The sequence below is a fragment of the Mixophyes fleayi genome, chromosome 8 (assembly GCF_038048845.1).
Source record: "Mixophyes fleayi isolate aMixFle1 chromosome 8, aMixFle1.hap1, whole genome shotgun sequence".
Lineage (NCBI taxonomy): Eukaryota > Metazoa > Chordata > Amphibia > Anura > Limnodynastidae > Mixophyes > Mixophyes fleayi.
Window position 1 is genome coordinate 97,899,010 of NC_134409.1, and position 72,089 is coordinate 97,971,098.

Here is a 72,089-nt window from a genome sequence, read left to right on the forward strand (position 1 = left end):
AGCTATTGGTGGCCGTCTTTAAGTGCTGACGTTAACAAGTATGATGCAACTTGTGGAGTATGTACTCATCAGAAGACACCCAGGCGTCCGCCATCCAGGCTTCTTCTTCCGCTCCCGGTTACAGACTCACCTTGGGCAAGCATCAGCATAGATTTTATTACTGACCTCCCCAAAAGTCATGGCTTCAATACTATTTGGGTGGTGGTCGATCGTTTTTCCAAATTTGCACATTTGGTTCCTCTCAAAAAATTGCCATCTGCTGCTGATCTAGCCACTCTTTTCATTAAGAATATTTTTCAGATCCGCGGTTGCCCCATTGAGATAATCTCCGACAGAGGTGTACAATTAATTTCAAGATTCTGGAGATCCTTTTGCAACAATGTAGGTGTTAAGCTAAAATTCTCCTCAGGATACCAATCCCAGACCAGTGGTCAGACTGAGCGGGTCAACCAGTATTTGGAGATGTTTCTCCATTGTTATTGCTTTGATCACCTGTCCTCATGGAGTGATTATTTACCTTGGGCAGAGTTTTCACATAATATCCATCAACATGAATCATCTGAGACGTTTTCCAGCCTCTTAGGCTTGGTAAGAAATGGCCAGCCTTGCCACAGTAGAGACAAAGATTATTCTTAAAATACCTCTTGCGTTTCTTAGGAGTGAGATGGGATTGTCCTACTTGCATCGGTTCCTCTGTGGTAGGTAAGGGATTCTAACGCCGAGCAGCCAGGAGAGGGATGAAATGATTGGTGTAGTCTCTTTCCTGGGTTTGTTCTCTGAAACATAGATTCACTCCGATACATAAGGAGATAAGGGAGTTGAGATCCAAAGGCTCACTCCTCCGTAATGCGGTCCGAGAGTCCTTGCCAGAACATAGCTACCAGTGCTTCGTTATTCCACTTTAATTCGGAAGCTAAAGTGCAGAATTGTACTGCATATTACCACACGGACAAGGTACCCTGCCGAAGATGTAGCAAGCTGGAGGCAGCGGATGACATATGGCCAGGCTCATTAAAAAATTTTGATGAAGATAATGGAGTTCTGCAGGATGCAATCGTTTCACTCCCACAAGCATGATGCCCCGGCCAGGGCTTGAATAGAAAGTAACAAAATAATATAAGCCACCTTGGCTCTTTCAGAGGCAAAGTTCTGAGGATTCCACTCAAACTGAATAGTGAATTGGTTTAGGAACCCTCAGCTCTTTTTAGGATCCCCATCGTACTTCTCAGGACACGAAATGCAAATATTTGTGGAACCCGCAGGAGCAGTGGTCGCGGGGGATGCATACTGAGCCATGGAAGGCATGGAGACAGAGAGGGAAGTCTGAAGAGAGTAAAGGCATGAGTAAAAGCATGAGACAACACCTTGAATACATTGGAGCAATTGGACTTGATGCACTTCTTGCTCTCTACCCGTTGGGCTAAATGGAGGAGCCCAATGGGCTGAGGGTTCACCAGCACCATCCAACATGGCCAGAGTATACTGTCACAATCACACAATCAAATAGGATATTGCCTACTTGCTGGGATTGACACTGCTGTGTCTGGAGGTGCGGAGTGCCAAAATGTGAGCCAAATGGAGGTCAGCCAGTCCGGGTCAGAGTCGTGCAGGTAGTGAAGTGCCAAGTGAGATTCAAAAGAAAGTTCAACAAGCCAGAGGTCAAACATGGTGAATGCAGAGCCCAAACAAGATCTAAGTGGGTATTCAGGAATGCAGAGGTCAGGAGCTGAAAAGAACAGGAATAACTGGTAGCGAAGAAGTTCTGTAAATCAGGGAGACCTAATAATCTGGATCCCTAATGGTTCAGAATTGCATCCTGTTGCCAGATGCAGCGGAGCTGGCCGGCATACCGGAACTATGGCGTCTGGTTGCTTGACAACTAGACGCAGAGCCCGACAGAGAGGCAGGCAGTCATTCCAAAGAAGGGAGTGCAGTATGGTGCCTGACACGGTCCTTGTGCCTGACTACCTGTGTCACAGGCATAGTTCCTGACAATATGCCCACAGGCCTTATGCCCAAATTAAATGAAAAGTATGGAAAACATACTTACCTGCTCTGTGCAGGAACCACGTATTCTCCCTGCGGCTTCCTCTTCTTCCATTTCCTCCAGCCGGCAGCGCTTCTTCTCCAGTTTGGTGCTGTACTTGATTGAAGAGGCTCTGTCCTCTTCAGTCCACATTGATCTTCTCCTGTTGCATGAAGATGGTCCTTTCTCTTTGATTTCCAGCATCTCTTCGCATTCCTAACCCACTCTTCAGATCATCTTTCTTCAACCTTCTGTAATGCTCCGACCAGACCAGTGCAGGGATTAGCGAAGTGGCTTGCCACCATTGGCTCGCTGTGGTGCCAAATTCATATGACTGGCTGACGGCAAATCTCTTCAGATTCGCTGTCACCAATGCCAGGGAGCACTATGGGAAGAGTAGACTTACCTGTGCTGGACAGGTGGACTGGTGAGTAAAATCCTCTACCTCTCTTCGCCTCCTGTCTGGCTCCAGTGTTGTCCTCTGTGTGGCTTCTCTTCTTTACCCTCTTCATGAGCACCAGTCCAGGGGGACACCATTCTAAATGTCAAGGGCTCCTCAGGCGGTCTGGGAGTAAACTCCACGTATCTGCGTCAGCTTCCTACTTTACACAGTGCGTAAGGAGTGGTAGCGTTAACGCGCCCTAACGCCCTAACTGTACTATGCCTGCGCTAGTCCAACTCTCTCCTCCACCATTAATGTGCCCTAACTGTACTATGACTACGCCAGTCCAACCCTCCTCTCCCCCCGTTAACGCACTCTGCCCTAACTGTACTTTGACTATGCCACCCATCCCTTCTCTCTCCAATCTGCCTCTCTAAGGATAGAGAGGCACAATGGGGAGATACGTCTCAGTCTGCTTGCACATTTTACTTTTTAATGCACATGCGCAGTAAGTAAAAGTGCTCATTTGACTTACATCCGACTGTGCATGATCTCCCCAGTGAGCATTGTAAACAAAGTATAAATGTGGTACAATTATTATTCTTATTGCTATATGTTTTGTGCCATATGGCTTTTTGACTAACTAACTTTGAGAAAAACATACTGGACAGTAGTATAATAATTCTTGTATTTTATATTTCTGATGTACGTTGTATTAGGACAGAAACTGTTTCACATGTCTAACTACAGTGGGAGGAACAGATCTCTGTCAGCTATTCCTAGATAATCAAGTGGTGCACTGTTTAAAAGAGCACTTGTTAAGCTCTCAGGTGTTCTGTTACCTGTATGATCAGGTATCACTGTACCTGGTGAATTATTAAACCATGCCTCTCTTCTCATAACCCAGTGATCAATGTCCAAACTCCGCTGGCAGAGATACCCCTCTTCTTGCCGGTTCCAGGAGTACAGCCATGGCTCGAGAAATGGACTCAATTTATACATCCACCATTGCATCTTATAAGGTAAGCCCACCCACATCTATTCCAATAGGGATTTAGTCTGGAACACCAGCTTTGCAATCTGTACATGAATAAAACATGTTTCTACTTAGTGTTTGGTATGTTTTTAGAAAAGGGATGGATGGCATTTTCTAAGCTTGACACTGTTTGGTTAAAATGTGTACCCAGAGTTGTATAGGGATTAGAAGGTGTACATTTGGTGTTCATTGCATTTCTAGTAGAGGAAAGAATCAATTGCTTTAGCGGAAAGGTGTGGCTGTTCAGTTCTGTCTATATCTGTCTCTCTGAATCATATTACTTATTCTGACAGCACTAGCATTTTCCACAGTGATGCAGCTAGTGAATAATAGGAACAATAATCACACAGTTTGGATCAATAAATAAATCTATTCAATTGAGCTATCAAACTTCTATATCCGTTTATCTATTTTTTTTCCTTGCAGAAAATTTTAGGTCAGTTTAACCCAGCTCTGGACAACCTTGTGTACCTGGGTAATAATTACCTGCGGGCATTAAGTGGTAAGTCTCTGTACCATTGTCTAATTAATGTCAAAAGCTTTAAGTGGGTATAGCATTTCCTTCTGAGACCTGTTTTTAACTACCTGAATATATATAGCCATATCCATACATAAGGGAAACCAATGGTATGTCTAAACAGCATTCTCTGTAAATTGTATTTACAGTAATAATTCTTTATTATATATGCTCTATCCTATGTGTGGTCAGTGACGGAATTACCATTGGATAATGGGGCCCGCTGCATAGCAGATGAAAGCCCCAGTTCCCTCCTCTGTACGCCGGGGCCCACAGCTCGCTAGTTCTGCCACTGTGTGTGGTAATATACATAGTTACATTTATTTACATTTACAATGAAAATGTACATTGAATCGTTGACAGGTGTTAAGGAAATTTGCACTAGAGACCAAAACACAAATCCTTGTCCTTGTCCTGACAAGATTTTTCATCCTATAAGGAATAATTTATATTATAGTCCTGCAATTGACTAATAATACTTCAGATGACATTCCAGGGGAATGATGATCCATTGTAAACAGTACTAAGCTGGGCATCAAATGGTCCACCGGGAAATCTACTTATAGATATCTTTATTTACAAAGAACAAATTACACGTAAAGGATCTATTGTATGGCATAGATATATATCGATATTCAGTGTTTAAATCCTCAGAGAATGTTTTTCAGGCATGACAGTAACTTAAAATAACTTTGCATGTTTTACTTGTAGCAAACATGCCAGTAGGGCCCTCTGAGATTTGGACAGAACTGGTGGGTATTTATTAACTTATATGGAAAGCCCAAGCCTGATTCCAATATAAAAAGCGCAGGCATAGCAAAAATATATAACTAATAGTTAAAAGAGCAAGGTTGGCCGAATGACTTAATATTTGGAAATCGTCCTCTGTGGTTTCAAATGTCAGTAGTTTTTCTCTGTAAGATACTATATAAACTGTAAAACACTGTATGAACTTTATGGTTCTACAAACTTAACTATTTCCTCATACACCCATACCTCAAAACGTTCCTGCCTCTTCAGTCAGGACCACATCATGATGTGAGCATGGTCACGTCCAGGGTTGTCAACTCTGAAATGAAAAACAAGCAACCGCTTAGTGAAAAAAAAGCCCAAACCAATACTAAGAAGCCCCAAAAAAGCTCAACTTACAGGAGACAGGGGTGTTGTTGTACTGAAAACTAAAGTACATGGTTCATTATTAAATAAATACATATAAAGGTTTCTACAATCTGTCTTCAATGTCTGTATAATGATATTTCTCTGCATACATTGGCTTTTAAAGTTTAAGTGGTTCCATTTTTGCGTTAAGACTTCAATATATCCTATTGACAATAACACAGTATTGTGCATACATAGACTAGACAAAAAACATATATTAAGAACCAGACCATCCTTTTCTACACCACTAATTTCTACTCTGAATTTCCATTTAGAAAACCTTTATAAGCACAAGAGGACTCATTTCTACACAAAAATGCAAAATAAGAAACAAATACAGTAAATTACCCTTTTGAAATGGGGGAAATCAATATGGCTGCAGGTTCAATAATCATTCCCAAATACACACATTTTCTTATTAAACATAATTACACCACAGCATCGCCCCCGGCAAATAAAACAGGCTAGACCCACGACATACATGGACTGTGTAATACCACACTGCCCCATGACATGACAGTATAAGATGGCACTCTGAGAAACAGTCATCTGACATGAGCAGCTTACAGAATGGGAGGGGGGGTATATAGCGGTGTGGTCATTCCAGGTTACCTGGTATAAGTGCTGTGATCGTACAGACACACCGTTTATTTGAGCAGGTTGTTGCAGATCTGCATCCCACACCACTATCAGCAAGGTACAAGGAGGCAAGGAACATCTTCCCGGTGAGCCGCTGACTGACAGCACAGCAGCCAATCAAAATCCGCCTTAGTATGAGGCCCAGACCAGCTCTTTCCACATGACTTTCAGCCATTAGGGGGCGGACGGGTGTTTGCGTGATTAACACACAAAGTGTCCTTTTAAGAAGGAGGACAAGGTGGAATGCAGGAAATAGCTGGGAAGGAAGTAAAATGCAGGTTCTGAAACATCTACCATAAAGCCCAAACCCACGACCAGCAATAAAAAAAAGCAAGCCCAATTCCGCTTCTTATAAGCAGAATTGGCAACAATTGGTCACGTCACGAGGGTGCATGCTTAGTGCTTTTGATGTGCTAATCTGTCCTTTGCCCCTCCCCTTCAAACACCCATTAATTGATGGACACTCCAGTGGCAGGAGCGAAATTGTTGCTGTGTGACAGTAACAGGCTGTGAGTGCTGCACTGCACGGTGACATGAAAGCAGAGCACCAAACTCCCTATGGAGGAGCAGCACCTGCAGCATCACAATACTAAGTAGGAAGCGCATACACAAATAGATGGCAATATTTAAACATATCACCAGGCAATGAAAAAGTGGAGGTATTTAATTTAAATCCATTGGGCGGACAGCATTTAGTAGGGCTGTGAAATGTTGCTGCACTGACCATCTGGAAAAAAACAATGCCTCCGTCGTTTCCACCTTTTGAACATACATGCTAATTTTTAAAATTTCGGGGAAGAAGTGATGTGACTGGCTGGTAGGAGGGGGCGTGGAGACGTTGTTGCTTCACCATAGCCCAACCCCCACCATTCAATGCTGTGAATCTTGGCGACTGCGGGAAGTTTGTCTACTCTTCCGGGAGTCTGGGAGGACTCCCCGAAATTCGAGAGCCTGCCGGGAATTCCAGGAGAGTAGGCAAGTATGCTTTCGAAGTAAAACGAAAGACTGGAGATACTTTATTACTTCATTTAAAACTACATTTTATCCATACGTGCATATGTGTGCAAATGATAAATGTAATATAATATCTCAGCTTGGGTGGAGTGGGGATGGGTATGGGGCGGCATCTTCTCTTCTTGGGAGTTTGGCGCTGATATGTGATACCATAGCCCAGCTCCACATACCCAGACCATTACCAACATGGAGGAGCAGCAACCGGCAGCATCACTCATAAGAAGCTGCTGTAAGTGGTCCCTCCATGTCAGTGGCTGGCGCTCAGTGTGGGGCTGCTGTGGTGAACATATAGACACTGAATGAGTGACGTTATGCCACTCATTCAGTGAAATAGTCACTCTCTACACCAGGGCACTCTAGTTTCGAGCCCTGGTTTTAGGCTGCACATTGCGGGTTATTTTAGAGTAGAATGCAATTTGTGGCTCAAACATACACATACAAAAGTGTGTATTCTCTTAACATACACCCACCTGAAAGTACAGTATAAGCATGCACTGGCATCAACATACACTTAAAATTTGATGATGAGGACTGGTGTTTGAAGGGTAAAGGAAAAAATTAATAATTTTAAATATATTGTTATAGCTGATGTAGCCCACTCTCCAAAACTGAAACCAGCACCAGCACTCACAGCTTGGAGTGGTTACCACTAATGCGGGGGAACAAACAGCATGAGGTCCACCGGTAAAAGCCACAATCAGCATAAGGCTATGCCAGGGTGCATTGGTCTCACAATAACAGAGAGACCCACAAGGGAAAATCGAGAATAAAACCCCCAGTAAAATCAAGACAATGCATTTCACGATCCTAAATTCTACAATGTAGCAAATATTTTGGGGAGGAATTAGCAAACAAACTACATTGAACTACGTTCTATGTTTGATAACCTATAAATTCTAATCAGATTATTGATTTAATTAGTCACATTGTTCCAGTTTGTCCTCATCTGGGAAACCCAAGCAGACGGGATCCACAGTTTATTTTACTGATACCTGTTTTACCATAGTAACATAGTTGATGAGGTTGAAAAAAGACACCAGTCCATCAAGTTCAACCCATTTTGGATCTCCTGCGATCCCTTTTATTTGAAATTGATCCAGATTTCATTTACTCGATTATATTAGGATTGTTTTTGCCTCCTTACTATTTATTTATTCTATTATCTAGATTTGTTTCTCAACTTTCCATTCCTAAAATTTGATCTGTGATCTGCTTAGTAGTTTATTCTATTGTACACTGTCATAGTGGTGTGAAACAAAACCAATTACCTGATACATGAGATGGCAGCCTTAGATAACACAAAGACTGATTTATACTGCTCCCTTTGGGGCTCAGGTAGAGTTGGATGTTCTTCTGTTTTATTTGGGTAAAAAATGCATATCTATACTGCGCTTTCACACACAAATGAACTGCCATATATAATATGCAGATTGAGTCACTACTTTACTACTTTGTTCACAAAATTGCGACTGAGATAGACCCGGATGGAGACGCATCTATGACTGTCGAGATCCGTATCTCTTGCGGGTGCAGAAGTGCTGGTGTAACGATTCACAATGACTATGATGACAATCAATAGCACTATCTAGCCACACTGATGGGCTGACTGCGTTTTGACGCCTCTAGCTGTTAATACTTTCCATTACTTCCATTAGATATTTCCATTTCCATTGTGTCAGGACAGAAGAATCCCATTTGATTTTTAAAGGGAAAAACAACAGATGTTCTTATTTAATTAAATTTGGATTTTTTATTTGTGTTGGTATTTAAATATATTTTATAAGAAAAATGCAATTTTCGTATCTATTATTAACACTGTCCAGATCTCATTCTCTGTTGTGTATATGACACTTTTCACATTATTTTATTGAATGTAAATGTGAAAGTCGCATTTACTACTAACACTGTCAAGCTACAGCACTCTCAGGGTGTGTAAATATACACACTTGTTACTCCTGACGTGAACCTGGCGCATGTTGGTGATGTACAGCTGTACGCATCGTGGCAGGCGTCCAACTGGACATATGCAGGAAAATAAGTCTATTCATGAGCCCATTTATCTGCAATATACTGCAGAAGAAAAATAGGACTAGATACAGGACACACTGGGGCAGCCGGTCTGAACCAAGCATACGTGTGGTTTACTACAAATTACAGAACTTTCACCTATCAGACGTTTCTATTTTCCATATTTTGCCCTTTTTAAATTTTTGTTCCATTAGTACATTTCAACAATGCCTACATTTTATTTATTTCCATTTTCAAATGATGAATACAATAACATCACCTGACAGCAAGTATAGCCATAATATAGCCAAAGTTTACACTAATACAAAAGATTACACTAAGCAACTACTTCATAGTTAGTGTATCAAAAGTGTTATGTGGGCTCATACTGCAGAACCTCTTGCGGCTGCCTAAAGATTCACAGACAACACCGTGTTAATCTCTGTCACTGATTCCACTTTTTTCTTTTTCTGTCAGTTTACGATTGTAAAGGAAATCTGAGAATAAAGCATCAACATATAGGGGTCTATTTAACGAGCGGTGAAAAGACAAAATGCCGGCATAAGCTCTGGCAAGAGGCTCTGTCATTGCTTTTTACTATATAACACTGGAGAAATCAGAGATTTCTTCAGCCTAAGCTCCAATACCAAAGCTTACTTCTGTCCCTGTAGACCTCTATGGGGACAGCAGCTCTTATCAATTTAATAAGCTCTTTTACAATGAGATCCAGCTGCAGCCTCTCCGGTGTTAATGTCCCTCCCGGATTAAAGAGCAAGTGCATAGCACTTCCTATATTAGCAAGGAACGTTAGCATGTCTTATACGAAATACTTAGTGGAGGAGGGGGGGGCTTCATCGGTTCTCTTAGAGCAACCCTGGTATGCTAAATAGCAGCAGTACTGCATTATTCATCTCTACAATTTGCAGTGATACCTATTGAGTGTTACTGCAGATCATTAATAAATAGACCCCTCAAATACAAGCATGGGATCTTTTATCTGAAAACCTGTTTATCGAGAAAGGTCCAAAAATCAAAAATGTAAAAAGTAAATGCTGCTGTTTGGTGTTAATGTCATACACGCAGACATGATCGTTAAGCGCCTCCTCCCTGTAGTTACTGTGATTAACACTGCTGAACAACCTAGTAAAGACATACCTGCCTACTCTCCCGGAATTCCCGGGAGGCTTCCGAATTTCGAGGAGTTCCCACGGACTCCCGGAAGAGTAGGCAAAACTCCTGAAATTTGGCAAAATTCATGGCAGTGAATGGAGGGGGCGGGGCTTAATGCTTCATTAAGCTCCGCCCCCACACCCTCCTCGTCCTCCTCCTTCCCCCGGATCTCCCGGGGGAGAAATCTTAAAAGTGGACATGTATGAGTAAAGAGGGAAATGCCATGAAAAGAAGGGGTTTTTTTTTAGATATAATTTTGTAAATATTAGGCATGGTTCTCCAAATAACATAAAAAAGAACCTTATCAAAAATCCTTAGTCCTAAGCATTCTGGACAACAGATTGCATAACTGTATATACATACAATATAAATCTGCCCTTATGTCTTCAGGTGGGTAATGGGTTGGTTGTTTAGTACTTGGTGTGTATAACCCTTGTTCTTTTTCTCCAGCTCTATCTGACGTTGCCGAGACTTATTATAACGCCATTAAGAAGCTAGGTGAACAGGCGCTACAGAACTCAGCGTGTCATGGACTGGGTAAGTGTAAGCGAGAGAAAGGACTGGAGGATGCTTTGTAGGGAACTCGTGTTGGAGATTTCATGGACACCTGAACTTTGATCATTTAGGATTGAAAAGCCACATTGTATTTTTCTTTACTCCATTATTGAGAGTATGGTTGTAGACATATTTACAGCTGTCATTGGAGAAATAATAATTGAGAGACCATGATATTTAATATCATCACATAATGGTATGTAATAAATAGACAAGCTAATAAGTTGTAACAGTCAGATACAACAGTAAAGCAGGAAGGAGCTGGGGGCCACAGGTGAAGGGTCAGAGGGCTGCCTGTTGCCCATCATTGGTGTAGAGCAGTGTTGGCTAACCTGTGACACTCCAGGTGTTGTGAAACTACAAGTCCCAGCATGCTTTGCCAATATATATAGCAGCTTATTGCTGGAAGGGTATACTGGAACTTGTAGTTTCACAACACCTGGAGTGTCACAGGTGAACACTGGTGTAGAGGAAGCTGGCCTGAGAACAAGCACTCCCAATTTGAATTAATACTATATTATGCTGACTCCAGGCCAGCTTCTTTTACAGCTCTTCTGCCCTACCTGGAGAGCGAATAAAATTATCTTGCTCATGTTTTCTTTTGCTCACAAAGCATTCTCTGTAGTGAACCAAACAAAAAAATAACGATAAAGCACCCGATGACAGGTCTGCTTTCAATAAATCTTTGACACAAGAGTCAATCAGCACAGATCAAATGGTGTCATGTTTCTATGACAATGTTTGTACACAGGTAAAACTGAGATTTCCAGGGATGGGAGTGGCAGCCACAAACTTTACAATAAATAAATTATGGTACATGAAAGGTGTCCGTGGTGACACGAAATACAAGCACAATATCTTGGGAGTGTTTGTACTTTGAACTCATTAAACAGATGAGAGCATTTGCATCCAGAGTTCCATTCTCCCAACAAAAACACTGACTTCTAAATTGAATAAAACTCAGCAATCTTGTCCTTTATTCAATTGTAAAATCAGAAACTGGTTTCAGGCAGCTCTATTTACCATCTACAAATGTGGCTCCTTCATAATAATGTACTTTTACAGTAGCAGTGGACACTAGAAATATTATACAGTGTGATCGTTATCAGAATATCAGATTACAAGGAAACTGTTGCTTAAATCAGAGAAATACTCCATCCATATAATCTGGTTTTCTGTTTTATTGCTCTCTCAGCAGTTACGGTAACCAGCTTTAAATGTATATCTAGATGATGAAAAGGATGAGCCATTATGTTGTTCCTACAAGATTTTATTGCATTCTTACATACTTTGTGATGGGAAACTGCTGCTTGTTTTTTCAATATAATAGTGACATTGAAGGGGAAGTATTTGTTACGAGATGACAATTTTCTAACTGCATGTATAATTTATATACTTTATAGCAGTTAGAATTGACTAGAGTGGGAACACCTGTTTGTCTTCATCTTTTGTTCCTCCAGAGTTTCCCAATGTGTAGCCAATTAGAGCATTTGTTTGTTTGTTTGGCTTCAGTGTTATATATTCCCGTCATCACATCATGACACACACACAGGGCCGTAACTAGGGCTGTGCAACAGGGGCGTTCACAGTAACACGGCAGAATTTCTGGAGATGATTGTGCTGACCTTGTGGGAGGTAGTGACTAGTCTATTCGGGTGATTGTATAAGCGAAAGCATGACTGTGTGTGTCATTATGTGATGACAGGAATATACAACACTGAAGCCAAACAGAGTTTCAAAATAAAAGGTGTAAGGCTCACTAACAGCATAGAGTTGCAATGTGAGACCACTGTCATACTGAAGACTGCGGTGTCAAATGCACCGTTACACATATGACATGACATTCATGCGTCCAACTTTTTTCTTCTATTAGCATAACTGCAGTTTATTATCTTTCACAATGTACAGCAGCTCTAAAAGGGATCACTTGTTGTACCAAATGAGTTAGGAGAGAGGCTAGAGATCAGGTTAATGCTTAGTAATCTATATAACAATAACGATATAGGGGTCTATGTACTAAGGCAAATATGAAGGAAAGAAATGTGCATTTTCACTCTCATTCTCCACTGGCACTGTCCCCTCTTCCTTTAAACATGCCCTTATCTCTCCCATTCTCAAAAAAACTCAATCTTGACCCCACCTCATTTGCAAACTATCGCTCCATCTCACTTCTCCCCTTCACCTCTAAACTACTCAAGAGGATAGTCTGCAACTGCCTCACTAGGCACCACTCGGACAACTTCCTCCTTGACCCTCTCCAATCTGATTTCCGTCCCCTTCACTCCACTTGCCAAAGTTACTAATGACCTCATCATGGCTAAATCAATCTAAGGGCCACTTCTTCCTGCTCATCCTCCTGGACCTCTCAGTGACCTTTGATACAGTCGACCATCCCCTCTTGCTGAAGACCCTTCTTTCTCAGCCTCTCTGGCTCTGTCCTCGCTTGGTTCATCTCTCATCTCGCCAACAGCTCCTTCTCTGTATCCATTTCTGGTTCTGCCCGCCCTGCAGAAGTTCTGCAGGGCTCGGTTCGTGGACAGCTACTCTTTTCACTCTACACTACCTCCCTGGGTGATCTCATCACTTTTGGTCTCCAATATCGCCTCTACGCTGATGACATTCAACTCTACATTTCACCTCCCGATTCCCCCCCCTCTCCTCTCACGTGTATCTGACTGCCTCATTGTCTTCCCTCCTTCTAAATCTTCTTCCCATCTTGATCTCTATATCACTGTTAACAATACCAACATCTCATCTGTTCCCTAACTCCTTTGCCTGGGCGTCACCCTTGACTCTTCCCTCTCCTTTGCCCCCCACATTCAATCTCTCGCCCAATAATGTCGCCTCCAACTCCGCAATATGGCCCACATCACTCATCATTTCCGTCTTGATAATTGTAACCTTCTCACTGGTCTCCCCCTCTCCCATCTGGCCCCCCTCAGGTCTATACTCAGCGCTGCTGCTAGACTCATCTTCCTCACCCGCCGCTCTTCTTATGCCTCCCCTCTCTGTCTTGCCTTACACTGGCTTCTTTTCCCCTACAGAATCCTTTTCAAACTCCTCAACCTCACCTACTAGGCCCTCTTCCACTCCACTGCCCCTTAAATCTCCAGTCTCCTCTCTACTCACACCCCATTCCGTTCCCTGCGATCGGCCAATGACCTCCACCTCTCCTCCACTCTGATCACCTTATCCCACTCCAGAGTCCAAGATTTCTCCCGAGCTGTCCCAATCCACTGGAACAACCTCATGCTCCAGCTGACTGTCCCATAATTTTGCACTTTTAAATGGGCATTTAAAGTTGGACGCAATTTCCCTCTAAAACGCTGACAGTATGTTGAGCTTGACAAATCTAAGCTAACTGCCATCACTATCAGTTTGTAACCCGCACCAGTGACGGAGCACCTGAAAGTTTCCCGTCTCCTGACAGACGCGTATACGACTGAGTTTCAGTCTACATAAGTTGCATTTGCTCCAACTTGCATGCCTCCTCATTCCCCATTCCACCTCTTCAATCGTAAGGGGCCACAAGCAGCCATAAGCACTAGATGCGTTGCAAATGTAATTAATGGTTGCAAATTTAATTAGTGCTCCATAGGCATGCACAAAAGTAAAAAAGCTTATTATTTGCTGATAACGCAGTTTGAGTTCAAGTTGACATGAGCTCCTTAATCTTGAATTTAATGTAATCATTACCATATGGTATGTGCTCCCTACCTTTACTGAGCAGAGCATATTGTATGTATAACAAAATATTACATACGGTATCACTCTGCTCCAAAAATGGAGCACTGCGGCTGTATTTACATTGGTACAAAGAGCCTCTAATTTGTATCTTTCAGCTTATGTAATGCAGCCCAGGGCAGTTATTAATGTTATTTTAAAGGTCACTGACAAAAGTAGCTGACATAACTAAAGAGTTCAAACACTACCATCCCTTAACACTTTTGTTGTGTGAGCTATGAACTAACTTTGTGACTTATCCAGGTCATATGTTAGCTGTATAAAATAACAGTAATCAATATGAGGCAGACACTAGAATATTTTTTTCCTTTATGTGGACCAACTCTAAGTTGTTCTAATTGATAATACATGGGAGGAGTCACTGACTAGAGCGTCCACTGGAAATGCTGGTCACACCCACCATACTGCACCTAACCACTTCATCATTTTCATAGACAAAATTTCCAGCTCTCCTTACCTGCGATTACCTATGACAAGTGATGCGTACTACTGTACATCACTAGCACAGTAACATTGTTGCATGTTACATTTAGCATCTATTCTAATGCATTGTGCGTAAAGCGCTATACATCATAATGGTTAGTTTGCTTGGTTAGAAAGGCAACCAAATCAGGGTTTCCCCAACCAATAAATCCTAAACCTCTGCCACATGCTTTGTGTTTATTATGGCAGGTACAGAAAACCTACAAGTGCACAGAATTACATTTAAAATATGACATATCTTATCTTGAGAGGCGTTGTTCATAAGGTCAGGCAGCTAATAAATTATGTGATCAATATGAAAGAACAAATCAGTTCAAAGAGATAACTATAGAAAAGTGTAGTCTTTATCTCTTTCCTAGTCATTGTGGAGAGTTGCACCCAGATGACAGAGGACTTTGATACTAAGAGAACTGTAAAGGACAGTAAACACATGGAGATTTTAACCTTTTTAATCTAATTGGTTGTTCTGTGTGTATACATTTAGTCATCACAATCTGAAGATGATCACATATAGTATAACATCTTTTTTTATTATTATTATTATTATTATTGTTGTTATTATTATTATTATTATTAGCAAGTTTAGCAAAGTCATACAAAGACATTCTATTTTAGCAATTTTAGCTTACAGAATGCAATACACAATAGCAAAATAAAGGGCGCCTTGTATTGTGGGCAAAGCCAACTCGGCTTCATATGAAATTAAAAGGTGAAAGTTTAAAGAAGGAGAAGGGAGGTGAAGAATAAGGGTGGGAGGGTCTTGCTGGGATACAAACATGTGTTATAGGGTAGGGGTTGATTCAAGGGGACACTTACAGCAAAATTTGTTGTCTAAGTACAGGTCTGATTAGGTCATGTCGAGAAGGCACGTTCCATGATAGCCAGATCTTGCGGAAAGTTTTGGATGATTTGGTCATGATAGAAGTCATGTATTCCACATGTGCCAGAGTCTGCTAAGAACAGTTTGGGCCAAGGAGTCTGAGGGAGTTTTCCAGTTGGATGCTAACTGACAGGTGGCAGCTGAGATTTTGTGCCTTATAAGTTTATTTTTATTTATTTTGGGAAAAGGGTGACATTCACTTGAATTATAGAAAATATAAGATCTGGAGTTGTGGGTCACATTTTATGCAGTCTGGTGGAAATGTAGTGTTATCAGAACAATAGTTTATGTGTTTTTATAAAGTTTAAGACATATAGACCTATTTGTTCCATACTTCTGCCCATTTATCTTCATTTAGTGTTCCTGTGATATCCAATTTGTATTTTAATTTGTGATGATTCTTCATAAAAGTGTTTGGTATTGTGAGTTCAGTGTATTTGTGGAAATCAGTACTTTGAATGAGGCATATCGTTTTGTACAATTAAATTTTTTGTTCTATTACTGTTACTATGGTAATAGATGTGCATTATTACAATTAGTATGGTAATTTCAACACTAATTTTTACTTGCAGCTCTGTGAGCCATGATCAAAAATCCTCTGTCACGAGCCACGGCGGTATGCCGCATCCTGGTGTGATCTAGCAGCCGGGCACGTGCATTAGTTACAATGCACTGTTATTATTCTTTGGGGTTATCTTTGTGGCATAGAGTAGGAGGGTGTAGGGACATCCTCCAACTCCAGGGGGAGCTCTCCTATGATTTTAATTTGTTCATTTATATATTTATACATGTTTGTGGTTTATGTTTTTACCTATGCTAGTTCTAAGCTAGTAATTAATTAGCAGCCTCCTGAGGCTGATTGTCAGCCCTGTCCTCCTCCTTTCTGATTTGCCCATCAAAGTATTTAAGGCAGGGAGGGCTTAGCCTCTCTGCTGATTATAGCGCTCAGTATCCTGTTAGCTAACCTGCTCCTGTGCTTTGTTTGGTGAAAGCCTTTTGGATGACTTCTGTGTATGACCTCTGCCTGTTTTCTGGATCTTGATACCTGCTTGTTCCCCTGACCTTCTGCCTGTTACCTGGATAAGTTATTTGCTTGTGGCCCTGACCTTCTGACTGTTACCTGGACTTGAATCATTGCTTGTGGCCCTGACGCTGCTTGTATCTGACCTCCCTGCCTGTTCTCAGTTTAGGCAAGTCTGACATTACTCACTCTATTCCGGACGGCAGACCTCTGGCCTGTTCCTAATTTCGTGTTGTCACCTCCCACTCCCGTGTGCAGCAGTACGATCATTAACTTGTACTACACTGAGTATAAGACCTAGGGGCAACCGAGTGCCTGTGAACATAACCAGTCTCTATGGGAAAGACGGCTGCTATAGGTGAAAACCTCTACCGCTAGTTCTACAAGTTTATGATGCACTGGTTGCCATAACATCCTCGTTAAAATTACTGTACTAATGATAACAATTTGCGTCATGCGTTGTTCTAAAGGAATCTGCCCCTATAAGTGAGTTGAAGATATCATATTTGTCCTGTTACAGTTTGTACAACTGTAAGTCAGATAAAAAACAGACTTCAGATTCAAGTTGGATGAACACTGTGGATGAGCTACAGAGGCAGAGAATGCTCCACTGATTTCTCTTGCAGTGTGCATTGAGGAACAATCAGCATTTCTAATGAAGATTGCAGTTGATTGAGAGCAATAGTCACAAGAAAAGAGCAGAGGCATAGTACCTGAGCGCCCCTCCACTTAAAGACATTACTTACAAAAGAAATACTTGCTTTTAAACTTCTACATTAAAAAAATAATTAAACATTTCCTTACTTTACAGATAACTAGTAAATTAGCCTAAGAGGGTCTCTTACATAGGACCACTTTGTCATCCAGACCACAAAATCGTCTTTCTCAGGCTTAGAAATAAGTTTAACATCATAAATCTTTTGTGAGAGGAGGTTTTAAGTGGAATCTTAAAAAGTGTCCCATAGCATCCGTATGTCTGCACTCTGCTATGCCTCTGTAATTTTTAAAAAAACTCAGAGACATTTTCCTTGACTCACTGTTGACTTTGGAAAGTGGTATTCCGCCTTATATTTAATATAACCAAGGTTTGGATGCCATGATTCCCTCCTTCTATGACTATTCTATGACATCAAAACACACTCATCGGTTGCTATGGCATATTCTAAACAGAGATGTCAAATTATTTAATGCTGGAGAAAAAAACAGACCTGCCCACCCTAACCTCCATTGTAGGAGAGTCTGGCTCTTTTATAACATGGACACATATTGTGCACTATCTCTAAGACCCCAGTGAAATCTCACTCAATCTTGTCACCTTGGCTCGACTACTATGGGGCTTCCCTCCTTCCTTTATCCTTTGGCTTCTAACTTATGCGCACATCTGTATCCAGAGCCCATGCAACCGGAAATTAAATATATCTTGTCATAGACATAAAAAGCTTCTGGCTCTTCACATCTTGCTTTGCACTTATGAGGATTTTGGTCTAACATTCTGTCATTTTTAGACTGATGATTGCACTTGTTTTTAAGAGTAGGGGACACACAATGAACCTTATCCTTATACTATTTCATGCTTTTCCAATTTCAATGTATGGTCCTGCGTTCCTACCGAACATCAATGTGTACTCCCATAGGGTTCTTGCATTCCCTGCTTTAGATACATTTTCCAGGCAAATTGAGTGAAGTTCAGTGCAGAGTTCAGTGTGGAGAGAGCACCCATGTGTATAAGCCCTAACCAGGCTAATTAACCCTTGCTCTGCCGTACATTGTCCATTTAAAAAATATATAAAAGGCATTTATCCTGTTTGCTTTTTAATTCTCTTTAGCCTTTAAACATTTTCATGAATATCTCTGTATATTTAATGAACATTGGCCTCAACAAAAAGGCCACTAAACTTTTTTTGGCTCTACTGTATTATTTTTACAGTTTTGGATCTAATGCAGTGATAGGCAATTTACTTTAAGGTCTGCAATTTCTGTACCCCCAAATCACTTATTTCAAAATGCACCCTCATACCCAACTGCTTCAAACTTTCACTACATGTCACTCAGACCTGCCACTTGCTCCACTTGCCCACACATGCCGTCAGGTACCATATGTAAACAAACCCCCCCCCCCCCCCCCCCACACACATGCTACTCAGACATCCCTACAATGGCAATTTTTAAACTTTTGCCAGCTGCCAGGACCTGCAGCTCTATAGACAGGCAGTGTAACAATGATGTGTTTACTAACCTCACAGCTAGGATGCAGCGTGTTGTATTTAGCGATTTTATAGCAAACTCGGACTTGCATAGCTAGAGCATACTTGCCAACTCTCCCGGAAAGTCCGGGAGACTCCCGAAATTCGGGTCAGTCTCCCGGGCGAGCTAGCATTTCTCCCGCAACCTGAGATTCAGGCCATTTTGGAGGGCAGGAGGGGGCGGGGCGAGACCAATTGCGTAATTTTGGCCCCACGGCGGAAATTATGTTTTCGCGCGGGGAGGGGGTCCAAAATGACACGCTTGGCCTCGCCCCACCCCCTCCCGCCCTCCAGTCATGCCCCCTCTCCCGGAACCGGGAGTTGGCAAGTATGAGCTAGAGTGGCAAACAGTAGGGACTTCAATCTCTAGCAAGTTTTGAAATTGCGATTTTCACAGATACACATTTCTGGCAATTTTACATCAAATCTCAGATTAACACTTTGGCAAGTTTCAACTCTCCCGAGAAAATCGCAGATTTTCAAAATCGGAGCTTGATACATTTACCCCCAGATATGACCCTGCACATTGGAACCAGCTATGGCTCATCATATTTGATTTGGTACCCCTTATGACTTTGCATATTAAACTGGACACCGGATATCATTTTGTATATTAGATTTGTTACCAGATATGGCTCTCCATAATAGATATGTTACCAGGTATGTATTTGTATGTTGTACTAGCCACCAGGTTTTATTCTGCATACTAGACCTGTCACTAGATATAATTCTGCTTGTTAAATTTGGCACCTGATATGGATTTGTATATTAGTCATAACAATTTGGTATATAGCTATATTTTATACATGGAACTGCAGCCACTAGGTGGAACTAATGACGAGTGAAACTGCAGTGGAATTTCCTACAAATTGAAATTCACTGAGGAATCGGCCGTTTCACAGAAGTGTGAAGCTCCGATGATACAATCTTCGAGTTCTAATTTTGCTTCACAAAATAACATTCCACACTGTGTTTGTAAATTCTGCTTTCCACTTTTTTGTACAATGTACAGTTTGTAAAGAGATGGGATGCTGATGGGGTCAGTTATTTGTGCTCTGTGCTGTGGTTGGGGTAGAAGTAGGAAATAACATGTAAAACACATCAGACCAAATTTCCATGCCCAAATACGGATATTAACCTCATAACCTCCCTGTTACCACCCCACTATACAGTTCTTGCAAAACTTAGATTTATTCTATGTCTACACTCAAACAATCTACTGATCCCCTACCCACATAGCCCTAATCAGCAACTTTTCCCTTTGCAATCTGCCTGGACTAATATGCAATATTGTAATATACAGCACTTAATCTCATGAGCAAAAATCCTATTTTCCTATAGATAGATTTCTATTAAAAAGCAGCGAAATATAAAAAATGTTGATGTGTGTTGTGTATTAAAATAAAATACCCAGACAGGCGGCAAAAAGAAGGTATTATATAGTCATGATATATGAGATAATGAGATAGACCATTTAGTGAGAGATTGGTTCCTATACCTCTGTATCACAAATTGTGAAATTCATATATAAGTCGCTAAACCCAAGTGTGTTAATATTTATATATATAAAGAGAGAAATTATCTTCAAACCTGTAATCTAGGTCTGAAGATTCCTATATTAGTGTCCAACCATAGTAGGTTTTACACATATAGGTAGCCACCTATGTGGGAGGGTATATGATTTCATGATTTAGTCATGGGGAACTATGATAACCCACTTCACAATGTATATTAATAATCAGTGTAATTAATACTAATCCGGCTATAATAGTAATCCCCTAGTAATGTATCATCCGGTTCAGATATCATACAGGTATGGTAATATGCAATACCACTGCTAATGATTGATATCTGCTTTGTAAAAAGAGTAAATCACAGTCCCTTAATATGGTGACCAATGCATATATATCAGGGTGTTATCTAACATCTCTATCCCCTGTCTCTCTGAGTAATGGCCACTATCATAGACAGATCCTTCCATAAATAACATCTGTCAGATATCTTCAGTGCATATCTGATAACAGGATTCCGTGATAATCCTCCTTTTTAATACATAATGGGTGTCATATCCCTCCTACATGTCGTCTTATACATATATCATAGACGAGTTATAGCTACTAAACAGCTGACAATGAAGAGGTTAATCACAATCTCTCTATATAATGATCAGTACGTAAATCACTAACTCAGAGGTTTATTTACTAAAATTGCTCAATGGTGCAAATCTGTCCTAAAACTATACTAACCAGACATCTGCTTTCATTGTCTTACTTGCACTAGATAGATAAAAGCTCATTTATGATTGGTCTCTATTATTAAGTGCTGATTTGCTTGGTAAAAGAGAGTCAAGAGTAAAGGTCAGGCCAATATACAAGTGACAAAAAATGTAAAAGAGGTTGTGATGGCTCATCATGGTGTGTATGGTGTGTAGTACTTCTTGCCATCACCAGGACAGTAGGAGTTCCTTTTAATGCTGATTGACATTTCTGGAAGCTATACCTTTATATTGAAAACTACACTAGCAATACACTCAATTTTTTTTATAATATACTGAAATGTCAAAGTTTATGACATAATACAACGGTATGACAGAGGGGATGTGGAGAACCCATTGAAAGGGAAATGCAAAAGACCCTATAACATTTTCAGTATAACAGATCTGTGTTCTGACTTTATTTGTAACTTGTATGTGCTGAATGAGAGGCAATTTAAAGTTTCAAATGCCAAGGAAAATTTTGTGGAAAAGCAATTATTTTTTGTCGGTCCTTATTAGTAAGGGGTCTATTTATTAAGACTTTTACGTTAAGCAGAATTTTGATCGCTGCAATAGGACCCTTTCACATGTGTGAGTCCTAGTTCCAGGTTCTCTCAAAAATTAATACATTGAAAAAAGAAAAACATTAAATAAACTTTGAAAAAGGAAAAATGCTTTAAGTTAATAATACGGCATTCTTCCATTGCTGTAGCAATCCGAGAACAGCGGCAGTACTTGTACCACCGCTGCCCTTGGTAAATAAGCTTTTCCGCTTTCCCTTTAATAAATAAACCCCTAAATCTCTTTTTATTATAAATCTTTTCGAATAAATCCTTAATAGTCTCTCAAATGTGTCTGTCTTCTACCAGTACTTGCAATGTATTTCATTATTTAGTACTGTGTTAAGGCGACATCGAACAAAATGAGTCAAAGGGGTACAAAACTGGCATCTTTACCTTTGGTGCTAAAACATGATAAATGTATTTTTTTATTTAGATCTGTGACAAAAATAAGAGTAATATTTTCCGGGCTTAAAATGTTAAATATTTTAGTTTATTGTATGGCAAAACATAAATGTTGTAAATCCCTTCCATTGAGAGACAATTATCTCCAGCAACCAATCAGATTATTGCTGACATTTTTTAGAATGTACTAGATGATGACTAGACTGTGATTGGTTGCTATAGGCATCATCTCCAATTTGTCAAACCTCCAGTTTAGTAAATATACCCCTAAGTGTGTTAACATTGCTTTCTGTCCATGCAGTGTGAATGTAGGAGCTATACTCCTGTCCACCTATAATGCCACAATATAAAACACCTGTGCCAGGAGGTAGGTCAGGGGAAAAAAAATGTTAGGGAACTGTTGCTAAATTTGGCACGAAAAGAACAAGGCAAAACCAAATAACCTGTATAACAACACTTTTACTCCAATAACGTATGAATGTCCCTTCTTGTCTTTACATTAATCGGGAGACTTTGATAACACTCTTCTTTCCTATTACCTAAACAGAACAGGCTTCTAGGCGGTCAAAAACCCAGCTGACTGAGAAAACTGCTTGAAGGTTGAAAACCACTGAAATACAATGAAAATGAAGATATATCATCATTCATGTATTTTCACAATTTTTTTTAGATTTATTTATTTAAAAAAACAAAAAAAACAAACATATAATCATTTAAAAGGAAATATCACATATATATGTAATTCTTACAATGACATATGTGGGGTATATTCTTTCCAATCTACTGATATTTCCGTACAAACCCCAATAGTGAGGTAATCCCATCACTGACACTCCGCCCAGAGTCATATTTGACACCCTGAAACTACAGTATTAGTATACAAAGGCAAATACATACTTGCCCACTTTCCCGGAATTATTGGATTGGTCTCCCGGGAGAGCAGGCCATTCTCCCACATCCTGCCCACTTCCTAGTAGAGTGGATGGGATGGGGGCGTCCATGATGCAACTTGTCACAAATCTTGTCATTTTGGCCCCACCCTCATGGCAAAATGACATGATTGCGCCATTGCATCTGGGGGGTGGGAGGGGGGGGGGTTTGCAAAATGAAGCGATACGAGACAGCCCGCCGCTTCAGTACTTGTCCTTCACCTGGGAAGTGAAGTGCAAGTACTGGCATGTAAGTGGCAAGTAATTTTAAAAAATGACTTTTGCTGCATTCTACACCTTTCCTCATTTAGAACATTGCTGTAAGAAAACACTTGCGTATCAGCATTCCAGCATTTTGTTTACTGATACAAATATGAACACAAATCACCAAAATATTTCAGAATACTCGAAACAAAAGAGCAAATTGGAATTTTTGCACACACAGTACACTCAATTGAAGTAGGGTTTAATAGATTTCCTAGACAAGCGTAGTGAGGAACTATGGAGGCCTGTAACCCCTTTTATTGACCAGACAAAAACAATAAACAAATATTTTGAGGGAGCACTCAGATCTTTTTGTAGTTTTATGCTGGATGGATACATAGAATTTGATAACAGATAATAACTGCTTGGCCCATCTAGTCTGCCCAATTTTTTTTATTAACCTATGGTAACCTCAAACCCTACTTGGACCTTTAATCTTTATAAGGATATCCTTATGTCTATCTCAAGCATGTTTAAATTGCTCTACTGTATTAGCCTCTACAACCTGTGATGAGAAGCTATTCCATTTATCTACTACCCTTTCTGTGAAGTAGTTTTTCCTCAGATTTTCTCTGAACCTACTTCCCTCCAGTTTAAGTGCATGTCCTCATGTTCTAATACTTCTCTTCCTTTGGAGATTGATTCTCTCCTGTACCTTTTTACAACCCTTGATATACTGTATGTTTCTATCATGTCCCCCCAATGGCGGAACTGCCATTGGTGTAGTAGGTGTTGTAGGCCATGCACCCTTTTAGTTGCCCTTCTTTGTACAGTCTCTAATGTATTTATATCCTTCTGGAAATATGGCCTCCAGAACTGAACACAGTACTCTAGATGAGGCCGTACCAATGACCTATACAGTGGCATCATTACTTCTTTCTTTCTGCTACGGATTCCTCTCCCTATGCAACCAAACATCTGACTTGTCTTCTCATTGCTTTGTTACATTGCTTACCTGCCTGTCACCTAAAATAGTGACTCTCTAGATCCCTTTCCTCCTGTGTAGTTTCCATTATATCGCCATTACTACTATATTTAGCCTTTGGGTTTTTGAGACCTAAAGGGGAGGGAAATCACGAAACCATTCATTGTATAATAGAAGCAAATAGGAGTCACCGCGGCTACATCATGCGAGTTTGCCCATATTTAGATCTGCAAACTGCTCTTAACTGCATGGTGCAGCCGCTGTGAATACTTTTATTTAGTTGTACTGCAGCTCTCTTCACGGAGCAGAGTTTGCAGTATCTATGTTCACTATATATCCTTTTTTTCCTCTTTATCAATATTGATCAGTTTCACATTAAAATTCCTTTTTCTTTTTTGCTTCATATATGCTTCTTATCCTCTATTCTTATTTTCTCAGCTTTATAAGGTAGTATTCATTGAGGGAGTATTTAAATTGTAAAAAAAGTATGTTATATTAAAACTAAGGAATAACAAAGCAAAAGCTCATCAATATGTGGTTCTTCACGCTGTCTTTCATAACAAACCCTTACAACTGTATTTATCTCACATTTCAGGTCAGTTGCTCATCCAGATGGCTGATAGTTGCAGAACAGCAAGTGCTGGAATTAATGTAGTGGTAAGAGTTCTTACATAGAAACTATTCACAAATTTATTTACAAGGTTTTTCTTTCTTAGTAAATTACTGCTTTAGACTGGAGTATTGGTTGAATATCTTGTAATCCATCTTGTATATTATAAACACAGGGCCGGCACAAGCCTGGGGGTGTCCTTCTTCATGTCGGAAGTGGTGCAGCCACTCACGTTTCACCCCACTCTGCCGCTTCCCATAGCAGGCAGAGTGACATCATCTCCTGCTGGGACTGGAAATGTGGCGCTTTGCTGTGTCATAATAGCCAAGTGCTTCACTCTCAGTGTAACATTTACATGGAGGAGCAGCAGCAGCAGCTGCACGTGTAAGAAGCCGCTGGCTGCTTCTCCTTCATGTCAGTGGCCGACGCTCTGTATGGGGGCACTTCGGGCCACTGAAACCACTGGCTGAGTGACATTTATCCAGTGTTTTAGCCATTATCCATTGGTGCCCTAAGCAACTGCATAGTTATTCCTAATGCTAACGCTGCCCTGTATAAACTGGTATGTGTAGTGTAATCATAGACTACGTTGGACAATGCCATTTTATCTATAGACTTTAGCTACAGGAGCAGTTACATATATTCCTGCATGTAAATACACAAAAATAAAAATCACTTAGAGTACCAGACTGACTAACTTACACAATAACAATAAAGCTACAGACAAAGCAGTATATATTTTGCTGATCTGGCCTTTAGGCAGTTGAAGCCTTTTCTACCAGTGTGGATAGTACATATTTAGGCCCCAGGCTGTAACCTTATCCCATACTTGCCTACCCCTGAATTCTGGGTAGGTCTCCCGTAATCCTGGGAGAGCTGACAATTGTCCTGCATTTGCCCTAAGCCCCCCCCCCCGAGACTCCAGAAGACCAACCTGGAAAGGTTGACAACTATGCCATAGCCATCCACACCATTATCTAATACAGAGTGTACCTGTTAACCTTTCTTAATTTAGTCCTACATCACAAATCACCATGTAGCTAGCTGTCTCTTCCATCTTTGCCAGATGCACTATATGCAAATGAGAATCAGAAAACAAATTCACAAGGCCTTCCAGTACATTATAAAGAGAGATGGCTAATGTCAGTGTAACTCTGGCGAGAGGACTGAACAAGAAATTGTAAAAGCTACTGTCTGTTGATACACAGCTCATTAAAAAAATGTATATTTAATATTTTAAAGGGTATCTAATGATGGATGTGAAAAACCCCTAATATATTCCTTTAAACAGGTAATTACCCAGCTATCTAAGGATGAAAAAAGACAGTCAAAGTTAACTTTTACAGTTTTTGTCCAGCAATTCATGTTCTGTCAATCCAAAATAAATTATGTCTGTTTTTTTTTAGTTTCAGACATTACATGGTGAGATTGTGCAGCAAATGGACAAGAACACAAAGCTGGACAAACAGTTTATACATGTAAGTGTCACTTCCAAAATGCTTCCTGTTTTTTTTTAAAGTTTTCTCCAAATACTCCCAGTTTTCTATGCCCCATCGTACAGCTTTCTACCATGACTTCATGTAACTTAATTTCCTCATCTAGTCACACTTATTTTTGTCTTACTATCCAATACTTCACAATAGGACAGCCAAACCCGATATGAACAGGAGTATCGCCAGAAAACAGCCAACGTGGAAAAATGTATGTCAGAGGTTTGGCGGATGGAGAGGAACAGAGATCGCAACCTGCAAAGTATGAAGGTGAGGGTAACAGCCAAAACCCCCCCAAAAGCCATTTATTCACAATCTTGTTAAATGTACATGTCATTCCTCCAACATCCTGGTTTATACCTGTTCTATTGTTTCCATTTGATCCATTATTATTATTATTATTATTACCATTAATTTATATAGTGCCACTAATTCCGTAGCACTGTACAGAGAACTCACTCACATCAGTCTCTGCCCCATTGGGGCCTACAGTCTAAATTCCCTAACACACACACACACACACACACACACACACTAGGATCAATTTGTTAGCAGCCAATTAACCAACCAGTATGTTTTTTGGAATGTGGGAGGAAACCGGAGCACCCGGAGGAAACCCACGCAAACACGGGGAGAACTTACAAACTCCTTCACAGATAAGCCCATGGTCGGGAATTGAACTCATGACCCCAGTGCTGTAAGGCAGAAGTGCTAACCACTTATACCATTTCTTTACTCCCTCTACGGATCAGCCATAAAAAATGATTGTATTATAAATGTCTCATGTAAACTATGGTAACCTTGAGGAATGACCTAATCAGGAAGTTTCTGCATAGTTGTCAACGTCAGGGATACTTTTTTTCCTGCAAATTAAAAGAGGAGAACTGAGTAGGGTACAATGGATCTAAGAACATAGGTATAATTGATGGGAGAATATTAGTGGTCAGTGAAGTGGGTGTTACAGGTAGGAAGGCAGGCTCGATAGTCTTGCAGATATGTATGTATATGTATGTATATGTATGTTCACATGTAATCAACACCTGAAAGAGAAAAATAAACATTACTAGTTATAAAATTTATGCTTATGCAGTATAGCTGTTTCCTGCTCCAGGTGTCGGCCCTCAGAGCCCACTGGAAATGAATGGTGGCTTATGGATAGGGAAGATCTGGGCAGGGGTGCAGAGGTGGACATTTGGCACATCTCAAATTAGATTTCTTTGCATTGAGGCTAGGGCCAGTTTTGGTTAAAATTTGGTTCTCAGCTACTGTAGTGTAGTCAGTCATTGGATTTATTTGCCAGAGACAATTATAAAAACTTACATATACACTATATGGATGAAAGTATTTAGCCACACCGGTTAATTATTAAATTGAGGTGTTTCATTAGGACCCATTGCCAGAGGTGTATAAAATCAAGCACCTAGCCATGCAGTCTCCATTTGCAAACATTTGTTAGGCAAAAAGGGTCATTCTGAAGAGCTCAGTGACTTAAAACATGGTACAGTGATAGGATGCCACCTTTGTAATAAGATGGTTCGTGAAATTTCATCCCAGCTGGATATTACATGGTCAACTGTAAGTAATATTATTAGAAAGTGGAAGCGTTTAGGAACAAAAGCAACTCAGCCACAAAGCGGAAGACCACGTAAAATCACAGAGTGACAACGACAGCTAAGACGCATGGTGTGTAAAAGTTGCCAGCGCTCTGCTGATTCCATAGCTTAAGAATCCCGAAATTCCATTGGCATTAATATAAGCACAAAAACTGTGCTCCGGGAACTTAATGGAATGGGATTCCATTGCAGAGCAGCTGCATACAAGTCTCACATCACCAAGACCAATGTCAAGCGTTGGATGGAGTGGTGTAAAGCGCACCGACACTGGGCTGTGGAGCAGTAAAAACGTGTTCTGTGGAGTGGCAAATCACGCTTCTCTGTTTGGCAGTCAGATGGGCGAGTCTGGGTTTGGCGAATGCCATGAGAACGTTACCTGCCTGACTACATTATGCCAACTGTGAAGTTTGGTGAAGGAGGGATAATGGTACGGGGCTGTTTTTCAGGGATTGGGCTAGGCCCCTTATCGCCAGTGAAGGGCAATCTTAATGCTTCAGCATACCAAGTCATTTTGGACAATGCTTCCAACTTTGTGGCAACAGTTTGGGGAAGGCCACTTTCTTTTCCAATATGACTGTGCCCCAGTGTACAAAGTAAGGACTTCAAAGACATGGTTTGATGAATTCAGTATGGAAGAATGACTGGCCCACACAGAGCCCTGACCTCAACCCCATTAAACACCTTTGGGATGAAGTGGAATGGAGATTGCGAGCCAGGCCTTCTCGTCCACCATCACTGCTTGACTTCATAAATGCTGTACAGAATGAATGGGCACAAATTCCCACACAAAAACACTCCAACATCTTGTGGAAAGCCTTCCAAGAAGAGTGGAAGCTGTTATCGATGCAAAAGAGGGACCAACTCCATATTAAAGTATATGTATTTAAATACAAGGTAATTACAGTCCCTGTTGGTGTAATGGACAAGTGTCCGAATACTTTATCCATAAAAACTAAGTTTCACTTTACTCTGAACATTTTTACATTTCTTCAACATTATATTTCATTTTTCATACGGGCAAAAAATTACCGTAGAATATGGCTTGGAATGCTACCGTGTTCAACATGCAAAGGGGGTTTGGGCATCCTTAAATTTAAAGCTAAAGTTTAAAATATTACCTGGTGCCACAGTTTGCACTATTTGTTCAGTGAATTAACTCTCCATCTTCTAAAGTGAGGACTTGACGTGGACATTATCAATCACCCGTTGTTTTCCCCCTCATTTGACTCCTACAATGCTAACATTCCCCCATCCTCTAAAGTTCATCCTGTTATTTCCCTTTTGCTTTTGATATGGGTCCAAGCAGTGGTCAAAGTGGAAATATAGAAGTGGCTGTTTGAAAAATGTAATGGGAATGTAAGTGAATGGAATTTGATAGTTTTACAATGAAGGCAGTAGGAGAAGTAGCGGTATGGCATACCACCGTTTACACCCTCACATCGACCACTGGAGCCAAGCTAATAAACTGTTTGTTTCCTTCAGCCTATCCCCTAAAATACTAATTTGGAACAATCCTATTTTTCCACATATTCAGAACAAACAATTATTTGGACACTGACTGGTAGGCAGTGTAAGATTTCTAAATTATTTGACACAAACCCAAACTATAACTCTTTTCAGATTTCCAACTGAAATATGCCACTGAAAACTTCTATTGATTCTTACAGCTTAGGCATTTCTACCACACAGTCAAACTCCAATTAACTAGTAGGCCCCTGACTACTTTTTTCAAGCCCTTTTAGGTGGGGAAGAATGGGCTGACATTCAGGACAATACAGTGAGCTGCTCTATATGCATTCAAATGAAAGAAAACATATATAATCTCCTGTACTATTTTCCCTCTAACCTATATAAAACCTATCCCAACACCTCAAAATGATGCTGGAGATTGTTCATCTCAATGATACTTTCCCCATATCTAGTGTGAATGTCCCACAATATAGACATACTGGAGAGGCAGTATAGATTTTATAACCACTATGTGGATGTCCCTTTCTCTCCAAAGTATTTTCTGCCTCTGGCCCTAATTCCCTCACTAGCAAATTTATATGGCGCATGATTTTGAGCCGCCACCTTCCAGTTAGAGGCTGATTGGAAGTCCCCTTTGCCCTGTCACCAAACAGTCCTCAAAAGACTCTGGCACATATACCAAATTAGATACATGGACTGCATCCAAGTACTTCTGCAACATATGGGACACTTGGGGGTAAATGTATCATAGTCCGGTTTTTGCATCCCGCGCGAGATCGGCGAGATAACAGCTAAAATTTAAAGCGGCGCTGCCTTGTAAAGGCAAGTTTCCCTTTACAAGGCAGCGCCGCTTTAAATTTTAGCTGTCATCTCGCGCGGGATGCAAAAACCGGACTATGATACATTTACCCCTTGGACCTTCCACTTTAATGTGAGATTATCCTTTGCACCATAATATAGTCATGCTCGGAGCTGGGGGAATACTTTGACTTTATTTAAATTTGGTGAAGGGCTGGATACTTTTTTATGAAGGCAACACTGTAATCTGAAATAAATAGTATCTCTTCTCCAGCACTTGCTAAAATAATGTAAAAAATAAAGTAACAAATATAAATAAATGCTACAGGGAATCAAAAGAGCATCATAACACAGCTAGATGCTTGATGGAGACAGATGGATAAACCTCTAGCTGTAGGAGAGGCCAGTCTCCACTGCCTTACCTTGTCTAACTTGGAATGGAGGGCCTGAGTCAGGCCACCCTAGGCTAATATGCTCGTACCTTCCACGCCAGGCTAGCATGCAGTAGGTGAAGACGAACTTGTCCTTAGTAAAAATCTGGCTTCTATTACCCCCACACAAAAATTTATGTTCCCGTGTTTTTGAAACTCAGCTTTTTTTATGGGTCAAGGCAATCTTTGTCACTGGTTTCGCCGTCATGCCTAAACCTGTCATCGTCCTTGTCTCTCCTATTGCTGATCCTCAAACCCTAATCAAAGTATAACTAATTGTCTTCAGCATTTACCATGGAAATACGTCAGGATTAAAACCTTACTACATTTTTCTTTCTTGTTTTCTCTTCACTTTGTAGAACAACTGTTCTCTTCCTTTGTAGAATGCATTTCAGTTTATACATCTTCCTATCACAATTTAGCAAACTTGCACCCCCCAAACTTGTGCACCCCCCCCCAAAAGCCTTGCACCCTAGGCTGGAGCCTAGTTAGCCTATTGGATAAACAGGCCCTGATTGAATGTCTATGTGACATCAATATTTGTTGTCTCTCACTGATGCTGCAGCACCTCTCTTTATATATCAATGCAAAGTGTTTATTTTGAGCGCTATTTTTATCAATTGTGAGGCCAAGAACCGAATAAACCAGTTCCTGACCCAAGACTGAACACAAAGGCATTCACTGACACTGGGCATACAGTGATATTGGTATTTAGTTGTAGTTTATAGACAGCCTGTCAGAGATCTTTTGAATGGCAGTTTATAAAAGATCATACAATAAGAAGGGGTTAATTTAAAGTGTAAGTGTCTAAGGTACATTAGTGTACTATAGCCTGTAAAAAGTTCATAGCTTGTTTGAGACCTCCTAGAGTCTCGATTTCCTCTTTGGACTTTTCAAGCGTCTTCCCCCATCTCCCTTGTCTATGTGTTATTCTCTGCAATATCTGAACATGTGCAAGCTGCAGCTCACTGCCATCCTTCAGCAAGGCTACTTTACATGATGCCTTAAACCAGTGATGGGCAAATTGCGGTCCTAGGATCTCATGCGGCCCTCCAGAAATTGTTTCGCCATGTATATGCTCAATCACCATTTTCTTATTTTCTTGTATGTACCTTTAGTCACCCCTTTCTCTAAGCTTCCCCATCTCCTAATTGTCCTGTGCCTACAGGAGAGAGTAAACATGCTACAAGTGGAGATGCTTTCCTTTGTTCGAGAGAGCCAGCGAGCCGCAGAGCTGGAGGAGAAGCGCAGGTACCGCTTTCTGGCAGAGAGACACTGGATGCTATGCAGTTCCTTCCTGCAATACCACAGCCGGGTAAGGGCACCAAAGCACTGTGCTTATGTGAAAACCATTTGATTAAATTTTGAATTTACTAATTCCATTTTCATTGTATTAATAAGGCAGAAATGTTTGAAATGTTGATTTTCAGAATTGCACTATGTGCTAACCAAAATATTTATTAGCGACTAATCAGATTACAGCAGAGAGATCTATAGAAACACTGGGGCTCTTTTGGAATTCTACGTACAGCTGATTTTTTTTGCATAAGATAAGAATACATCCGTATAAAGACTTGCAACCCCTTGTGCCTGGAAAGGTGGAACAGGGGTGGGCAATTGTATGCCGGGTACAGTAAGAGTATGTTCATGTACTGTATTTGTCACACAATTAGACGTGGATACATTAACAGATGCGCCTTTAAGGAGGCGCATCTCTTACAGGTACTGGAGGACTGGTGCAACTATACATGATGATGAGGATCAAAGGCACTATCTAGAAGCTTTTGATTGGTTGATTTTGTATCGATCCCTCCAGCTAATGTTATTTAAATCCTTATTATCGTGGTTATATTATATCAATTAGCTGCCGTCTATTCACATTAGTTAATTGCTATTTTCATTTGAACTATTGCAGAAAAGATGGTTTTAAAGGGGAAAATAACAGATGTTGAGGTGTTTGTATTTCATTACAGTTGATATGGGAAATCGACATTTGTTAATAACTGTCAAGCACTATTTTCTCTTGTGCATATGACATTTCAATGCATTATGTTATTATGCACTAATCGGGTACTTATAGGGTAATGTGACTTTACTACTAACACTTTCAAGCCCCATCTGGTTACTATTGTGGGGCGTAAAAATACACAAAAAAATGTAAATCTGGCGCAAACTTGAGATGTGTCCGACACTACATAAGCATGGAAGTAGGACTTTTGTTTGCACCTTTTTCTACATACATTTGGAGTGTACATGTGTCCACTGTATTCTTTGTTAGGCCACACATGGGTGTTTCAGATGCGTCTGTGTCTTCACTCCTGGGAAACCAGCACTCACACATTACATTACACAATATTTGCCTGCACAAATGCTTTCAACAGTCCCATTCCTGTGAATTTCCCATTTGCATGAGGCTTAGAGGGAGGGCAATGACAATGCTCCCTAACTTAAATATGAAACCTACTCCAGATAAACCATCATGTAAACTGGTGGCAGATATTGATGATATTGACAAAATATAACAAAAATTTAACCTTCAATATCTTCAATATCCATTTTATTCAACAGGTAGTACTAAAAAGTAATTTAAGTACTAGAGTAATTTAAAGCAGGATGGATAAATTATTAATATACAAATTTTAGCACACATGTTTGAGCTATATGGATGGTAAATTTTCTATATATTATATATTGATGGGTCTATGCATCAAGGAAAAAACTTACTTAAAAGATGTGGAAACTGCTGTTTCCACATCTTTTAAGTAAGTTTGCTATGCATTAACTGCCTAACGGAGGAGATTTCATAGAAATCTCCTACGTTTAGGCTAGTACCGTGCAGCATCGCAGTCCCCATAGATTACTATGGGGACTGCGATGTTCTGCAATGCATGAAGCTTTGATAAGCTTTGCATTGCACTGAGAGGTAACGCCGTCTCAGGATGACATTACCTGTCATTTCCTATGGGATTCTGCTAAAGCCTCTCAGGCTTCGCAGAATCCGATACAGTGGAAGTGCTGTGAAAAATACCGCAGGAGAGGGGTCACTTCGCCGGGGCTCCAAGAATAGTCCAGGCATGGTGCATCTAAGCGGTACCTAAATATGCATCACTGCGATGTGCAGCGATGCTTATTTAGCTGTACCGCATGTTATTGATGCATAGACCCCACAGTGGCCAATTTATTGGGTAAATCTACTTACTAGTAAGTTGCCAATGACTGAGGCCCACCTAATACCATGTAGCGCTTCAAAGAGGGAGTTGGGGAGCCTTGTGCACTTAACACATTTATTATCATTTTAGACAAATTTTAGACTAATACACAGGCAAATCTGTGTGCACTACTGTTAGATGCATGCAGTTCTGCCTTCACAAGCAGTACAGTTTTAAGTGGAACATACCTCCCAACTGTCCTTGTAGTCGGACCAAATCCTGACTAAGCATGACGGTTATCCAAATTCAGGACTGCCCCACCAGATTCAGGACATGTTCTCTCCTACCTGTCTTGTCACTTTCACCACCTGTGGCTGGTTTCTTTAGATCAGTTGCTGCTTGTGTGGATCCTTGGAGGCCCCATTGGGGAAAAAAAAATGGGTGCATGAAATTTAGGAAACGCCAACCATCCCCACTATTAAATCAACAGCAGCCATGTTTAATAATTAGGCCTCTCTCCCGCCCCAACATTAAAGTAATAGTGCTCACATTTGTTAAATAGATCTATTTCCCTCCAACCAACCGCCACATTAAATTAAAAGTATTCCTATTTAATAAATAAACCTATTACCGTCAGTCCAAACAGCCAATAAATTAATAGCATTTACATTTAAAAAGGAAGACGTTTTTAACATTTCCCACAACCATTCCTGGCATTAAATAATTAATATTCACATTTAATAGATAGCCCTCCTTCCCACACTCAGTCCCACATTCAGTTATAGACCCAAACCACCCCAGCATTAAATTAAAGGTTCCGTCACCCCATCTTAATTTAATAGGCTCCACCAATATATTAAATTACCCACTTTCACCCCACAAATAAAATAGCATCCATTAAATAATTAGCCCCCACCTAAACTCCACAATTAAATTAATAGCCTACCTTCCACCCATGTACTATTACAGCCCCCCCATTCCCTCACACATTATAGCAGCCCCCCTCCCTATAGTTTAGCATAGGCAGCCACCCCCTCCCTATAGTTTAGCATAGGCAGCCACCCCCTCCCTATAGTTTAGCATAGGCAGCCCCCCTTCACTATAGTTTAGCATAGGCAACCCCCCTTATAGTTTAGTATAGTTTAGTATAGTCAGCCCCCCTATAGTTTAGTATAGTCAGCCCCCCTATAGTTTAGTATAGGCAGCCCCCCTATAGTTTAGTATAGTCAGCCTCCTCTATAGTTTAGTATAGATAGTCAGCCCCCTCTATAGTTTAGTATAGATAGTCAGACCCCCCCTATAGTTTAGTATAGATAGGCATCCCCCTCTGTAGTTTAGTATAGTCAGCCCCCCTATAGTTTAGTATAGGCAGCCCCCCTGTAGTTTAGTATAGTCCCCCTCCCTATAGTTTAGTATGGATAGGCAGCCCCCCCCCCCACTTACCTGCAGTTGCTCTCATCATCGCTCCTCACATCAGGCAGACAGGAAGTAAAGTGACTTCCTGTCTGCCCACAGCACTTTGGGAACCCATACAGCAACAGGCAGCCTAGCCAATGGCTGCCAGTTGCTGTCCCACTGACAACCGCACCCATGATCGCGTCCCCCCAGCACCTGCTATGAAGCATCAGGGCCCACCGGGAAATATCCCGGATGCCCGGTGGGCCAGTCCGATGCTGAGCACTACTATACTGCAGTTAATGCATTGTTACCTTGTGGCATTATAATGTTACTTTACGCATACTAATAAACAGTTTGTCACAAAAGCAAAGGCCCACCATCACAACACCAAGACAAGCCTACATTTTGGACAGCTGGCAGGATGGATCCATGAATATGCAATTTTCACCAAAAGTCTTTTCATCAGCATAAAAGAGGAGAAACTAGGGTTCATCAATTTAAGCAACATTTTCCAGTCCACCAGTGCTTGTGATTCTTAGCTTACTACAACCGTTCCGTCATGTTTTTCATTGACAAGAGCAGAACTCAGTTGGGTTACCATGAAAAGATATGATGAGGTCTGCAAAATCTTTTTGCCTCAAGTCAGTGTTATGTTCTTCTGCTACTAGGAAGTGGTATTGTATGCAAATGAAACAGATTGGTAGAACATTTCTTAGTGTAAATGATGACATTGCATGTAAATGAAACAGATGGAAAGAGCAACCCATTAGATAGATGACATTTTCATAAAATATACAAGTGGACAGAGTCCAGAATTTTTTAATAGCATTTAATGTATTAGTACAAGAAGATTGGATCCAAATAAAACAGACGGAAAGTGCAGCTCAGAAAGGTAACAGGATGGCAGGTGAATAAAAGAGACAGATGGGCAAAGGCCCACATGTCTTAATAATAGTATAATAAGATGGTATTGGAAGTAAATGAAACAGAAACAGTAGCCCCATATAGATAGTGAGATAGCAATTTAATGAAAGAAACAGACAGAAAGAGGGCCCCAGTTAGTTAGTAACACAACAGTTACTAACAAGAAGATATCATTGTCCACTTACACACATGCAAAAGTAATATTCATTATTATTATTATTAATAATAATAATAATAATAATAACAATAATAATAATAATAATAAAAAATAATAATTATTATAATAATAAAAAAATAATTTTTTTAATGATATTTCAACTAATAGTTTTCTTGACCTCTATAGCTTTTTTGCTCTCTGATTACTTTTCTCATAATATTATAAATATATTTTAGATAGTGTTTGCTTTAGTTATTATTTAAAGGCTATTTTTAAAAAAGTCTAAGACACAAGAGTGCCTAATAGTCACCACTGTATGAAGTATAATTATTTTTAGTAAGGTTATGAAAGGTAGCTAATATCATCAATTTCTGACATAAGCCAAAAAGTATCGTAACAAGCACAAATATATACTGCATATATGTAGTGATGCTGACTTGATGAATAATGAATAATATAATATTTACTGGCAGACCAAAAGAAATGTTTTGGAAACCATGTAAATCTGTCTGACATAACTGCTCTGATTGTAGCCCATCCGTAATGGCACAAATCGGCTTTATATGGCCCTTTTTCTATCAATGGTCTACTGGAACTGATTGGTTGAATTTATTTGGGGAGTTTCACCATTTTCTATACATCTGTAATATTTTCTTGCTTGAAAGAGCCACCAGTATCTCATAAACTGCACATATAATGCTCACTACAAGATCCCTCTTGGAGTCTACAAAATATTTTGTTTTGCTCACTTCACTTCTGAATTGCACACAAGCAATATCTTGGGTACATGTATAATAGCTTTGCATAGCGTGGTCTGTACATATGTACATGGTCTGTGTGAAAGACAGGTGTACCACATCAAGTGGCCAATCAGTGTATAGGAATTATTGACAGAGGAATATTTGGTTGGTACAAGCCAAAAAAAAGAAATTCTCACAATGAAATTAAGTTGAGACCTTGTATGTCTAGGCACAGGGACTGCTGAATACAAGGGTGTCCACGTGGAAAGACCAGATTGAAGCAAGCAGAGCTCAAACAGGCCCAGTCTCTCAAGCTCCGAGCTACACATCTGGACGGACAACCCCAAACCCAAGCATGGTAAGAACTTGAAGTCACAAATCCTGTGCTCTCAGAGTATACATGATGATTTACTATCATGTAGAATAATATTTTAAAAAACTAAATGGGTGTTACTCTAACCACTGTTTATGTGCAAAAGTCTTAGGTACACAGAATCCAGATCTCCAAATATTAGTGAACAACAGCAGTAAGAAGGTTTTGATCCTTGCATTGTGAAAGTTTATGCCAACCCTTACCATAGTCATAAATATCACACTCAGTATATTCTGTCAGTAATGTTTCAACTCTGTGTGAACAGTCTATATCCAGACATTACTAATAGCATGTAAATAGAGGTAATTCCCTTGGTGCAGATTAGTACACAGTAGTCCAAATAGCGGGCAGGTATTTTAATAACACAGTTATGATAGTAAAAATGCTGAAATAGAGCATATATCAATTCTTGTATAAAACAAATCAAGGGTTGCAACCCTTAGTAGAGACATTAATCATTGGTGAACAAAATAACACATCAGCATGAAGCAGTGTACAAATAACATGGCTAGGAACAATAGACAAACAATGTACAGTCCTTAGGTCAGTTCCAAGATTGGTATATTGGATATATAAGTCCTCTGCTAATAATCTAATAGAGATGATGCTGAAAAGCACGGCAAGTGCTTCAATATAGAAGGTAGGATAGAGTCTCAGATTCAGAGTTCCAGTCTCTAGGTGGACCAACCAATAAGTGCAAGTTCCGTGGAATCTATGGACAAATATACCTTGGTAGTGAATCAGATCAATAAAGTCAATGTGTGGATACTCAACATAGGAGATTCCTCCATCCACATCTGGAATCACATATCAATGTGATCGATCTAGGTAGAGCGGTGCCTGGTCTTAGGGAGATGCAGAAACTTACCCTATAAAGGGCTGTAGTGATGTTCCTCTTTCGGTGTCCCTTCCGTATGCGCCGCCGCAATTGATTCTGAGAAGATAGTGAAAAGTTCGGACTTGCCGTGGCCGCGACTTCATCTGCTTTGCGCATGCCCTTGCGATAATAGGTGAACCAGTGCTGTTACACCGTACGCTCTGGCTTGGAGCACTTTCAATATCGGAAGAACAGGTAGGTAACAGGTACCCAACACGTTTCGCCTAGGCTTCTTCAGGGAAATCATCATCATCATCATCATCATCATCATCATTTATTTATATAGCGCCAACATATTCCGTAGCGCTTTACAATTGGGGACAAACGTAATAAACTAATAAACAAACTGGGTAAAACAGACAAAGAGGTGAGAAGGCCCTGCTCGCAAGCTTACAATCTATGGGAAATGAAGAAAGGCAAATTTGTCCATAGATTCCACGGAACATGCACTTATTGGTTGGTCCACCTAGAGACTGGAACTCTGAATATTAGGCTCTATCCTACCTTCTATATTGAAGCACTTGCCGTGCTTTTCAGCACCATCTCTATTAGATTATTACCAGAGGACTTATATATCCAATATACCAATCTTGGAACTGACCTAAGGACTGTACATTGTTTGTCTATTGTTCCTAGCTATGTTATTTGTACACTGCTTAATGCTGATGTGTTATCATCAACATCTTCATCACAATTTATTTATATATTTTGTTCACCAATGATTATGGTTGAATGTCTCTACTCAGGGTTGCAACCCTTGTTTTGTTTTATACAAGAATTTATATATGCTCTATTTCAGCATTTTTACTGTCATAACTGTGTTATTAAAATACCTGCCCGCTATTTGGACAATTGTGTACTGATCTGCGCCAAGGGAATTACCTCTATTTACATGTTTCCACTGAAGGGTTGGAACTTCCCTTTGTTTCTTCTGATTCCCTCAGGCAGCATTGACTAGCACGTTTATCAGTATACAGGAGCGCGGATTCCCGCCCCCACAGACATTTACTCCTATGCGACTTGTGTTTATATTTTAAGACAATGCTTCAAAAACATATTCTATAATTTCATGTCACCTTTAGGCGCCTAGATCCGTGATAGATGTCTTATCGATGGTGAACCGTCCAGCTGAGAAATCCAAGCTAGGTCTGCAACGTACGCCATCTGCTGGTGAGTTGAAGGTTAATTCATGCATGTACTGTACATCATGCATGTTATTCCATGCATGAGCTGTAGATTATGCAGATACTTACATTACAAAATACAATCACTGGGTTCTTGTTTATAAAATTATACTTTCATTTTCTTATCTTTTAACTTATTGTTACAGGATCCATGGGCAATTTCCGTGGCCGTTCTAATTCCTTTGGTGAGGTGGCAGTAGCTGCAGTGGCAGCGGCTGCAGTAAGTGCAGGAAATAGGAGGGTTCTGGCCATCGTGGACCACAATCCAGGAGGAAATCGCACCATGCTGCAATTTTCAAAAGGCGATGTGATTACTGTGATGGTGCCACAAGCGCAGAATGGCTGGCTGTATGGGAAACTTGAGGGTCTCTCCACGTGAGTCAGGTTTAGCGAATGTATTACTAGTGAAGCTCCACACAAGCATAGATACACACACACACTGTGCACTGACCACTGTATGAAGTATAATTATTTTTAGTAATGGTAAGCATCTATGTGGCACCCCTTTTTATTGTACAATAGCAGTATACCCGTATTCTGTACCCTGCTTGGCAGAAAGAGACAGACCTCTGATCAAACACTTTCCACTTCATTTCTATAGAGCTGTGACTTACATTAAACTAGTTAATACCTACAAATTAATTATTAATAACTTTATTATTTTTAAGTTGTTTGCATTTGCACTGTAACACTCAGTTGCACTGCAATCTGTTGAAGACTCAGAGCACTCCAGGTTCTGGACCTTTTCCCACCCATTTCCCAACATAAAATGACATCACAAGGAGGGAGTGGAATATATACATTTTGCAAAGTCCAAAACTCGTCAGACTCTGGAAAGATTTCTTGGGAAAAATGACGTTTTGCCTTGCTTTCCAAGTTAATCCAAGTTCCTTATTGGTAAAGCTTGAAATTATCAGACTCCTCAAAATTCAAACCACTTATTTCTAAATAACATCAACAATTTCTAAATAACATCAACAATTGTTGCATTTCTGACACGAAAACACACACACACACATACCGATCAGCTACAACATTGAATCCACTTGCCTAATACTGTGTAGGTCCCCCTTGTGCCGCCAAATCAGCTCTGACCCGTCGAGGCATGGACTTCATAAGACACCTGAAGGTGTCCTGTGGTGTCCGACACCAAGACGTTAGCGGCAAATCCTTTAAGACCTGTTAGTTGTGAGGTGGGACCTCCACAGCTCGGACTTGTTAATCCAGCACATCCCACAAATGCATGATCGGATTGAGATTGAGGCCATGTCAACACCTTGAACTCTTTGTCATCTTCCTCAAACCATTCCTAAACAGTTTTTGCAGTGTGGCACTGAGCATTATTCTGCCATGAAGGGGTGTACTTGGTCTGCAACAATGTTTAGGTAGGTGGTATGTGTCAAGGTAACATCCACATGAATGCCAGGATCTAAGGTTTCCCAGCAAAACATTGCCCAGAGCGTCACACTACCTCCACCGGCTTGCCTTCTTCCCATAGTGCATCCTGGTGCCATCTCTTTCCCAGGTAAACAATGCACACACCCGGCCGTCCATATGATGTAAAAGAAAATGTGATTTATCACACCAGGGCACTTTCCTCCTTTGCTACAAGGTCCAGTTCTGGCACTCACTTGCCCATTGTAGGCGCTTTCAGCAGTGGACCAGGGTCAGCATAGGCACTCTGACCGGTCTGCGGCTACACAGCCCCATACGCAGCAAGCTGCAATGTACTGTGTGTTCTGACACCTTTCAATCATATAAAGAACTGGTAGTTGCTCAAATCAATTTATAGGCTATAACAGGTGCATAAAAGGGTGGGGTTATCCTAAAAGGAAAAAGGGAAAAAAAATTGTCTCTGTTTTTACCTTTCAATCATAATCAGCATTAACTTTTTCTGCGATTTTGCTACATATGCTCTTCTGTGGGATTGGACCATACAGGCTAGCCTTCGCTTCCCACGTTCATTGATGAGCCTATGACCCTGTCGACGGGACACTGGTTGTCCTTCTATGGACCACTTTTGGTAGGTATTAACCACTGCATACTGGGAACACCTCACAAGACCTGCTTTTTTGGAGATGCTCTGACATGGTCGTCTAGCCATAAAAATTTGACCCTTGTCAAAGTCACTAAGATCCTTAATGCTTGCCCATTTTTCCTGCTTCTAACACATAAACGTCAAGAGCTGACTGTTCAATTGTAGCCTAGTAAATCCCACCCCTTTACAGGTTCCATTGCAATAAGATAATCAATGTTATTCACTTCACTTGTCAGTGGTTTTAATGTTGTGTGTGAGAGGCATATATATATATATATATATATATGTATATATATATATATATATATATATATATATATATATATTTTACAGTGCATCCGGAAAGTATTCACAGAGCTTCACTTTGTCCACACTTTGTTACGTTACAGACTTATTCCAAAATGGAATAAATTCCTTTTTTCCCTACACACAATAACCCATAATGACAATGTGAAAAAAGTTTTTGGGAGATTTTTGCAAATTTATTGAAAATAAAAAACGAAGAAATCACATGTACATAAGTATTCACAGTCTTTGTCATGAAGATCAAAATTGAGCTCAGGTGCATCCTGTTTCCATTGATGATCCTTGAGATGTTCCTACAGCTTAATTGAAATTCACCTGTGGTAAATTCAGTTGATTGGACATGATTTGCAAAGGAACACACCTGTCTATATAAGGTCCCACACTTGGCAGTGCATGTCAGAGCACAAACCAAGCATGAAGTCAAAGGAATTGTCTGTAGCAATTCCCATTTCAGGCCTGTATGGTAGAGTGGCCAGACGGAAACCACTCCTTAGTAAAAAGCTCATGGCAGGCCGCCTGAAGTTTGCCAAAATGCACCTGAAGGACTCTCAGACCATGAGAAACAAAATTCTCTGGTCTGAGGAGACAAAGATTGAACTCTTTGCCGTAAATGCAAGGCGCCATGTTTGGAGGAAACCAGGCACCGGTCATCACCAGGCCAATACCATCCCTATAGTGAAGCATGGTGGTGGCAGCATCATGCAGTGGGGATGTTTTTCAGCAGCAGGAACTTGGAGACTAGTCAGGATAGAGGGAAAGATGAATGCAGCAATGTACAGAGACCTCCTGGATGAAAACCTGCTCCAGTTCATCTTTCAGCAGGACAACGACCCTAAGCACACAGCCAAGATATCAAAGGAGTGGCTTCAGGACAACTCTATGAATGTCCTTGAGTGGCCCAGACTTGAATCCGATTGAACATTTCTGGAGATATATGAAAATGGCTGTGTACCGACGCTTCCCATCCAATCTGATGGAGTTTGAGAGGTGCTGCAAAGAGGAATGAGTGAAACTGCCCAAAGATAGGTGTGTCGAGCTTGTGGCATCATATTCAAAAAGCCTTGAGGCTGTAATTGCTGCCAAAGGTGCATCAACAAAGTATTGAGCAAAGACTGTGAACACTTATGTACATGTGATTTCTTAGTTTTGTATTTTTAATAAATTTGCATAAAAAATGTCAATAAAACTTTTTTCAGGTTGTCATTATGGGGTATTGTGTGTAGAATTTTGAAGGAAAAAAGGAATTTATTCCATTTTGGAATAAGGTTGTACCATAACAAAATGTGGAAAAAGTGAAGCCCTGTGAATACTTTCCGCATGCAGTATATGTATATAATGATACTTAGTGAGAGACTTCATGTCCTGATTGTAGTCCCTCCGTAACTCTGAACAGGTCAGCCTTATTTGGCCCTTTTTTTTCAACTAGAGAACCTGATTGCTTGGATGTCATTCAGAGAGTTGCACCATTCTTAATGCATCTGTGACCCTTGGGTAGGCTCAAAATCCTTGTGTGATTAACAAAAACAAATGTTTGCAATCAGTTTTTATTAGTGTGTTATACTAGATAGGTACCCGATACAAGTGGAATTTTGTGTATGTTTTTATGTTGTAAGTTTTGCACTTCTGTAAAGTTATGGTTAAACATCAATTTAGCTTAATAAAATTTCAGCTTCCTGTTGTATGATGTGTAAACAGAGAAAACATTTACCATTTCTGGACCTGAAAAATACAAATACCTTCTAGATAACACAGGACTTGATAATGTTCATCACTGAAATATGTTTCTTCTTTGCCTGAGCTTCTAAAAGGAATATCATGGGTTTGGGATTCATTGCAGCTTTGAAATAATATGGAGTGCTGGGAAGAATACCTATTAGATGGGAAAGGATCACTAATTGTTCCTCCTTTGTTGTCCACACAGGACTGGCTGGTTCCCGGAGGCTTTTGTAAAATCCTTGGATGCAGACTACAATTCCAGGCAAGACAGTAATTAATTATTTATGAGAAAGAGAGAAGGGTTTAGTCTTTATTTTTAGTGGTATATCATTCTGTCATATATCATACTAATGTGTTAAGAGTAAGACAGTAATTTATATGTTTTGAATGTACTCATTACAATACTGAACGCTCTACGCAGGGGTTCTGGGATGCGTAGTGCACACAGTGCCAATGATCTCCTGGAGGCATCTGACAACCATCGGCAAACGAATTATAGGCAGAATGCCGCGGAGCAGAGACCTTTCACCAAAAACAGCCACAGAGGAAACGAGTCCAATGCAGCCCCTCCATCAAACAACAATAGCTTTAAGGTAAGAGCACTAGAGGATTGCCTTGGCCGCAAACTTATTCCAAACAAATGTGCAGAAAATATATGTTTTAGCAATTTCTTGTGCCCATGACAGTACATTAACATTATGAGACGCAAACTCTTTTGACAGTGAGGTACACATTGCTTAGCCAAAACCCAGTCAGAACCACATTATTAATATAGAGCTGCATGGACTCCACACGCCTGTGCTTGCTACGTTTTTATTACTCATTTAACTTTTTAAAGTTCGTCAGGGCAACTGTGCGATGCTTACCTACACGGGGACACTGGCTGGCGGTAAGCAGAGACTCACCTCTTCACTGGGCCACCGGGTCGCTTCTGTACATGTGATCCGACATTTCCGGTCACTGGCTTCTAGTAGCAGATTCAAAGAAAATTAAATAAAGCTTTTTTCCCTCTATCACTGCTGCAATCACCAGGAGGCAGTCAGAAAAGACCGTGACAGAAATTGCCGGATACCTGGCTTGATAAATAGGGAGCAACCTTATCTCAGATTTGGGGCTCTTCTCCCTATGATAAATAGACCCATAGGGCTCCACTGATGGCATGTATATTATTGTAACGAATAGGCTAGACTAGACAGGCAACTTAGTCATGCTAACACTGTATAAAATGATGGCTCTATCTGCGCTGACCAGTATTATGCTGCCACTGTTTCCTAAATACAACCTATCAATGTATGCATATCAATATAATACCAAATTTTAAGGTAACAGATATGGCGCTTATGCTCTAATCAATTATATAAGTCCAGATCACTATATGACACTTCAATGGAGGTATAGAGTTACTACAGTTCCATGTTTTAATACGCACTGTCCCGGGAAAAAATCTTATTGATATTATTGATCGTGAAAAGGTTCTTACATTTGTTTATCTGATAAACGATAATACGATCTTTTTAGTTTATTTTTATATATGTGAACATCGATGGATATTTAAAACTTTGGATCCATGTGACTATTATATTGACTTTCCATCCTGAGAATATAAATATTGAAGATTTTTTCCCGGGACAGTGCGTATTGAAACGTGGAACTGTAGTAACTCTATACCTCCATTGAAGTGTCATATAGTGATCTGGACTTATATAATTGATTAGAGTATAAGCGCCATATCTGTTACCTTAAAATTTGGTATTAACTTAGTCATGCTATCTGAAGATTCAGGGGTCTATTTATTATTGGGGAATAAACCCTTTCTCTGGTGTAAAACTGAAACCAAGTGTTTTCACTGGAGTTAGGTCTTCTCCCAATATATACATTTTTTGGGGTTTTGCTAAGAGCTTATTTAAGAAGGGTCAGCACGGTGGCTAAGTGGTTAGCACTTCTGCCTCACAGCAACAGGGTCATGAGTTTGATTCCTGACTATGGCCTTATCTGTGTGGAGTTTTTACGTTCTTCCCCATGTTTGCGTGGGTTTCCTCCGGGTACTCTGGTTTCCTCTCACAATCCAAAAACATACTGGCAGGTTAATTGGCTGCTATCAAAAATTGACCCTAGTCTCTCTGTCTGTGTTTGTTAGGGAATTTAGACTGTAGGCTCTAATTGGGCAGGGACTGATGTAAGTGTGTTCTCTGTACAGTGCTGCGGAATTAGTGGTGTTATATAAATGATGATGATGAAGGATCATAGATAATTTCCTATGTATTCTCCAGCTGCTACAGGGTTATTGCAGCCTCTCCGAGGCAGATATAAATGTTTTATTTCAATAAAGAATTTTTTCTTTTTGCATGTATTTTAAACTTCCCTTTTTTTACATTTTAATTTTTATTTTATTTTTTTTCATTGAAAATGGAACTGTAAGCTCAAGTCCAGACTCTCAGATCCACTGCACATGTGTGAACTGAGCCAGGTCATGCATGTACGGGACACTGTACACTGGCTGGTGAAGCTGTAAGATACTGTTGCCAGCCAGTATTGCCTGGGAGCTGACTGTCACGCGGCTGTCCCAGTGACAATGCAGTGACAGGAAGTTTTGCATCGCTATGATAAGCAGCCATAGTAAACTAGTACTCATTATTTAACTCATTGTTTCAGAAATTCTCACCTCTTAACTTCAGGCATCAAAACTTTAGTATTTTTTCTCCCTACACTATGTAACCCTCACAGGACACATACATTCACCCTCCTTTCTCTTCCCAGCAGGGTCCCTTTAGCTCCATCCTTACGTCCATGACCCTTGAGCCACACTTCTGGTGGATACAGGATGACAGCTCAGACTGTTGAACCGTATGATCAGTGTTACTGCTGCTAGGCCCTGCATGGGGGACCTCCCACATTAGAGATGTGCAGAAAAGAACCATAGAATAGGCCACAATTTGCAAACATTTACTGCAGGGTGTGGGTGCAACCCGTGTTGTGTGTTTGTTTTATGGGCTGTATAGAACACTACAAACTAACTGACTGGTCACTGAAGATTCATAACAAAGCAGGATGAAGCATTCCTGTTTCTTCCTAACAGATATTGATCTCCATTCGTATTTAACCATAGTTCAATTCTGAGCATGCTGATACAAGCCATTCCATTGCAACACATATATTTATGGAAGTGTATGTTAGTCCATCAGTGTTCAATGCTTGCAGTTATCTAAAACTCTACTAATACAGCAGCAGCCTTGTGACCACAGCAAGGCATAGGGAAGATTTGCAGTGTCTAGATTTGCTACACAGAAATCTGCATGTGTTGGATATATTTTGTTCTGTCTGATTTTACACCCACTGTTTCTGTTCACAGAAGTCTGAAGGAGGACTGCGTGGGGAACTGTTCCCAAAGTAAGTGCTACTATAACTTACCTATGCTCATCATACCGTGCCAATATTACTTTAAAACATGTCCTTCTTTTCTGTGAATGCTCAGTAACAAATACACTTTAAAGAAAAGTTTCTACCCTAATTCTATTCTTGAATATAAGCATAATCCATAAACATTAACTAAGAAAAATAATAGAGTGATAAAATGCTTAACGGCTGATAACCTTTCCTTACCTTATACTCTTACCATTTAACTATAACCATAAATAAAACACAGACAACTTAAATGTGGCGAAAGTAAAGGGAATTTATTGTAAGGTATGGTGGTGGAGAAAGAGAGCAGTCCGAGTCGACATCCGCCAGGAAACTAGGATGCCCCAGCCGTTCCATGGGACATCCGCAAATGGGGGACAACCACACACCCCAAGGTTCACATATCTACCTCAACGGGGCTACCGCCCCGGGCACTACAGAACCTTCCTCATTTCTAGGCTAACGGAAGCAACCACAAGTCAACCCGGTCGGGAAGTACTTGGACAGAGAATAATAGCCTATTCCATTTGAAAACAGGTGGGTTAAGCGTGCCCGATACCATCATGTGACCTTACCACTGGCCGTCGACTGTACTGCGATTTCCGGCCACTGCTACTCCAAGATAACCACCACCACCAAACTGTACCGGTACTGGATCATACTGCAAATGACCATCCAAGCCGTTCCACAGAGAGGGAGGGTGGGCAACGTCCAGCTGCATAAGGGACTTGATCCTTCTCCGTCCATTCCTGATATGAACTCCGTAACCCCTCCCCATGACTCATATGGGCGTCATTCCACAGTCCAAACAAATTAACCCCCAGAGTACCAATACAGTCCAATACAGCCTTAGCTTTTAATATCCCTTGAGCTTAGATACAGCCCTCAGTTCTTATTTCTGGCATTACCCAGCTATAGCTTCTGAACATGGAATCTCTCAGACATTGGTGTATTAGACAAGAAATTATCTAGATCTTGGCTTCACAGCAGTTAGATTTCAAGTGGCAAACTCCACTACTTGACTACCACTAGGTTAGACCATACCTGCCAACTTTTCCTCATTGGCTTCAGGGAGATCCCGGGGGAGGTGGGCGTGTGGGGGCGAGGCTTGATGAATCACATCATTTTGGTCCCGCCCCCTAAATGATTGTCACAATTTTGGCCAATTACAGCAGGGGGCAAGGCTAAGATGGCGTGATATTCGCGTCATTAAGCCACGCCTCCTGCCACTTATCTATTCCGGGGGCGAGAACCTGGAAGCTGCCCTGTTCTCCTGAGAGACCGGGAGGTCTCCCAGAAATGCGGGAGTCTCGCGGACTTTCCGGGAGAGTAGGCAACTATGCGTTAAAGAAATGCAGCTAATGAATCTCTAGAGACTGAAGTGTCTTTTACATTTCTGTCTTCATTACTGAAGTCATGTTGTCTTACCTGTCAGTCTTAAATCTTGGTCTCCATGAAAATGGCCACCTCCATAGCCATCAATACATGAACATAGGACACAATTTCTGAACAGTGTCATCATGCCACAAATGGCGAAGCCAACCACGTCTTGTACTGGCTCAGCATCAGGTAGAATACCAGACTCTTCAAGGAGTGAGGGAGATCACTCCTATTTCAGGGAGTCTCCCTGACATTCAGGGAGAGTTGGCAAGTATGGGTTAGACCCTTACTACAAAAAGTTATTTAAATAGTATTATGCTGCAAAGCAAGCACCATTTATACTGTAAAGGCTCATTAATTAAGGATAACAGTCCAGTAAAAGCGATCACTGGATATTAATAATGCCTCCATAGGTTGCCTTTTAGCTCTATTCAGCATTTTGATGGGCCCTGGAAAGTCTTTACCCCAGTAATCCTCACATATAGGATGGTTATAAAGTTGCATTACCTCTTAGTCATTAAATGTTACTAACAGGGGCTGCGCTATGCAGCCATTTTCCTGGTGCTCCATGGTTCGTCTCACAAGTCCTGCCAATACCCAGGGCTGTGTGATGCTGCAGAGGTGCGGGGTAGGGGAGATTGTGGTTTCTAAATACGGTGTTAAAAGTTGAGTGTTATACATTTCTAATGTGTAGTGCACACAAAATATCAGGTTAAAATTTGCTTTAGTAAAGCGTAACAAAAGGCTATTCTATGTGTACCTGACACATCTCAAATACATGAAAATTAATTTGGTCATGAAGGTAAAAAATACATCTGGTTGCTAGGGGGCTAAAGGTGATGGTATTATGTGTTTTAGATGAAGATGACCCCCTATGTCTTATGACTAACTTACTTGCCATTTTCACATTTTTCCAGGGGAACAAACCCATTTGCAACTGTTAAGCTTCGTCCTACTGTAACTGATGACCGATCTGCACCAATCATTCGGTGAAGACTAGAACATAAAGCTGCAGCTGACACTGCTAGTCATACCTCCATTACATGGAAACCAGTAGACACAACAGAGAAGCACTACTCCATTTAATAACAGAGCCAACAGGATATGAAATATATACCAGTTCTGTATTCGCTGGTTGGAAACAGATATTGAACCTATTGTAAATTCCTTTTGCCTATTCCAATGTTTGTAAATATTCCCTATTAAAGCTAATGTCTTCAGTGTTGCTTTGTTGTGAATGATGTCAACTTGTTGATCCTTCTGTATAAACATCCGTATTGTATTGAAGTTTGCAAAAATGAAATAACAAGGTATGTACTAAGATAGCTTTTAATTAAAACGTTTGTAAATATAAGTTGTCCTGAAAACTGATCATGTTCAAAAATAATGAATTAAACAAGTCTAAATAAAACAAATGAACACATTAGAAAAAAATGTGCATTTGCTGTATTACATGTTTGGTACCCAGAACCAATCTTACTGCTGTTCCGCTGCTATTTATGTTATTTAGAGCATGTTGGTAAATTACCATGATCAGAAAGTAATGTTAGAAGGAAACAGCAGCCGTGTCAATAGGCATTAAAAAAAATACATGGGAGATTAGATTTACTCCTTGCTAATAAATGTCTAACTCTGGAATTCATGTGTTATGTTATTATTGCAAAGTTTAGTTAATCAGGTGAGTAGTTCTAAGATTAAGTTACACACACACAGAGCTTCATTTAGAGATAGGAGCAAGGCAAAAAAAGGAACATATTTCCTTGAGGGGAGTCAGTAGAGGGGATCAAGAGCAAAAGGAGACAGAGAAGTGGGAGGTGAGGAGAACAAGGAAGGAGAAGGTTAGGTGGATGGCTGGTAGGCCTTGAGGAACAAATGGGTTTTTAGAGCCCATTTGAATGTTAGGGGACAGATGGATGGAGGGAGGTCGTTCCAGTGGAGAGGGGCAGAACGGGAGAAGTCTTGAATTCTAGTGTGGGATGAGGTGATCAGTGCAGAGGAAAGGCGACAGTCAGTGGCCGTACACAAAGAACAAGCGGAAGTGTGGATGGAGAGGAGGTTAGAGATATAAGGAGCAGTGGAGTGGGAGAGGGCCTTGTTGTAACAATCCTGACCAGGTTTGCTACTTTCCCTGTCTACTCTGTTCTCCTGTGGATCACATGACTCGCCCTCAGGGCGGATCATTCAAACCTGCTCTATTTAAACTCTGCACTGAAACCTGCTCACTGTCAGTGCAACTTGTTGCTACCCTAACTCCATGGACCCTTGTGTATCCTGTCCCTGTGTCTTCCTTGTGAAAGAATTCCATTTTCTTTAACCGAGTGCTGGAGCACTTCTCCTGGGACTTCCTTGCTGCAAGTATCTTCATGTGCATATTACAAGACTCTGTTTACTCTCAAGTGTGCCTCTACTGTGATACACAAACTCTCAATACGTTGAACCCTGCTGTATAAAACCTTTGTCATACCAAACAGGCTGGTTTGCTTACACTGCTAATTCCTGGACTCTGCAGTGTATAGACTTTGCCTTGCATCTCTATGTAGTGTCATCTACTAATTACTGAACCCTGTGGTATCCTGGACATTGGTTTTGCTACCTTCTCTGTGGTGCAGAGAGTACTGACTATTATCATCTTTGCTGTGGTTATTGTAGCTGATATCAATTGTGCTGTGAACAAGACTGCTATTGTGTTGATCACCTTGCCACGCTGTGCCGCGATTAATTGACACCTTCATTGTATCATTGCCTCTACTACAGTCATGGCTCTGCTCCGTCGTAGCTAATTACCTACCCTCCTGTGTGCTTAACCTTGCCGGATTCTCCATCTCTGCACTGCAACATTCGTGTCTTGCCTCCTTATTCTGAACCCTAGTTAAGACTCGGCACCAGGTCGTGTACAGACCTGCTCTGGCTAATCAGGCCTGTATCAAACCAGATTCGTAACACTTGCAGATGACAGTGAGGAGTTTAAAGAGGATTCTGTAGGGGAAACGGAGCCAGTGTAAGGCAAGGCAGAGAGGCGTGCAAGAAAGATAAGTTGCGCTGCCGCATTAAGAATAGAGCGAAGGGGGAAAGATGGGAGAGGGGGAGGCCGGTGAGGAGAAGGTTACAATTATCAAGACGGGAAATGATGAGTGAATGGATAATAGTTTTGGCGGCATCCTGAGAGAGGAAGGGCCAGATGACGGCAATATTCCGTAGATGGAAGCGACGGGATTGTGTAAAACATTGAATATAGGGGGAAAAAAGAGAGGGAGGAGTCTAGGGGGACACCCTGGCAGCGGAGTTGGGGAACAGCAGAGATGGTGGTTTTATTAACGGTGATGGATAGATCATTGTGGGGTATAGATTTAGAAGGAGGGAAAACAATGAGTTTAGTTTTAGCAATGTTGGTTTTGAGAAAATGTAAAGAAACACCGGTGGAGATGGCAGAAAGGCAGTCGGAAACACGAGGGAGGAGGGGTGGGGAAGGTCAGGAGAAGAGATGTAGAGTTGAAGGGTCTAAGGGTCCATTTTATTTGTTCATTAAGTTTTAATTACATTTCATTAAAATTGTTATTCCAAAATGGTTATGTATATTAGATTGAATATCTTTTTATACCTTTTCATAATATTCTATACACAACCTTCTAATTGCATAGTTACAATGTAGGCTTTTTAGCTGCCCATATTTGGGCTAATTAATAAGTTACCTCCCTCCATTTTTTATGATTATTCTGATTATACACATCAGATATTTTTAACATAGGAGAGACTGTTTCCCGTCCTTCATACTTTAGCACTAACAATGACTTCCTTACCCATACTGTAGCTCTCAAGAATTTTTTTCAAAGTGAAAATGCTTTCTGCTACAATATTGCAACTTGGAAACATTTCACCTTATCATGGCAAATACTATTCAACAAATTCAGTTCCATATGTACAGGGGAGGGCTGGCAAATTTTAGCCTGGGGAGCAAGACTCAACTCAGGAGCCTATTAGGAAAAAAATGCAGGTGGTCTAATGACTCAGCCTAAAATAGGTACAGACCCAGTGGGCAGATGCCTCCACTTCCCCCCCAGCCCAGCCCCTGCCTATGTATTTCCAATCTCATCAGCAGTGAGACATTACTGTCATACTATTCACATCTTGTATCACACTGATTTTAATCTGGGTATATCCTTATGTTAGTTTGCAGTATGTATTTATATGAGGGATATACAGAGAATTCTGTATTTGCTATCCCACTGCCAACAAAGTTACATTCTCAATGTAGATGGACCCCTTATGAGATCTAAACACTCAGGAATCGCATCATATTGACTCCACTGTTATAATGAGAGAAACTAACAGTGTTAATGTACATACAGGGCCTGATTCATTAAGGAGCGTGAATGGTGACATTGCATATTTGCGCACAATTAATCTACGTGTTTAAAAAAAAAACGCACATTACATTACTTTTGTGTTTGTTAATGATTTAGGCCCACAGTGCAAATGCAACTGACTTCATATAGTACCAGCTCCAGTCTTCAGCTCATATAAGCTATTATCTGCTAGCTCTTGTGTTTGAAATATTTAAATTAGTAACCCCTGTTCTATTTCCCATCATACTGCAGTAACGTGCTGTGACTCATAGGAGAGATTTTTTGGACTGAAAGTACTTTGTGCTATAATGTTGCATCTTGATTGCAGTCACGTACACTATGTCCATGCTAATTTGTGTATTATCACATGAGGAGGGAGTGTTTAGCCTCAACTTGCAGTGCTCACGGATGCACCACGCCACTAACTAGGCACCTGAGCTCTCTTCCCAACATACGCTTTGACTAGTGCTTTTTCAACAGACTTAATGAATAAATAGTGTGGGCCCTTATTGTGCCTCCACAAGAAAATCTTTTTTTCTTTTTGGAATGTCATTTAGCGACAGAGCTCTATAAGGAGCAGCTGCATTTGTTTCATTGGACTTTTATTTTAATTCAATTGGACTGTGTTATGGATGAAGATTTCTATTGGACTAGTTCAGGAAAGAAGATTTTGAGTTGAATAGAGGGATAATGGTGTTTTATTTTAACACTTTCTGTGCTGTTTTATATTTTTCTATTAAAACTATTGATTATTTGCAACTTCCACTGTGGCAACAGGCAGCTATAAGCCGCTCCAGTTTGTGGAAATTGCTGCTAGGGCTTAAAAGGGCATGTAGTGCTGGTTACTATTTAGCAGGGGGGACACCATGCTTGTTATCCCTATATTTTAGTTGAAACAAGCCCAGGTTGTCTAGTGCTGTTGTTGCTGTTTGAAGAATTGTGTGTTCCGATTACTATAAGCCCGACATGAAAGAAATACAGACTTATCATAAAACACACAGAGACCATTTACGACATGCCTCATATAAGTTTTGACTACAGAAAATGCCGGCAGTGGGGATTGACGTCACTTAAAATGGCGACAGTCAGATTGCCGGTTTTAAGGGGGCAATGCCAGGACCCGCCACCTTTATAATCTAATCTAAGGGTTAGGTTTAGGGTTAGAGTTTGCCTTGTAGTTGGGTGTTCAGCATTTGGATAAACAAGTAAGAAATTGCAGGTTTTGTGTTGTAGATAAATTTGCTTATGGTCCAACGCCTTGATAGCTTTCTTGAATGTTTGAGCAAATCTTTTTCCAAATCCATTTGAGGCTGGGTGAAATGGTAAACAAACTGACGTTCATTATCATTATATATTTGTTCTGGTAACCCATTTGTAGAGAATATAGTTCTCAAAACAGCTATTGTTTTCTCAGATGACCTAAACTTCATCTTGTGGACTGTACATCCACCGCAATAATAAACATGTTTATGAATTAATGGACCTGCTAGGTCAATTCAATTTCACTATTGATTCCAGGTCTCCATACATAACTTCTAGCTAAGGCTTTCATTTTCACTGTGCCGAGATGGCCTTCATGCAATTTTTCCAATATTCTTGTACGAATCTTGGTGGACTACTATTCTGGACCCACACATTAACGTTCCATGACATACAGACAGTTGATCTCTTCTTTTTGAGCATCCTGGATACAATGAGTTGCCATGTGTTCCTCAAACTTTAACTGTAAAATCATAGACTTTAGATAATCTGGATCATTTCTGCTTTCTCGTTTGACAACAGCATTAGTTATTGGAAGCTGCTCTTTCAAATATAGAATGATACACATCTTCATGGTTTGGACATACCCATCAGCTTGTTGTAGAGAGGATTGTGACAATCTGTCTGTGTTGCTGTAAAGTTCCATTCCTTTAAATTCAATCTCATAAGTGTGAGCTCCCTAGAATAAGGGTCATCTTTGTAATCTGGCAATAGTCATTGTAGGAACTCCCTTCTGATAATTTAATATACAGGGTGGGGGTCTGTAACAAAAATGAACCACTGTCCAAACAGATACTGGTGGAATTTCTTTGCTCTCCATATAAGACTTAAATCTTCACTATCTTGTGCATAATTACGTTCAGTCACTGTTAAGGATCTCATTGCAAATACAATTGGTCACTCACCCACAACAGTAGTGTATGTGTTAAATACTACCCTATTCCAGGGTAGGCAGTGATGGGTCAAAGTGCATAAGGACATTTTCTGAGGCAATCAGCTTCTTTGTTGCTTAAAAATTATTTAAGAATTTGTAGATGATTTCTATTGTGCTCCTTCTGTAAGAGATCATTCAATGGGTGGAATACTGTTCATATTTGAGGTAGAAATTTGGGTTAATAATTCATGTAAATGAGATCTCAACTGGGCCACCATAGAACTTCAATGTTTTAATTGACTGCCAGTCAATTCAAATTTTTCTTAATCATTCACAGCCAAACACTGTTGTTCAGCCATATTGTATTACATATTAATTTAATTTGTGTGTTTTCTCTTTGTATTTCACGTCAACTTCAGGAGCAGCATGGTGGCTAAGTGGTTAGCACTTCTGCCTTACAGCACTGGGATCATGAGTTCAGTTCCCAACCATGACCTTATCTGTGTGGAGTTTGTATGTTCTCCCCGTGTTTGCGTGTTTGTATGTGCTCCCTGTATTTGCGTGGGTTTCCTCTGGGTGCTCCGGCTTCCTCCCACACTCCAAAAACATACTGGTAGGTTAACTGGCTGCTAACAAAATTGACCCTAGTCTGTGTATCTGTCTCTGTATATGTTAGGGAATTTAGACTGGAAGCTCAAATGGGGCAGAGACTGATGTGAGTGAGTTCTCTGTACAGAGCTTTTTCTCCACTATATGTCTTCAACAATGCAGAGGTTTTTTGTAATGGAAGTTCCGCTATAGTTTGTAATTATTTTTTGCTGTAATAACTGAAAGAGCGGATCCTGTGTCCTGTCCCATTTTTCACTTAACTCCTGCTACTTCAGGGGTGACCCACATTACTTGGGCTGTCTGCTGCTGTTATACTATGCAATTCCAGATAGCATAACATTTTTTATGTTTCCTGACTGTCAGTTAACTCATTTTCTGTCACCTTTTGTACCTGTGATTAAAATAATTATTTTATTCACAGTGAATTTTCTGTTTAATTATCTTATTGTATATTCTTCCCGACCTGCATACTCTTTCAAAATGTCCTTTTTTTTAATGATATTTACGGCATTTTTTTCTCTTTCAACCAACGGTGGCTGGTGTCATGTGAGGTGTGCCCACATAAAAAACAAGACAATCTCTGTTTGAATGAAAGACATTTTGTGTGTCTTACATTCAAGCTCAATCATCACAATTTCTAGCACTGCAGACACACTTGTTGTTTCCTTTATTTGAGCTAATGTGATCTGTAGACTTTTCAGAGTATTTACGGATAATATAAATATCTTGGTGAAAGCATCCAATTCCCAAACTCCTTTAGCAATCAAGCTTTCAAGATTAGATTGTTTTTAATTTAACTCATTATTGTCAGGATGGAAAAATCCTAAAGGTTGGCTGAATTCATAAATTGTGTTACTATTGTGCTTGCTTTAACATTTTCATCTGTTGAACAGCTTTAGTATATACTACTAATTATTTGAATGTTTTATAAAATAAAACAAATATTTTATTAAAAAGATATTGCAGTATAATTGTGTTTATTGTAATAGGCTATGCTGTGTCATATACAGAATATATTGATAATATACTGCCATCTAGTGAAATATAATGTAAATGGTTGTAGCATGCAAACAACCATAGAATATTTTTATCAATGTGATGTCTCTCCTGTCTGGATATACTTTTATTTCTCTCTCTTTTTTTTTTTAATCCATGCTATTTTTATTTTTCATCATGCACGTTTCATGTATGCATTTCATTCCTGTTAGCACTGTTTACTTTTTCCAATTCATTTTATCCTCCTTTATATACACGCAGAATATTGATGGCAGTTAAAAGATTAGTTGGATATCTAGTTCCTTTGTGTATCAATTGTTTATTCAATGGGCAGACTCTAGTCTCTGAAACATGTTTTCTTGCATTTACTGTTGTTTTACTACTTGCATCTGCTTATAGAGAACTTGCCATGTCTGAAAAATATATTTATTTTATATAATCAGCAGTGCCGTAACTAGACGTTTTAGTGCCCTGGGCGAGACAGGGCACCGGCGCCCCCCATTGAAGTGGGAGTGACATTTGACAAGTGGGTGTGGCTAACCTAATGTGGAGGTGTGGCTAGCACTTTACTGAGAGAATTCTGTTACACATCTTTGCAAATGCATGATATATATATCTATATACATATAGCCATCTCTCTCGCTCATTATATATATATATATATATATATATATATATATATATATATATATATACATATATATATAATATGACTTTCTGACTATTATACTATATATAAAAGAAAATGGAGAATACCAGTGCTCTCCGTATGTATCTATGAAGGCTGACAAAACTGTGGGGAGATTGAGAGGAAAGACCTAATCCTCTCTAAGTGAATAGAAATTATAACAAAATATACTCCCCGACACTCAAAAGAAAGAATGCTAGGTAAAGAGGGATAAGGCTAAACAGATTTATATCTAATGAGTGAATGAGAGAGCGATGAAACAAAATATTACAAAGGACTAAATACCAATATAATATATAAATAAACACATACCCTATGATAAAAAAAATATATAAAATATATGTCTGCAGACAAATATACAAAATAACATTTGAAAAGATGTAAAAATGATGAAAAAACACAGTCCAAAAAATAGTACCTCAATTGAATAATATGTCCGGGAATGATTTATTCATGCTGACATGGAGACTGGAAACTTTTTCACCAATATCCATAAGGACGGAGTGGTGCGCATGCGCAACAGTCTAGAAGCAGCTGTAAGTGAAGGAGCATGCAGGAGAGTACAGAGCCGGCTGGCGCCTCTCCAGTGAAGTTACACCAGCAGCAAATTGGAACCACCTTTGGACCGCTGAATCAGGTAATGTCCCATTGGAACGCATATGCGTTCCACGGGCAGGAAGTTCGGCATTTGGAACGCAAGTTTGCGTTCCAAATGCCGAACTTCCTGCCAGTGGAACGCATATGCGTTCCAATGGTTCTGATGCCGATGTGGGGGAAGTAGGGCGATGTGTACAGTATTGAGCCAGGGCACAGAGACAGGTAGCGGGCGGCTGCTGCGCCCCCTTGGGCTTGCGCCCTGGGCGATGGCACCGCCCGCACCTGCCTAGTTACGGCTCTGATAATCAGTATATAATAATTAAAATAACTCACACTAGATTTTGTGAAAACCAGACTCATAGATAAATATCAGCGCAGAAAAGAAATTACACAGTTTAACATGGACAGTGACGCAGAAAATTCAAAGTTACAGATACCCAGCTGCATAATAAGTAGGGATGTGCACCGGCGACTTTTGGTGTCTCGTGTTTTGTGTTTTGGATTCGGATTTGCTTGAGGTTTTGGGTTCGGATTTGTCTCGCAAAACACCTGCCGAAAGGTTTTGGTTAGGATTTAAGGATTTGGATTCGGATTTTTTTTTTGAAAAAAGCATAAAAAGTTCAAAAATCAAGTTTTTGGGCTTATTTTCACTCCTATGCTATTATTAACCTCAATAACATTCAATAACAATCATTTCCACTAATTTACAGTGTATTCTGAACACCTAACAATATTGTTATTAGTCCAAAACGTTGCAACGAGGTATCTTTCTGGACTGCGTAGTGGAGTGGTCCCCACAATATAATAAGAAAACCATCAACTGGTCTTAATTACACCAAAAATTGTTCCTGGACTGCGTAGAGGAGTGGTCCCCACAATATAATAAGAAAACCATCAACTGGTCTTAATTACACCAAAAATTGTACCTGGACTGCGTAGTGGAGTGGTCCCCACAATATAATAAGAAAACCATCAACTGGTCTTAATTACACCAAAAATTGTACCTGGACTGCGTAGAGGAGTGGTCCCCACAATATAATAAGAAAACCATCAACTGGTCTTAATTACACCAAAAATTGTACCTGGACTGCGCAGAGGAGTGGTCCCCACAATATAATAAGAAAACCATCAACTGGTCTTAATTACACCAAAAATTGTACCTGGACTGCGTAAAGGAGTGGGTCACCACATTATAATTTAAAAACCCTCAAATGGTCTGAATCCCACCAAAAATTGTACCTGGACTGCGTAGAGGAGTGGTCCCTACAATATAATTAAAAAACCCTCCACGGGTCTGAATTCCAAAAAAAAAGTTTCTTGACTGTGTAGTGGGGTGGCCCCGGTACACAACTTTTTACCGGGGCCACATTATAATTAAAAAACCCTCCACGGGTCTGAATTCTACCAAAAAAGTTTATGGACTGCATAGTGTAGTGTTCCCCACAATATTATTTAAAAATTTTGCAGCAACAGTCAACGTTGTTTAATATCTGATACACCTCTATCTGGACTGCATAGTGGAGTGGCCCCGGTACTAAATTTGGTACCGGGGCCCCAATACCTCCTCCAACTTCCAAGTGTAGTGTTTATAACATATAAACACTACAGTAGTTCTAGCACGTCAATACCTCTTGTTTTAAATAATGACAGGGCATTTTACTTTTGGTTTAATTTTTTGAATTTATTGACATCTTGTTTTACTTTTTGAACATGGCAAACGACTGTTGAATGGTCACATAATAGCAAAAAAAGAGTTGCAAGATGGAATTGTCCTTGGGCCCTCCAACCCACCCTTATGTTGTTGAAATAGGACATGCACAGTTTAACAAACCAATCATTTCAGCGACAGGGCCTACCAAACAACTGTGGCTGAAATGATTGGTTTGTTTGGGCCCCCACACCAAAAAAACAATTCATCTCTCCCTGTACAAACTAAACAGGCTCTACTGAGGAAAGATGTCGTCCTCATCCTCAACCTCTGATTCCTCTCCCTCTACAGTGTGTACTTCCTCCTCCTCACACATTATCAATTCGTCCCCGCTGGACTCCACATCCACAGGTCCCTCTGTACTATCTGGAGGGCAGTGCTGTACTTTATTGAGGAATTGATTATTCATTTTTATAAACATCATTTTTTCAACGTTGTGAGGTAGCAACCTCCTTCGCCGCTCACTGACCAGGTTCCCCGCTGCACTAAAAACTCTTTCCGAGTACACACTGGAGGGGGGACAACTCAGGTAAAATAGAGCCAGTTTGTACAGGAGCTTCCAAACTGCCTTTTTTTCCTGCCAGTAACAATATGGACTGTCTGACATGTCTATTTGGATGGTGTCAGCAAAATAATCCTCCACCATTTTTTCTATTGTGACAGCATCCAATGCAGCAACAGTAGACATATCTGCAATGATTGGCAGGTCCTTCAGTCCGGACCAGATGTTATCAGCATCCCCGCCGTCTTTTAGGAAAACTGAGCTTTTTCCTCGCAGCTTTATCCTCCAAATTTTTGTTTTCCATTATATGTAGCACAAGAGAGCGTACCCCTAAGCCACACACACTCGGCAAAGCCTTTAAAAATTATATGCGGCACAAGAGAGTACCACTGGACTTATACAGCAGAAACAGTGAACTTTGTAATATTGCAGTACCACTGGCCTAATACTGCAGAATCAGTGAACTTTGTAATATTGCAGTACCAATGGACTTCTACTGCAGGATTGTTTTTGGATATTTTTTTTTAATTTCTTTTTTTCATAATTATTTTTATTTTATTTTTTTTTATAACTTTTTTTTGAAATTTTTTATAACTTGGGAATAATGGGGAAATAACTATGCCCTTAGAAGGACAGAGCACAGGACACAGCACCACTGGACTGAACAGGACACAGCACAGGACCCAGCAGCACCACTGAACTCAGAAGGACAGAGCCCAGGACACAGCACCACTGGACTGAACAGGACACAGCACAGGACCCAGCAGCACCACTGAACTCAGAAGGACAGAGCACAGGACACAGCACCACTGGACTGAGCACAGCACAGCACAGCACAGCACAGGATATAGCAGGGCAGAGGACCACCTAACACAACCTCCGTCTACCCTGATCAATGCCTGAGTGAAGATGGCGGCGGCCAGCGGGGAATTTATAGAATCCGAGTATCGCGAGATCCGACAACGGGATTATGACTCGGAGCCTCGCTTTCAGTTTTGCAATTGGCGGGAATACACGGATCTGTCTCGGATCCGGCTCGGATCGGCAAGGTTCGGGTGGGCTCGGATTTCAGATATCCGAGCCCGCTCATTCCTAATAATAAGGAAACAAGAGCATGCTTTATATGCAAGAAATTTGGATATTTAAAGAAAATCTGCTTAATATGGAAAGCAGAACAGCAGAAACTAATTTTGAAAGGGTCCAAAGATTTAAAACTACACCCATCGACATATGCATAATAAACGAAGTGGAACTTTTAAAGTGACAGTAACTCATCTGACCAATTGTTGTATATAGATTCAGGAGTGACAAGTCACATGACAAAGTGGCAGAGATTTCTTTACTCAACTTGATATGAATCATAAAGAAGAAATGTTGAATATGATCACTGTGGAAGGTATACGGTAAGGTCTGCTTATATGTTCTAATGCAAACAGAATTTAACTATACCAGTAAAACATGTATTATATGTTCCCAGATTGGAAGGCGGACTGTTGTCTGTAAGGTGCATGGCGGCTAAAGGACCTACTATCAAATTCCAAGATAATGTGCGCTATCTAGAATGGAAGAAAAGTATTAGCCACAGCTAAAGCAGAAGAACACCTGTATTATCTTGAAATTGCAACACAACAGGTGAGATTAAGCACACACAGACATACTGTGCCTGATTCATTAAGGAAAGCAAGGAAAAAAAAGGAGCACCTTTTCTTCTGAACAAACCACGTTACAATGCTAGGGGTGCAAATTTGTTTACTATTTTGCACAAAAGTTAACTGCTGGCTGTTTTTTTTTTCATGTAGCACACAAATACGTGATAGCTTTATTTTTACACTGAAATTTAAAGTTGACCTAGGACATGCACTACCTCAATTATAAATCTGTCTCCACATTTTAAAATTACCTCCCCCTCCAATGCAACATGGTTTTGCCAAAGTGTAAAGTTACTCCTTTTTTTTGTGTTCTTTTCCTTAATGATTCAGGCCCATTGACTGTATTCACATGTGGCACAGACTACTAGGACACAGACACCATTATATAACTGTAAAAGAGAGACATAACAAAGGGGTTCACACTATCAGTCTGTACAACAACCATGAGGTTTGAATGCTGTATAAAAGTAAAAGCCACAAAAATAATAATCCCGAAACAAAGTGAGAGCAGAGCATTGAAACACTTGATCTAATACACCATGACGTATGTGGCCCAATGAAAGTGCCACCAGGAGGTAACAGATATATAGTAACTTTCGCTGATGGCTACCACAGATACACAGTCACTTACAGGATTATGTTATATTGACTAGAAATACATTTCAAAGACATCCACTTGCATTTCAACAATGGAGGTGAATTCATAGGACACAAAGTAGAACACTTCCAAAGACAACTTGGTATTCTATTCTCCAGAACAGTAGAGAAAACTCTGTATTTACTATGGCATGGCAAGAAACCTATTATAAAGCATATTACAGATTTGCTAAGGGCAGAGTGGCATAAGATCCTCAACTGTTAGAACCACTTTGCGAGAGGTTCACCTTTAGCAGCTCCCTGTCCGAGGAACTTGTTCCATTCCCCAGTACTTGGCTACCCCCAGGACTTAGGCTTGGGTAGTAGCATTTGCTGATCTAGCTCCTGTCTGGTGGAGAGGGCAGAACACAGTAGGAGGTAATGAGCAACCAGGATATATTAGCAGAACTCTGAGTCAGACAGACAAAGGTTAATGTTGAGTAGTCTGGCACTTGTCTGATAACAGTGTTGGCTAACCTGTGACACTCCAGGTGTTGGGAAACTTCAAGTCCTAGCATACCCTTCCAGCAATAAGCTGCTATATATTGGCAAAGCATGCTGGGGCTTGTAGTTTCACAACACCTGGAGTGTCACAGGTTAGCCAACAGTGTCTGATGAAATGCACAACAAACGGCAACAGGTAGGGAGCAACCAGACTGTAAATAGCAGAACTCAGAGTCAGACAGACAGGGATCAGGTGTAGAGAAGACCGCGGAATCCTTTAAAAAAGCCAGTAGTCCGGGCAGGTACAGATATGAGAGCAAATCCATTTAATAAAGCCAAGAGTCAGGAATGGAGAAGACAGCATACCTATAAACAATCCAGGTCAAACACAGATATCAGAACAGGTCAGGATACAAGGCACACTAGGTCTAGCAGGAGCTATCATAAGTATTGGTATGCTGCCAGGAAGAGGTTTATAAAGGCAGCAACATCAATCAGAACTGCAGCATGGTTCACTGCATGAATGTGGTAAGTGATTGCATACCTGGGACTGCCAGACTGAGAGATGAATGATGATTGAAACTATTTGCCTAGCAACCAGCTTAATCAGTGACCTGCAGGAATGATCCTACACATAGTAGTAACAGTAATTGCACAGATGATAGATCAAACAAACAGGAGAGCTCCCGTTTCTTAACAAGCTTTCGGGTGTAAAACATTTGTCTACATTTCTGCAGAAAGACACAGTAAACTGCAGAACTGGGCAGTGGAAGGGATTCTTGATGGGTACAACGAATGTTCCAAAGGATACAGAATCATGGATCCCAAAACAGAAAAAGTAACTATAAGCAACAGTGTGACATTTGTTGAGGAATTGAGAAATTACGTGATAGTACCAGCAGATCTGGGTGAAGAAGAGAACACCAACTTCAAAGACACAAGCAGTGCAGCTATTGAACAACAGATTTTAATTAGCTACAAACCAAATATCAAAGATGAAGAGACACAGGAGTACACGGCAGATGAGGTAAGGCACTCAATCAGAGAAAAAAAAGGTAAAGCACCTGTGCATGTCTCATAGAAAGCTAACACAATACAGAAACGCCTGCTGCAGGCTGCGCCCAGACAGAGTGGATGCTCCTGGAGAAGAGTGATGGAATGTGGAGAGCAAAAGGGCAAAGAGACTGGTGTATTGAAATGAAGAAAGACATCACAGACTATCTAAAAGATGGGTCTAATGGTTTAAGTCTCATGTGTTGAGCTATTACAACAGACTGAGACTTAGGGGTAAATTTATCCAGCTGCTAGTTTCCGGCTTCTTTGAAAAGTGAAATGTTGCCTATAGCATGTATTGGATTCTGTGAAGGAAATGACAGGTAACGCCATCCTGAGACAGCGTTACCTGTCCGTGCACTGCGAAGCTTGGCAAAGCTTGATATATTGCAGAACATTGCAGTCCCCATAGTAATCTATGGGGTCTGCGATGCTGCACGGTGTTAGCCTAAACGGCGGAGATGTCTATGAAATCTCCTCCGTTAGACATGTAATACATAGCATCACTGTGATGTGCAGTCAGGGCCGGATTAACCCAAGGTCTATCTGGGCTACAGCCCAGGGGCCTCGGGCATCCAGGGGCCCTTGAAAGTGCTCCGCTACATTAACGATCGGTGCGGGGGCGCTCCCGGCCTGATCAATGCTGCTGAGCCTGTCACTGTAGTCCTTCCCCGGCGCTCAGTAATCTCCTTACTGAGGGGATCTCGTGAGTCTCACTCTCATGAGATCTCCTCAGTAAGGAGCTTACAGCATGCCGCAGAAAGACTACAGTGACAGGACAACAGAAATAGGTAAGCACTTGGAGCGGGGTGCGGCTCACAAGGGGGGGTCTCACTGGGGAATGGGGGCCCCATTAGCCCAGGGGCCTCCATTCCTTTAATCCGGCTCTGTGTGCAGTGATGCATATTTAGCTGTACTGCATCTAATTGATGCATAGACCCCTTAATCCGCTAAATGTGGCAAGCATATATATAAAATTACAGATTTCTAATAAGTATAAAATCAGCCAGCTTCATCCTGTTCATAAAATGTTCATAAAACACTAAACAACTAAAAATATGTATCTTGTGGATATAATATATAAATGTTGTTCAAAGCTCGCTATCTTAAATAATCCAGGTGTTAACTTGCTTTATTTAGTAAATAGATGTTCAGTTGTATGATTGATGTTTAAGCATTCAAAGCTAATCCCACAAACAGATTCATTCCATTAGGCAACAATCAGAAGCCAAATAACAAAGTTATCTTTGCTGTCTGTGATTACAGGTTATTTCTTAAGCATTTATTATAGTGGGTTTCTATAAGGCTGGAGTCTCCATGCGATCTGAATAATCTATGCGACCTGAATAATCCAAATCACCCTCTCCTTCATATATTCAAGATAGAGTGATGCTTTATTATTTAATCCATATTCCCAGTATTTTAAGAAATATTCCCACAGATGATTAAATGATGACAAATTACATCTGTTAGGCAACAAGTAGAAGCCTAGGAATAAAGTTATTTGTTGTACCTTGTTTCCAAAGAGGCACTCACTTTTTTTGAGGCTGCAATCACCATACAACGTTAAAACCACAAGAATAGATCTGCGCTGTTAAGTGACGAGCTGGATATTCATCAGGTTTGCCCATATACCAACCAAAGGGCTTGGGCATGAGTGTTGTGACCAGTACCTCATTAGGAAAAAAAACAGTGAAAGCTGAAACTGTATCAGACCTTACGTGCATCTACATTGGATTATATTTATGGGGTACATTTTTGCTGTTGTACTAAATGTATGAAAATATCAATGGACAGAATTTAGAAAGCCTATTAACTAAGACACAAAGAAAATATAATTCCCATGTCAGTCATTACAGTGTTAACATGTCACCATAGAACATGGGAGAATCCGATTCCAAATGAATAAGAGGGAGTTATCTGAGAATGGCAATAATTGGGCAATTGCCCTCTGCCCCAGATGTGTGTGAAGCCTCCACGCTGGCTCAAACACAGATAAGTATAAGTGTTGCACAGACCCAATGGTTAAAAATGGTCACTGCAAATTTACTACTTAGGTGTAATCGCTTTGCCCAAGTTGTCAGTAATCGCCTTGGGGGTCCAGTATCGTTAATAAGAACTATCCAAACAAACTGTGTTCAAACTGCTATGTGTTTCTTCATTCAATAAGGGAAGTCCTGTGACATCACATAATGTGACATCACACAGTGATGTCACCAGGAAGTTTCCTGGCTGAAGGGGGGCTAGGCCGTGCTACTTTATTTACTCCTTTATCAGGTATTGTTTTTGTTGAATTTTGTTATGATGAATTTAAAGTGGAACTAAAATTTAAAAAAACCCTCAACATATTAAATAATTTCACCTTCTGCACAAGTGTTTTTTCCTTGCAATTTGGAGCATCACACCTAACATCTACCCAGTGACATACAAAAATCCCCAAAGTCTTCCCTCACACTGCCTCTGGCATTTCCTGCATCATGAAATGGTTTATCAGTAATGCTTACAGTAGGGGTTTACTTTCAAAACTGTAAAAATATGAAGTCATAGTGCAAATCACATTGTGAGGCATCATGTAGCTATTCCTGGGGAGAGATTAGCGCAGAGATTAGCAGGTCAAGATTACATGGATCGCCAATACTTTCAGGAGATACCTCTTACACGATTCAGACACGCTTTATACAGGAAACTGCTTTTCTAATGTAATGTACAAATGTGGATGTAGATATTTTGTTGGGACTGTCACAATTCTCAAACTTAGTAGTGAGACTTCATGAAAATTTGGATGTGGTTTGGGTGGATTGTTGGAAGGGCTTATTTTTTCATATTGTTATAGCTTTTTACAGTTTTGGAAGGAATGTAACTTATTTAAGACATAAAAATGCCTCTAGTGACCATTATTTTAATAATATTTTAATTAATAAAATAGTAGTTAAGTTATTAGTTAAAGGAGTGGTCTAAAAGTGATAGCATGAAGTGATATTTTTACTTTTTCCATCTCGTTCGCTGCCAACTTGGAAACAGTCACACAAATGGTTGTACAAAGCATTTACCTGAAAGCACTTACCAGAAACAGAAGGCCTGCACCTATGCATCCATTTAAATTTGAACAAATTTAAATGCACTGAAGCAAATGACCCGTGGTGCCTCTCCATTCACACTCCCTCCCGCTCCCTGACATCAGCAATGACCGCTGCCTCTCTTCCACTCTGATCACCTCATCCCACTCCAGAATCCAAGATCTCTCCTGTGCTGCCCCTCCACTGGAATGACCTCACACGCTCTATCCGACTGTCCCCTAATTTGTGCTCCTTCAAACGGGCACTTAAAACTCACCTTTTCCTTAACGCCTACCAGCCATCCACCTAACCCTCTCTACATGCTCATTCTCATCACCTCTCTTCCGTGCCCTTTAGAAACATAGAAACATAGAATTTGACTGCAGATAAGAACCGCTTGGCCCATCTAGTCTGCCCATTGTTTATTAACCTATGGTAACCTTAAACCTTATTTGATCAATTATTCTTTATAATGATATTCTTATATCTATCTCAAGCATGTTTAAACTGCTCTACTGCATTAGCCTTTACCACATCTGATGGGGAGGCTATTATACTTATCCACTACACTTTCCTCAAATTTCCTCTGAACCTACTTCCCTCCAGTTTCAGTGCACGTCCTTGTGTTCTAGTACTTCTCTTTCTTTGAAGAATGTTTCCCTCATGTACCTTGTTCAAACTCTTGATATATTTGAAAGTTTCTATCATGTGTCCCCTTTCCCTTCTCTGGGGGGACATGATATAAACTTTCAAATATATCAAGGGTATACCCCCTCCTGCTGCACTAGATCCCACTGACTCCCCTTTGTGCCTGCTGTCTGTTTGCCCTCCCTTTAGGATGTTAGCTCTTACGTGCAAGGCCCTCTTCCCTCCTGTCTCTATACCTATTATTGTGCTCCAACTTTAATGTACCAGCTATGCTTGGAGCTTTTGGAGTCTTGGTATTATTCGTCTATAGTTCTGCACTGTTTTACCCTGTATGGTCAACTGTTTGTATTATGTACGATGCTGTGGAAATCTTGTGGCACCCTACAAATAAAGGATAATAATAATAATAATAATAATAATAATAGTACTATTTGCTGTCAATAATTATTGACTGTAGGACTGTAATCATGTTTCTATGACATGATCACATAGCATCCTATAGATTGTAAACTTGCGAGCAGGGCCTTCTTATCTCTTAGTCTGTATTACCTTGAATTGCATATTACTGCGTTTGTCCCCAATTGTAAAGCGCTACGGAATTTGCTGGTGTAACACCCTGGAGGAATGGAGTGATTACAATGCAAGGATTTACTTCTTTTTCTTCCATGCTGTTCTTCCTCCTTTCTCGCAGTTTAGATTCGATTGGTATGAGAATGAATATGGGTGACAGAGGGGCAATGGTACGTGTAGGGCTCACTCGCTCCCAACTCAATAACCAACAGCAAGAACCTTTAACCTTTTATTTCTGGATCAAAGACATTAAGGTGGGAAAGGAAACTTAGAAATAATACATTTGATACACATGGGATAGACAATGCATTTAGCATAGACACTTAAAAATAGGTAAACAATCACTGCAATAAACGTTACTTGCCAACAATTAGGAGCAGAGTCGGTGTTAGCATGTCCGGCACCCCCCTGCAAAAAATAATTTTGCGCCCTCCTCTTTTATAAATTATTTGTTCATTCAATAATGCTTTTTCTTTCAATACAAATCATATAATATACTTTACTAAAGAAAGTAACACAAATAAATACATTAAATAGCAAACATGAATTGCTATATGAATAATATAATGAATAATCTGTATTCTTTGTAATAAGATTTAAAAATTTTGGCCTACTCCTTCAACACACTGTGCACCCTCTTCATTACACTGTGCCCTCTTTTGATTCCACTGTGCCCCTTCATCATCACACTGTGCACCTTAGTCACACTGTGCCTTCTTCTCCATCACACTGTACCCTCTCCTCATACCACTGCTGCCGCCTTCTCATCCACATTGCTGCCTCCCTCCTTCATCAACATTGCTGCCCCCCTCTTTCATCAGCTTTGCTGTCCCCCTCCTTTTTCCACATTACTATCTCCCTCCTTCTTGAACATTGCTGTCCCCCTCATTTTTCCACATTACTTTCTCCCTCCTTCTTGAACATTGCTGTCCCCCTCCATTTTCCACATTACTGTTCCCCTCCTTTTTCCACATTACTGTCTCCCTCCTTTATTCACATTACTGTTCCCATCCCTTTTCCCCACAATACTGTCTCCCTCCTTCTTGAACATTGCTGTGCCCCTCATTTTTCCACAATACTGTCTCCCTCCTTCTTGAACATTGCTGTCCCCCTCCTTTTTCCACATTACTGTTCCCCTCCTTTATCCACATTACTGTTCCCCTCCTTTATCCACATTACTGTTCCCCTCCTTTTTCCCCACAATACTGTCTCCCTCATGTTTCCCCACATTACTGTCCCCCTCCTTCTTGACCACTACTGTCCCACTCCTTTTACCCCACATTACCGTCCTCCTTCTTTTTCCCCACATACTTTCCCCCTCCTTTTTCCACTTTACTGTTCCCCTCATTTTTCCCCACTTTACTGACCTACTCCTTTTTCCCCACATACTGTCCCCCTCCTTTTTAAAAATTACTGTTCCCCTCCTTTTTGCCCACATTACTGTCCCCCTACTATTTCCCCACATTACTCTCCCCCTCCTTTTCCCCCACATTATTGTCCCCCTCCTTTTTCCCCACATACTGTCTCCATCCTTTTGCCCATTACTGTCGACCTCCATTATTTACTTACCTTTCTATGACCTTCTTTGCTTCTCGTATCTTCTTCTGTCTTCTTCTTCTCGCTGTCTCTGTGTGCTTCTCCTCTCTGCGCCGCTCTTCACTGCCAGTGTCAGGACGTGATGATGTCACGCCCGACAGTATCAGTGTGATGGTAGTAGAGGGGAGGGGTAGAGGGCACCGGTGGTTTTTTTTTTTAATTTAGTTTTCTTATGTGTCGGCGGTCAAGCGGGGATGGCAGACGGGGGGAGCGCCCCTCAGTCTTGGCGCTATCCCGCCTTGCTTACCGCCTTCCGCCGGCCCTGGTTGGGAGGTCTGCACTGTATACAGACATAGAAGAATCCACCTGCCCTACATGATCATGATACAATTCTATTACACTCTATACAGACATAGGACACTACACATACTTAAAATTATATTACGCTGTATACAGATGTAGAAGATTCCCCCTACCCAACATGATCTGATCACTGAACTTGATCATAATACAATTGCATTACACTCTATACAGACATAGGACACTACATATATGTAACATGACCGAGTCAGTACACATGCTTATAATTATATTACACTGTATACAGATGTAGAAGATTCAACCTACTCAACATGAGATCACTGAACATGATCATAATTAGAGATGCTCAGGCTCAGTTCCCCGAGAACCGAACACACCCGAACGTAGCAGATCCGAGTACCAAGCCGAGCCGGCTCAGTACTTTCATGCGCCGTCGGAATTGAAAATGAGGCAAAACGTCATTGTTACGTTGTTGGATCTCAGATCTCACGAGCTGTGGATTCTAGAAGTACCGCCCTCCACAGCGACCCAGCGCCATTTCACAGAGGGACACAGAAGGGGTAGCACAGTTCTTGGCAGTCTCTAGTGCAGTTAGGCAACATCATAGGTAGATAAGAAAGAGGAGGGGTAGCAGTGTTCTTCAAAGTCTCCAGTTACATGCAAGAGAGCTCCATTGCTCCATTGCTAATTGTCATTGCTGAAATAGAAATAATAGGTCTGGCACTCTTGGTCTTCTAAATCAGCAGTCACATTGTACTGTGTTATATAGGTAACATACAAAGGGGAGAGCTCCATTGCTCCATTGCTAATTGCCATTGCTGAAATAGAAATAATAGGGCTGGCAGGCTTGGTCTTCTAAATCTGAAGTCACATTGTACTGTGTTATTGTCACGGTCTCAAGCGATAGCAGGTCTTTATGATGCGAATCCTAAGGTTCGTACAGTTTGGTGCTACTCCAACAGGGCACGGAGTCTAACGAGCAGACGATGTTCACCAGGAACCGCCGCAAAGCAGTATGGTTTTAGCTGCGTCTGCTCGCAGGTCGCGGCCCCTGCTAGAGTACTGAGCGAGACCCTCTAGGGAAGTCAGGAGACAAGGGACAGACAATAACGATGAAAGTAGATGAAATACCGGAACAGCTGAAGGGACGTCAGCTCTGTAGACACGAGGATGGGTCTCAGGTATTAGTTGGAGCGTAAACTCTGTAGACAAATAAGATAGTCGGTACTTGGTTGGAGGGTAAGCTCTGTAGACAAATAGAATAGCAGGTACTTGGTTGAAGCGTATGCTCTGTAGACAAGTAGAATAGCAGATACTTGGTTGAAGCGTAAGCTCTGTAGACAAGTAAAATAGCAGATACTTGGTTGGAGCGTAAGCTCTGTAGACCAGTAGAATAGCAGATATTTGGTTGGAGCGTAAGCTCTGCAGACAAGTAGAATCGCGGATACTTGGTGGGAGCGTAAGCTCTGTAGACAAGTAGAATAGCAGATACTTGGTTGGAGCGTAAGCTCTGTAGACAAGTAGAATAGCAGGTGCTTGGTTGGAGCATAAGCTCTGTAGACAAGTAGAATAGCAGATACTTGGTTGGAGCGTAAGCTCTGTAGACAAGTAGAATAGCCAGTACTTGATTGGAGCGTCAGCTCTGGAGACAAGTATAATGGCAGGTACTTGGTTGGAGCGTAAGCTCTGTAGACAAGTAGAATAGCCGGCACTTGATTGGAGCATCAGCTCTGTAGACAAGATAGCCAGGATAGAGAGCAGCCACGACCAGGCACCACCAGGCAAGTGACAGTTATATAGGTACAATAACAAGAGGAGAGGTCCATTGCTCCCTTGCTAATTGTCATTGCTGAAATAGAAATAATAGGTCTGGCAGTCTTGGTCTTCTAAATTTGCAGTCACATTGTACTGTGTTATATAGGTAACATACAAAGAGGAGAGCTCCATTGCTCCATTGCTAATTATCATTGCTGAAATAGAAATAATAGATCTGGCAGGCTTGGTCTTCTAAATCTGCAGTCACATTGTACTGTGTTATGTAGGTAACATACAAAGAGGAGAGCTCCATTGCTAATTGTCATTGCTGAAATATAAATAATAGGTCTGGCAGACTTGGTCTTCTAAATCTGCAGTCACATTTTACCGTGTTATCAAAATGGATTCACAGCAGTACACAGAAGACCAGGAGCACCAAGCAGCTGCTGGCACCAGTCATGATGATAGTAATCCTTCTACGTCATCTGCTTAAGCCTATGTTAAAGTGCATAGTGTTTTTAAGTCAGGGAAACAAAAATGTAAAAAAACAGCTTTTACCTTGGTCAAGAAAAAAAGACC

General features: G+C 40.6%; 1 protein-coding gene across 1 annotated transcript; it reads left to right on the top strand.

Annotated features, from left to right (window-relative positions):
- Positions 1-3,266: 3,266 nt before the first annotated feature.
- BAIAP2L2 (BAR/IMD domain containing adaptor protein 2 like 2) lies at positions 3,267-49,599 on the top strand. The gene is made up of 14 exons (XM_075184096.1): positions 3,267-3,430; positions 3,871-3,946; positions 10,400-10,486; positions 24,808-24,869; positions 26,229-26,300; positions 26,466-26,582; positions 31,793-31,939; positions 37,222-37,350; positions 39,325-39,412; positions 39,573-39,801; positions 43,692-43,748; positions 43,908-44,079; positions 46,836-46,873; positions 49,183-49,599. The coding sequence occupies exons 1-14, from the start codon at positions 3,380-3,382 to the stop codon at positions 49,256-49,258; spliced, it is 1,401 nt and encodes a 466-aa protein (XP_075040197.1). The 5' UTR covers positions 3,267-3,379; the 3' UTR covers positions 49,259-49,599.
- Positions 49,600-72,089: the final 22,490 nt, after the last annotated feature.

What these genes read in the sequence shown, in the direction of transcription:
- BAIAP2L2 (XM_075184096.1), top strand. Translation starts at nt 3,380, where the DNA reads ATGGCTCGAGAAATGGACTCAATTTATACATCCACCATTGCATCTTAT. An exon ending in TTACCTGCGGGCATTAAGTG is followed by an intron (nt 3,947 to 10,399) that starts GTAAGTCTCTGT and finishes CTTTTTCTCCAG; the next exon opens with CTCTATCTGACGTTGCCGAG. An exon ending in TGGACAAACAGTTTATACAT is followed by an intron (nt 26,301 to 26,465) that starts GTAAGTGTCACT and finishes ACTTCACAATAG; the next exon opens with GACAGCCAAACCCGATATGA.